At 36.9% G+C, this 72089-nt stretch overlaps 3 protein-coding genes, 1 long non-coding RNA gene and 1 pseudogene across 4 annotated transcripts; 2 read left to right on the top strand and 3 right to left on the bottom strand.

The window, feature by feature from the left end:
• The first annotated feature begins 1296 nt into the window (after positions 1-1296).
• LOC137806222 (cyclic nucleotide-gated ion channel 4) lies at positions 1297-10229 on the top strand. The gene is made up of 7 exons (XM_068606254.1): positions 1297-2190; positions 5059-5274; positions 5938-6257; positions 7274-7382; positions 7498-7734; positions 8732-8818; positions 9629-10229. Exons 1-7 carry the CDS (start codon positions 1354-1356, stop codon positions 10142-10144), a joined length of 2322 nt encoding a protein of 773 aa, XP_068462355.1. The 5' UTR covers positions 1297-1353; the 3' UTR covers positions 10145-10229.
• Positions 10230-35085: 24856 nt separating this feature from the next.
• Positions 35086-36000, top strand: LOC150023213 (uncharacterized). The gene is made up of 2 exons (XM_090297760.1): positions 35086-35605; positions 35729-36000. The coding sequence occupies exons 1-2, from the start codon at positions 35086-35088 to the stop codon at positions 35998-36000; spliced, it is 792 nt and encodes a 263-aa protein (XP_090153886.1).
• Positions 36001-41286: 5286 nt separating this feature from the next.
• LOC137829884 (uncharacterized) lies at positions 41287-41684 on the bottom strand. Its single transcript, XR_011084108.2, has 2 exons — positions 41630-41684; positions 41287-41548 (listed from the first exon to the last, which is right to left on the bottom strand). It is a non-coding gene; the product is annotated as an uncharacterized LOC137829884 (long non-coding RNA).
• A 2003-nt stretch (positions 41685-43687) lies between these two features.
• On the bottom strand, positions 43688-44353 carry LOC137839094 (uncharacterized). Its single transcript, XM_068648226.1, has one exon. The coding sequence runs from the start codon at positions 44351-44353 to the stop codon at positions 43688-43690; it is 666 nt and encodes a 221-aa protein (XP_068504327.1).
• An 11903-nt stretch (positions 44354-56256) lies between these two features.
• LOC137812073 (small nucleolar RNA R71) lies at positions 56257-56362 on the bottom strand (annotated as a pseudogene).
• Between the last annotated feature and the right edge of the window lie 15727 nt (positions 56363-72089).

The raw sequence follows: 72089 nt of genomic DNA on the forward strand, positions 1-72089 counted from the left end.
AAGTATGAAAAGCGTAAGTGGCGCGCTTCAGAGTTAGGGTTAAAAAAGATTTCAGAATGTATCCATTTTTAATAACCGCATTCGTAAATGAAATTAATTTAAAAAATGTCACCGCGTTTTGAAAGACCGCGTCTAACGGTAAAACCACATTAAATAAAGAGTAGTTGTTTTTACATTTTGCACTAGTGTGTGGTTTAGTTTAGTTTTTTATATAAAAAAAGAAACACCTATACCATATAATTTAACCTAGTTATATTTCATTGTATTAGCTTATTTTATTTTTCATTTGAAGGGTCATAAATAGACCCTAGTAAGTTTTTTTTTTATTGAAATTACACTCTTAATTAAAACAACATATGTTTTTTAACATAAAGTAATATTTTTGTACTGGACAGAGTGTTCGGTGCTCAGTAATTGGAGCTCGGTGCACGGGTGTGAGTAGGTCAGTTCGGCTGTTGGCCCAGTTACCTTAGTGAGATCGTTGGAGAATAATTAAAGTAATATTCTATAGGTTAGTCTAGGGTTGTTAATGAATTATATAAAGTGGTGTTGTTACACGTGACAGCTAGGTCACATAAACACGTTCGACCTAAGTGTGCATTTTAGGACACGAGATAGAACAAGTTGCATGCATTATGAATAGATAATGTTGCACCATAAGTAAGGGTGCCCACGCCTAGAGATAAGTGGTGCCCCATAGCAGGTAGTTTTTCTTTTGTTATTTTATGCTTTCAGTTGAGATAAGATTCTCATGAGAGAAAGTTGTTACAAGAGTAGTTATAAAAGGGGCAGGAGACCCCAGGTAAAGGGACACAGTTTTTTGAGTGCTAAGCTAAAGCTACATATACTACTTTTGTTTTATGCTCTTACTGACTTGATCGTCAGAGTGTGATCAACAGGTAGATGTCTCAACGGAAGGAATCATTTTCCAGTGCAATTTAGGAGACGAATGACAGATTTCCAGAGAAGACAGGTTAGCAACGGAGCTTTACCCAGATCAATCGACAGAGAGGTCAACCGGCGAGAACAATTTTTTTTTTCCAAAACATCATTAACCAAACTAGGAAAATTACTATTAACCATCAAGCTCAAACAGATATGGATTATTTTTTTTTGTTTAATATAAGTAGACTTGAAATCTAAATATACAATTGTATTAATTATTTTATTTAATGAAACTCAAACAAAATTACCTTCCATAAAAATAAACTGTGATATATAAAATGAATTATTTTTATTTTTATTCTTCTTATTATTATTATTATGTGACAAAAATTGGAAAATGTTTCCTCAATTATTGCTGTCGAAACACAACTTAGAAAAATTTGATTGGGGAAGGACAGTTTGTGTGTTATGTATTCAAAATACATAATCATAATCTCCACGTTATCTTCCTACAATGTGTGGGTCTCTTTGGAACAACTAACCAAGCATGGCTATCATACTATAGAGCAACCATCTTCACTTCACACTTCTCTCTTTCTATGTGTATGTGTCCCACTCACAACATTTCTTATACAAAAATCCCAATCATATCTTCTTACAATTTCATTCCCTCACACAATCCACCCTCAATCAAACCATCCCAACAAAAAAGAAATCCATTTCTTTCTCTTAATTTTTCTCTCCACCACCATGGCTACTACAATAACAGAGCAAGAGTCCTCATCACGTGCCTCGCACGTGCTCCACTACACCCCCACCCCTATCACCACCTCCGACGAGGAGGAGGAGGAGGAGGAGGAGCATTTAGAAGGCAACGAGAACGAGCCCACCGGCGCGGGGTGGCGGTCAACAGCGGAGTGCGGCGGGGATGGGCGGAGAACGTTGGGGAAGGTGTTGGACCCGAGGGCGAAGTGGGTCCAGGAATGGAACAGAGTGTTCCTGCTAGTGTGCGCCGCGGGGTTGTTCGTCGACCCTCTGTTCTTCTACGCGCTCTCCGTTAGCGACTCGTGCATGTGCGTGTTCGTTGACGGGTGGCTCGCCGTTACCGTGACGGTGCTGCGGTGCATGACGGACGCGCTGCACCTGTGGAACATGGTGCTCAGAATGAAGATGGCCAAACGCACGTTCGGGTTGGGCGCCGCCGCGGGACTCAGAGACACTCGGCCGCGCACTGTCGCGCTAGGGTATCTCAAGTCACGGACGGGATTCATTTTTGATTTGTTCGTGATTCTTCCTCTGCCACAGGTAAATCACTTTCTTCTTCTTCTTCTTCTTCTTCTTCTTCTTCTTATGACTTTCTATACTAATTACCTTAATTTTTATGAAGACATGAAAATATGCAACATGTTAATCTTTTATCTTGACGACAATCTAATTATTTGTTAGCCTAATTTTTTATATAGAAATTAAATTATTGGTATTATCATTAGGAAACATTTTTTTTGTAAGACTAATAATTTTCCAAGCACCAACTCCTATAATTACAACAACTTTTATTTTTTAAATTATTATTAACATTTTGTTCCATTAGAAAATCAAATACAGGTTCCATGACTATAGATAGAATTTTTAACCACTTTTTAAATTATATTACAAGATTATTCAAAAACTATTTCTCATATTATCTCCAAGGGTAAAGGAATTTGAATTGCTGTCATTGTTAATTATATAGTATGATTATGTTTGCAAAGGGCGCAACTATATGTTTTTTTTTTTATATAAAATACAAATAAACGTTAATATGAAATTTATAATAAATGAAAGTAATGTTATTTTTATATGACTCTATCTTATCCTTTTAACATTGAAAGGATTATATCGAAAGGTGTAGATAGAGGGGTGAAGAAGTAAATGTTAAAGATCATAATTATATTGTCACGTAGTTAATTATGAGTTTTGGCATGTTGTGAGTAGTATTTGGCTAAAAGCGTTTTTGCTTTTTGCATGAAAAAAAATGATTGGAAAGGAGAAAGTTCGTAGTTTGGTATTTTTAATTAGAGTGCATTGAAGAAGACCGTGACAGGTGTATGCGATAATGGGAGTGTGTATACATTTTTAGCATGAAAACTTTGAAGCTAGCCAACAATATTCTGCATGTGATGTTCCTCATTTGCGTCTATTAAACTTTAGATGATTTGATATATGTGGTTTATAAGTTTATTGTGAAGATGGTTTGATCTATTTTATACGCAATTAATAAGTTTCATACGGTAAAAACTAATACCAGATCTTCCAAAATGCTTATTGGTACCTAAATTTGTAAGGAAGGTTGGAAAACTTGTTGGAACTATATTAAATTTTCAAATAAAACATATCATCATCATTTAGAAAAAAAATAAAATTAGAATACTTGATCTCCACTCTTCTGGTCTTTCCCTAAAAAATTTTAAATTTATACATAATCATCATTAACTCGTATATGGGAATTTATACGAAACTGCAATAATTGTTGTCTCTTATTATTAAAATTGTTTGTTTTTTAAACATTACAAAATTTGAGAAATCGTGTTATTATGAAAAATTCGTGATTAATTTTTGTAATGTTAAAATGAATTATACTAAAATAATAAACATTTAATTCAAAATGATTATACAGAAATTGTGTTACATTTATACAATTGTACTTTTTTTTTCACGTGACACGGTTTTCTTGAACTAGTAATATTTTAAAAAATAATTTTATTTTAGTAATAAGGAGCAAAGTTTACTCCAATTTCTTAAACAAAAAACCCATATATGCTTATTTTTAGTTGGCAAGTTAGGATTTGTTATTATGATTTTCATGATTCATTGTTCTTATTTTAATAATTTTCTCTTTGCATTGATGGGGAAAATCGATTCCAAGTGTTTTCTATTTCAAGTAATGCAGAATAAGAATGAAAACAAAATAGCATCTGATGAACCTATCTAACAAAGGAACACTACATGAGCCTAAGCACGTGGTGTAGCAGAAACCATCCCAGAAAATGTCTATAGGTTTATTGGTGTGACTGTGCTTTCATTTTCCTTTCTTTGTTTTTTTGCATTGTACCAAAGGAGTCTTTGAAGAGTGATTTTGTCATTATTCTTAGAAGCTAAAACACGGCACTTGAATGATGTGATGATCTGCATAATAACATGCATATTTGGTTTCTGTTTGAAGGTATATATTTATTATGTATTAAAAAAAAGATCATAAAAATAAGTACTGGAGCCACAAATTTAGATTGCAGCCAATCTGATTCTTTGTCTGGTTAGAATATTTTATGATATATTCGCCGATGTGGTCCCCTTAAATATCTAGACATTATTATTGCATGTTTTGTTTCTAACATTTCATTATGCTCGTCAATATTGACAACTCAGTCACAAACATATATGCCATCTGGCTTTTGATCATCATTGAATGTTTGATCTCAATTTTTTCAAAATTATCTTTGCATGCAGTTGTGGAAGAGAACTTAAAATGGCTTATTTACTACAAATGTAAATGATGCTATAACACAAAAAGAGAGTATAAATGACCTTAATTAAAAATGTGAATACTGCATAATTAGAATTTTCTGAAGTGAATACACATCTTAAAGATACATCACGAAAATGAGTGCTATTAGATGCATGTGTTAGTTTTTTTTATATTCAATAAATTAAAATAAAAAATTTAAAGGATGTTTGAACTCTTCTTATATAGAAAATTTTAAAAACTTATCCTAGAAGACTCTATTGCAATAGAAAGAAAACTAAACAACATCCTAACAACATTACATATTATAAACAAAAACTATGAAATTTCAAAACTAGACCATTTCAAGTAATACCAGCAAAACAGAATGAATAACGTATATTATTGTCCCTTACTGGTGTCTCTGTTATAACATCTCTGTTATAATACTGCATCTCAGCCACCCATATACCAATCCTAATCAAACTGCACTGCACCACTGGACTTTCCCTGCACCTGCCTATGATCTATGCTTCCAAAACCAGAACAAATGCAGCAAATCCTTATGATAACATGTGGTAGTAATTGGTTACAACTTTTGATTACACATGCATGTATGTGTATAAATTAGAAATATATAGTGTAGTAAAGGTTGTATTGATGTGATGAAGAGTTGTTTGTTTGATTTTCAGATTGTGCTTTGGGTGGCAATCCCGTCGTTGTTGGAGAAAGGTTCAGTGACGTTGGTGATGACAGTGTTCTTAATTATATTTCTGTTCCAATACCTTCCCAAAATTTATCATTCTGTTTGCCATCTGCGACGCACGCAAAACCTCTCTGGCTACATTTTTGGAACAGTTTGGTGGGGAATCGCCCTTAACATGATAGCTTATTTTGTTGCTTCCCATGTAAGTCACACCTTTCTTTTCACCCATATACAAATAATACAAAGTAAGATTTGATTATGAGTACTTCAAATATTACGAGTTTATTTGTTATCTTATGGAAGAAAGACTTAGACATAACAATAGTGAGAGTGGTAACAGATAAATGAATAGTTAAGGTGGTGGAAATTTTTTTGTTTTCTCGTTGTGTATAATTCTCCAATGATTGTAATGAATAGTGGAACCAACCATACATGTTTATAATATATATCAGCACAAAGACAATTTTACTTTTTGCTTGTTTCAAGAAGTATCATCCAAGTAATTCTCTACAATAAAGTTTATTCACTGTGCAAATAAGTATGCTGGTATATCCATACACACCTGCTGATAAAAAAATATATCCATACACACCAATCATATTAAAAATTATTAAAGAACGGAAAGCAAGGGCACTCTATACCAAAACTTATAAGAAAACATTAAAAAATCTATTCTCTGATGATTACCAGACCCTTAGGTTTTCTATAAAGTATCTTAAGTAGGATACTTTGAACTGTGGTGGGACATGATGAACCACTGTTTTGTGGTTTGAAATTTGATGTTTTGAAATATATATAATGTGAAATGGAATAGAATTTGGTGTGAGTAGTTAACATATTGCAGTGTTTATGAACAAATGATCAGGCAGCAGGGGCATGTTGGTACTTGCTGGGGATTCAAAGGGCAGCAAAGTGTCTGAAAGTGCAGTGTGGAAAAACAAGTGGTTGTGGCATGAACATTCTGTCATGTCAAAGCCCTATATATTATGGAAGCAATAAGAGTTTGTTGGTTAGGGATAGAGCAAGGTTGGCATGGGCAGAGAACAGAGAAGTGAGGCAAACATGCTTAAATGGCCCTGACAACTACAACTATGGAGCTTATAGATGGACCGTTCAGCTTGTCAAAAATAATAATCGTTTGGAAAAGATTCTTTTCCCTATCTTCTGGGGCCTAATGACTCTAAGGTACCACCTTTCTTTTCTTTTCTTTTCCTTCTATCCCTTCATTTGTCCATGTTAACCATTCTCTGCCTTAAATGTTCTTGGAAAAGATTTCTTTAGAAAAATCATACTTTTTACACCACATTATAATAATATTTTAATATTTAAAATTAAATATAAATTAAATATGATTAAAATATTATTTTATTGATTTATGAAGTGTATGTTGTTTATTGTTTGTGTGTCAACATATCACCATAGATGGTTTAATTTCACATTTTACTATTTAAAATTGTTATTATTTTATAAATTATTTTTAACACATTTTCTATTAATTTTTTTTATACATTTTCTTATTTTCTAAAATTTCAATAAAGTTATGATGTGTCATGAAAATAAACTGTAAAAGAAAAATAAAACAAAGTCTAAAAGTTATTAAAATAAAAGATGATAAAACGACACACTAAAAAATAATATTAAATAAAAATCAATTTAAAAAAATAATAATTATTTACTATTAGTTAAATTATATACCATTTTAAAAACTAAAAAAATTTATAAATATCTAAAATAATTTTTATTATTAATAATTTTTATAAACTAATTTTTAAATAGATATATAATTAGTTGCCAAATTTTATCTTATTAATAATAAAATTATTTTAAATATTAATAATTTTTTTAGATTTTAAAATAATATTTAATTTAGTTAAAATACTGAATGATTAATTTTTGTCTTTTAAATTTATTTTTTATTTAATAATTTTTTAATGACAATTTTTTAATATTTTATGCTCACAAATTACTATTTAATAAATTAGTAAATATGAAAAAAATAACAAAAGATGTTGATAAAAAATAGTTTAATAAAATTTGCAAAATAATAAGTACTAACATAAATAATTAAATCTTATAAAAATCACGGCACAGTCATGTATTTTCACTAATATTTGGTCAATTATCGTTATTTTTGTGTGTGGTAGTTATTATTGCTTCATGCTTACTCCAAAATTTAAACCATATATTGTTGATGTGATAAGCACTTTTGGAAACCTAGAAAGTACAACAGAATGGCTAGAAGTAGTTTTCAACATCATTGTGCTGACCAGTGGCCTTCTTCTTGTAACTATGTTGATCGGAAACATCAAGGTAACAAACACCATGCCATTACCAATTGCTAACTAATCACATTCATTTAAATGAATATTGATTCGGTGAGGGAAATATATGGTATGAAAATTGGTTTGATGTTACAATGGAGCAGGTATTTTTGCATGCAACAACGTCAAAGAAGCAAGCAATGCAGTTGAAGATGAGGAACATTGAATGGTGGATGAGGAAACGAAGGTTGCCACAAGGGTTTCGACAACGTGTGCGTAACTATGAGAGGCATCGTTGGGCTGCCATGCGAGGTGTTGATGAATACGAGATGACCAGAAATCTTCCTGAAGGGTTAAGAAGAGACATCAAGTACCATCTTTGTCTTGACTTGGTTAGACAGGTAAAGAAATAGCTCAAGAACTTATTCTCTCCCTAACTTTTAAATTTAAGGATAATGGTAATAAAGAAATTTAATTAAATTTTAAGTATCCCATCAATTTTAAGTAATCCAAAAAGAAGTCAGAAGAGATTAAAGAGAGAATGATGAGTTGGAGACAAGAAGACAAAAGTAACATTCACACCACCAAAATCAAACAATAAAATACTTAGACAAATATAAAAAATATATTAAATACTTAGTAAAATATTTTTTAATAGAAATTCAATTAAAAATACTCAAAGTTTTAATATATTTAAAATTTAATTAAGTCTAAAAAATTTATTATATAAATCTTTTTATGAGATCCTAAATTTTAAAAATAAAAAGCAAAATTTCAATAATTAAATTAATGTTGAAGTTATACAAAATACAAAATTAAAAAAAAAATCAACTTTTTATAAGAGTTAATTAAGAGGAAAAAAAATAATGAAAATGTAGTAGGTTGCTTAAAAGTAACTTTTCATAGTAAAAGATAGTAAAAGCTAGTGTAAATTTTTCACTAGACTCTGCATTGTAAATGTTATAAAATTTATTACCGCGCCAAAAGTAAGAGTAGATGGATTGCCACCAATGATTTTTCCCTCTTGATAATATGTTTAAGATAAATAGTAATTTTGGTATCTTTTAAGTTGTTATTGTTATTATGATTTTAGTTTTTATATTTTAGATAAATTCTCAATTTTGATCAAACTCATAATTTTATAAATAACTGTTTTTTTATATGTATATTTTGATTAACTAAATCACAGTAATTAACTTAAATGCATAAATTAAGTTTAAAGTTCAATGAGATCAAAATAAACAATACGTAAATTTAAAAATTTGACAAAATCAAAATTTTTCTAAACCATGAAGACTAAAATTCCATAATAAATAGTGTTTTAGTTTTATTTTTAAACTCTTGTTAAAAAGTCAATTATGTTGTTGTTTACTAAATATATCTTTGTATTTTATTGAGGTGCCTCTGTTTCAACACATGGACGATCTGGTTCTCGAGAACATCTGTGACCGTGTGAAGTCTCTGATATTCACAAAGGGAGAAACAGTACGTTCTAATTTCCACTATGTAGAAATACCTCATTTTGCATAATGCATAGTGCAAGTTAATTAACTTCAACTATAAACATGATTTTTTAATACATATTTTACTGTCACCTAAAATTAATTCAAATTTATATTACAAACCTGTCTTATTTAATTACACACTCTTGATCTCATAATTTCTTTCGTATATGACTAATAACACTAAAAAAAACTATTAAATTAAAATCAATTTTATACGCAATAAATAATTAGTTATTATATATTAAATTATATATTATTTTATAAATTAAAAATTTATTAATATTTAAAATAAATTTTATTATTAATAAAAATTTATAAATCAAATTTATAATTTTTATTCAATTAGTTATTTCAGATCTTAAACTTGATAATTAAAAAATTTCGTAACTAATTAAAAATTGGTTTATAAAAATTTTATTAATAGTAAAATTTATTTTAAATATCAATAATTTTTTAGTGTATAAAATAATATCTAATTTAATTAAATAATTAATTATTATTTTATGTTTAAATTTGTTTTTATTTAATAATTTTTAATAATATTTTTTATCAACTAAAATTATAAATAAATGTGGAATATTTTAAACATATTTCAACCTTATATTATTTTTAGTAGTGTAATCATGGCAACAAATATTTATATATTATCTTTTTCAGTTGGGGTTTGCCTTCATTTAAACTTATAAACCCTAAACTTGGTACAATGGTGAACCACCTTATGTTGTTTTATTATGAAAAGAAGTGTTATTTGGTGGTGAAAAGATGATAATTAAAGGAGTATATGATGCAGATAGCAAGAGAAGGAGACCCAGTTCAGAGAATGCTGTTTGTAGTAAGGGGCCACCTTCAAAGCAGCCAAGTTCTAAGGGATGGTGTGAAGAGTTGCTGCATGTTAGGGCCAGGAAACTTCAGTGGTGATGAGCTTCTTTCATGGTGTTTGAGGAGACCCTTCATAGAACGTCTTCCACCATCTTCATCCACACTCATCACATTGGAAACCACAGAGGCTTTTGGCCTTGAAGCCGAGGATGTGAAGTACGTGACACAACATTTCAGGTACACATTTGTTAAGGAAAAGGTGAAGAGAAGTGCAAGGTATTACTCACCAGGGTGGAGAACTTGGGCTGCAGTGGCCATTCAATTGGCTTGGAGGAGGTACAAGCATAGGTTGACTTTGACCTCTCTGTCCTTCATAAGGCCTAGGAGACCCTTGTCAAGGTCCTCTTCCATGGGAGAAGATAGGCTTCGCCTCTACACTGCTTTGTTGACCTCACCAAAGCCTAATCAGGATGATTTTGACTTTTGAGGACATCATGTGTGGGTGTGGACTTTTATTGTTTCATTGATATTAACATATAGTAGAAAATAAAGAAATATGTGTGCATCTTTTATCATTGTGTTCATTATTATGAGAGTAAATTAAATTGATATTTCTGATATTTTCTTGAATAATATATAGAGTCTAACTTATTTGAAAGCCTACAACATTTTTTTTATATTTTTAAAATCATTATTTACTTATACCCACCCTTTAGATTTTAAAAAATATTATACTTGTACCCTTATAATTGTGACCCTCATAGATAAAAAAAAAGAATTAACTACTCCACAAAAATTGTTCAACCTTACCACATCGGTTCAGAGTTAAACATCGTTCATTAAAATACAGTGACATTTTTAAAACTAAAACGAACATATAGACGACAATTCATGGTACACTATCGTCTTTGATTGTGTGTGAACTTAGACGACGATTCTTTATATGAATCGCCATGTATGAGCATCACATAAACTGCGATTTTAATAAAATCGCAGTCTATTTTCTCAAATTCCATCATAGACAACGGTTTTTTACTAATAATCGTTGTTTATGTTCTTTTTATTTTACTCTAATCAAAGTCTTACATACTTAAGCTTTCAACACTTTCATTCTTCTCCCGCTCTCATTTTTTCTGCACTTTGCAACAGTCTTACCACACTGGTTTAGAGCCAAACGTCGTTCATTAAAATGCGGTGACATTTTTTAAATTAAAACGAACATATAGACGACGATTCATGGTAAAACTACCATCTATGATTATTACTGAACTCATAGACAACGATTATTGATAAGAATCATTGTGTATGAGCATCACATAGACTGTGGTTTTAATAAAACTGCAGTCTATTTTATTAAATATCATCATAGACGACGGTTCTTACTAATAATAGTCGTTTATGTTCTTTTTATTTTACCCTAATCAAAGTCTGTCATACTTACGCTTTCAACACTTTCGTTCTTCTTGCGCTCTCGTATTTTTCACACTTTTGCACTCTGCAATTAACTTCTGTACTTTGCTTCCCATCAGGCTTTTGTAACTTCTTCCTCCACTTGCTTTGGTTGTATATTGTTCCTCCAATCTTCCATCGCTCCATTTGCCGTAGCTGCACACCACCACGAGGTTGGTGAAATTTGTTTTTGGTATTTTTTTAAGTATGTCCATTTTTTATTTCTCTTTTTATTAGTCTATTAATTTGTATGTTTAATAAAAAACATTTGTAGTTATTATTAATTAATATTATTTTTCATGAGTATGTTAAATTGGAATTGTTAGGTTAGAATTATTATTTAGTTAGATTATCATTAGAGTAATATTATTTTATAAATAATTTTAGGATTTATAATTGACATTATTTATTGAATTGTATGTATAACTAGATTTGTTAATCTTTTTAATTGCATGTTGATCCTGCCTGTTGACCGGAGCGCGGGAGAATGCCTCGTCAAAGGATCGACGTGCGCACTGCTTATCGCCTTCGTTCCTCTTCTGGATCTACCTCAAGAACCTGCAAAGAAACGACACGGCGCCGCTGCGGCCGATCGCACTCCGACGCTCATGTCAGTGGCGGTATCACCAAATACTAAGAACTAGAACCGTGCAAACTCTCTCTCACAAACAGCTCTGTCACTCGCAAGCGTAAAGTGTATGAACTGAACGTGCGTACCTCAGAAAGTTCGTTAAGAGCTCTTATATACCTGGTGGTTTTCTCTCTCCTGGCAGTTACAGATGTGGACACGTGGCTCGCATCCAACTGTACACGTGCCATCATCTGGAGGCTCCCTGACTTGGCGTTGCTTCTACTCTCATTTTGGCTAAGTTACGTATGCATGGTACTGCCCAGTGCATAGCAAACTTAGGAGTGCGATCTCTACTGAAACTGGCGAGTTAGGGCCTTCATACACCTTCCCTGTAGTCTCGCCGGCCGCCTTCATAACCTGCTTCCTTTCATCTCCGGTGATGTGCTTGTTCTGGCGATCTCCGACTGCTTGGTCGCCTGAGTCTGCATCTGGCGACTTTATCCTCAACCTGGCGATCGCCTATTCTGGTAAGCTGGAGATCGGAACACGCCAACTTAACAATCGGCGACTATACGTGCCTCCCGACTTCCTTCCTAGCTGCCAACCTGGCGCCCTGTCAACACGCCTACACTGTAGCAGGGTGCCACGTCATCATACCCGACTACCAGGGCAGTACACATGTATATTTATAGTTATTTGATACATGTTGGTAATGAGTTTGGGGGTGTTCGATCCTCAACAATTGTTTCCCGTTTGGGAGACCCTTAGTTTCCCGTTTATATTTCATACATGTATTTGTTTACTACTCTTCCCATGGTATTTTTAAAAAAAAATTATTTTTAAAAGCAGAGGAGGTTGTAGTTACAGTAATTGTATTGAATCTTGAATTTGTTGAGATGGTTGCTGCCCCTGCAAGACATGTGTTTGATGAAGCCTTTTTTGTAAATTTCATGTGTATGTACATTTGCTTTAAGAATGTCTTAGGTATAGTTTAGAGATTTTTAGAGTAGGCCTTTTGCTAGGTAACTCGCCTCTTAACCGCTGGCCATGTGATAAGAGCAAGCATAAATTTTCTGGAACTGTTTTTAACATCATACAATTGAGAAAACAAGTTTTACAACAGAGAATTAAGGATTTACAGAGAACTAACATGTGTTCTTGAAAGATTTTACAAATCAAAAGTGTGCTTGTTCTTTGTTGGCTCTAAGGCTTGGTGAGAGGTGCTGCTACTGTTTGAGCAATCTGTTCTACTAGTCTAAGGCAGATTTTTGCATCCTCTATCAGGTGTATTCGTTTCATATTTCATTTCTTGTAAAAGTGTGATTGTAAACTCTTCTTGATAGGGTTTCTTGAAGAGTGTGTGTGCTGAAATAATGTTTTTCAGCAAGTGTGCCAAGTTTCTTGTAGGGTTCAAGAACAGTGGTTGTGTAAGTGTGTTTGGTACGTTTTGTTTAGTGGATTTCACCTTGGATTATGTGAGACTGGATGTAGCTCATTTGAGTGAACCAGTATAACTGTTGTGCGTTCATTTCTCTTCATCCCTGCACTCAGATTCTTGCTTATCTGTCAATCTGTCTAAAATTGAATCTGTTCAATAAAAAATAAATATGTTTTTTTTTTCTGGGCTTGTTCATACTGTTCTTATTTTCTGGAAAATCAGTTTGGTTCTGTTAAGAAGATATATGAACTGGTAATTACAAATAAAACAGTTTGATTGTGATAGGTTACCCAATTGATTGACAAGCTGATATTTGAACCTTCATTACTTGCATAAAATTTGAAGATTACTGTTTTAGTTGTTCACTGTTTTCTCTTTAAAATCAGTGTGTGTGGCTTGCAAATTAATCTGCATAACCTCAAAAATAATTTGGCTGATATAAACGTTTTTAAACATAAACAGTGTCAAAATAAATATGTTCATTGCCAAATAAATCGATTTATTTTCTGTGTACTGTGATAAAACCTCTTGAACTTTGACACTATTGAACCCAAAAATTGGTATCAAGATCTAGGACTTGTATTTTAATCAAGTTTGTTTGCAATTGCAATAATGTCTGAGTTTAAAGTGCTTTTTACTGAGGGATCTTCTGTCAATAGACCACCTATGTTCAATGGAATGAATTATGCTTTTTGGAAAATTAGAATGAAAATTTTCATGGAATCTATTGATGCATGAATTTGGGAAGCTGTGGTCCATGGACCCTATGTGCCAATGCAGGTTGTCAAGGATGAAGAAGTGGTAAAGCCAAGATCTGAATGGAATGAGACCAAAAGGAGGAAGGCTCAATATGATCTTGTGGCCAAGAACATCATAACATCCTCATTAACAATGGATGAGTTCTTCAGGATATCCCAATGCAGTTCAGCTAAGGAGATGTGGGAGGTCTTGGAAGTCACTCATGAGGGTACTGAAGATGTGAAGAGATCAAGAAAACATTCTCTTATCCAAGAATATGAATTGTTTAGAATGCAACCCGAGGAGAGCATTGCTGATGTGCAAAAAAGGTTCACTCATATTGTGAATCACCTTACTGGTTTGAGAAAGGAATTTGACAGAGAGGAACTCAACATAAAAGTGTTGAAGTGCCTCGACAGAAGCTGGCAACCCAAGGTGACTGCCATATTAGAAAGTCGTGATCTGTCAAAGCTGTCAACTGTTACACTCTTTGGGAAATTAATGGAGCATGAGCTGGAGCTCAAGAAACTCAAAGAGCAGGAAACGGTGGAAAGAAAACCCAAAGGACTTGCACTGAAAGTAAGTGAACATAATGAGACCAATGAGGAAAAAGAAGATGTTGAACATGATGATACAATCAGCCTACTTACAAAGAGATCCAACAGATTTCTAAAGAAGAAAAACAGAGATAGGAACCAACAGAAAAGAAGGTATCCTAAACCTAATGACTCAAATTCCTCTAACTACACTTGCTTTGGCTGTGGCAAAACATGGCACATCAAAATTTATTGTCCAACCAATCAATCAAAGGACAAATCTGCCAACAAGAAGGTTGAAAGGAGCAAGGGGAGAAGAGCTTACATTTTATGGGAAGAGAATGAAGTATCTTCAACCAGTAGCTCTTCAACTGAGAGTGAGGAAAACAATTTGTGCTTCATGGTGAAAGATGAAGGGTCAATCTCTGATTCAGTAAGTGAATTCTCTATGGAATCTGATAACTATGATCAATTGCTTGCTGCTTTTAAAGAAACACATGATGAAGAAAATAGGCTAGCTGTAATATGCAATAAGTTGCAAAAGGTAAATAATGTGCTTGCACCTAAAGTAAAAACACTTGAGGAAGAACTGCATAAGGCCAAAACAGATCTGGTAAGCCTTGAACTAACATGCTTACATGCCTCTATTAAAACCTGTGAAAACTGCAAAAAATTGGAAAAACAAGTAGAGTATTTGCTAAAAACTCTTTCCAATTTCACCAAGGGAAGAGAGAACCTTGAGTCTCTCCTTGGCTCACAGAATGTTGTTTTCAACAAGAATGGTATTGGTTATAACCCTCGAAATGTAACCAATGTCAAAAAGCTTTCAAGTTTTTTTGTTCCAGCAAAATCAAGTTTTCCACCTTTTACTAGTGGCAAAAAGGCATCTCATGTAACCTGTTTTAACTGCATGAAATCTGGTCATACCTCTAAGTCGTGCATTGCTAGAAAGCATCTCGTTCCTAAGAACTTAGCAAAATGGCTACTAAAGGAAAGGTTTTAATCTGTGCTGGACCCTATACTGAAAAGGGTACCATTTGTATCATCTTTGTTCTGTTTTGCAGAAAGGCAACAAGAAAAATCAATGGTACTTCGACAGTGGCTGTTCCAAACATATGATTGGAGATCTTACAAAATTCACTAGCTTGAAGCTCAAAGCAGAGGGACATGTAACCTATGGTGATAATAACCGAGGAAGAATTTTGGGCAAAGGCACTGTCGGAACAGGGAATTCAACCACTATTGAGAATGTGCTTTATGTAGAAGGACTCAAGCATAGCCTTCTCAGTATCAGTCAACTGTGTGACAAAGGATACAAGGTGAACTTCAAGTCAAAGGGCTGCACAATCTCAAGTGACTCCTCTGGTAAGGTGCTGTTTACTGGTAAGAGAGTGAATAACATATACCTTTTGGATATCATGGAAACTAACTCTTCAAATGAGTGTTTACTGTCTAGAAGAGATGAGTCTTGGCTATGGCACAGGAGGTTAGCTCACATACACACTAATCACTGAAATCTAAAGATCTTGTTTCTGGTTTACCTAACATTAAATTTCAGGATAACAAGCTCTGTGATGCTTGTGTGAAAGGTAAACAAATCAGATCCTCTTTCAATTCAAAAGACATTGTTTCTGCAAAAAATCCATTGGATGTATTGCATATGGACTTATTTGGACCCTCTAGAGTTGCTAGCTTGGCTGGAAATTTGTATGCTTTAGTTGTTGTGGATGACTACTCTAGATTTACATGGACTTTGTTTCTTGCAAATAAAAATGATGCTTACAATGCTTTTAAGAAATTAGCAAAGGTTCTGCAGAATGAAAATGGTTGCTGCATAAAATCAATTCGAAGTGATCATGGGGGAGAGTATCAGAATGCTAGATTTGAGAGGTTCTGTGAGAAGCATGGGATATCACATACCTTTTCAGCCCCTAGGACTCCCCAACAAAACAGTGTAGTTGAAAGGAAAAACAGATCACTAGAAGAACTAGTTAGAACCATGTTAAATGAATCTAAGCTTCCTAAGTATTTTTGGGCAGATGCAGTCTATACTGCAGCTTATGTGTTAAACAAAACCTTAATTAGACCCATTCTTAAGAAAACTCCATATGAATTGTATAAGGGCAAGAAACCTAGTGTGAGTCACCTTAGAGTGTTTGGGTGTAAATGTTTTGTATTGAATAATGACAAAGAGAATTTAGGTAAGTTTGATGCTAAATCTGATGAAGGTGTGCACATTGGTTATGCTTTGAATGGTCATGCATATAGAGTCTTCAATAAAAGATTGCTCATAGTAGAAGAATCAATGCATGTTGTATTTGATGAAGCTGATCATAGCATATCTAAAACTGCTGCTGATGACCTTGACTGTAATGAATTTAAATATGTTTTAAATCAAAATGAATCGATTCATATTGATACTGCTGACACACATGCTGTGCAAGAACCTACTGTATCTGCAGGTTTGCCAAAAGAGTGGAAAATCCCAAAAGACCTAACCCTTGATAATGTCATTGGGAACATTGAGAAGGGAGTATCAACTAGGAAATCCTTGAATAACTTCTGTGAAACAATGGCCTTTGTATCACAAGTGGAACCCAAAAATCTGAATGAAGCCCTCAAGGACAGCAACTGGATTTTGGCCATGCAAGAGGAACTGAATCAATTTGCTCTGAATGAGGTTTGGACTCTTGTTCCTAGAATACCTGAGATGAATATCATTGGAACAAAATGAGTATTCAAAAACAAGATGGATGAGCATGGGATGATTACCTGAAATAAAGCTAGGCTAGTGGCTAAAGGGTATAATCAAGAAGAAGGAATAGACTATGATGAGACATATGCACCAGTGGCTCGGCTAGAAGCTGTCAGATTGCTACTTGCCTTCTCCTGCATCAAAGGGTTCAAGCTATTCCAAATGGATGTGAAGAATGCCTTCTTGAATGGTTGTATAAATGAAGAGGTATTTGTTTCACAGCCACTAGGTTTTGAAGACCATCAGAATCCAGAACACGTGTTCAAACTCAAAAAGGCTCTCTATGGGCTCAAGCAAGCTCCTAGGCAATGGTATGAGAGGCTAAGTGATTTCCTCACCTCACAAGGCTATGACAAAGTCACATCAGATAAGTCCTTGTTCATCAAGCAGAAAGGAGATGACACAATTCTAGTACAAGCATATGTGGATGACAACATTTTTGGATCAAACAATGGAGAATTGTGTGAAACTTTTGTGGAAATCATGAAGAGTGAGTTTGAAATGTCAATGATGGGTGAGTTGAACTATTTTCTAGGCTTGCAGGTCAAACAACTAAAGGATGACATTTTCTTAAATCAATCTAAGTATTGCAAAGATATGCTGAGGAAATTTGAAATGGACAAGTGCAAACCAATTAGCACACCCTTCTCAACAAGCTGTCACTTGGATCATGATGAAGCTGAAATTTCTGTTGATGAAACCAAATACAGAGGACTCATAGGATCTCTAATGTATTTCACTGCCAGCAGGCCTGACATAATGTTTGCAGTATGCATGTGTGCTCGATTTCAATATGCTCCTAAAGAATCGCACTTCAATGCTGCCAAAAGGATTTTGAAATATTTGCAAGGAACTAAAGAAGTTGGCTTGTGGTATCTAGGTAACATCTCATTAAGCTTGACTGGCTATTCTGATTCAAACTTTGCAGGTTGCAAAATTGATAGGAAGAACACCAGTGATACCTGTCACTTGCTTGGATCAAGCTTGATCTCATGGCAATGCAAAAAACAGGCATGTGTTGCTTTCTCTACTGCTGAAGCAGAGTACATTGCAGCAGGGAGTAGTTGTGCTCAAACCATATGGCTAAGACAACAATTGAATGACTTTGGTATCTTACTTAACCATATACCTTTGTTGTGCGATAACACAAGTGCCATCAACTTAACCAAAAATCTTGTTATGCATTCAAGAACCAAACACATTGAAATTAGGCATCACTTCCTAAGGGAACACATTTCAAATGGAACATGTGAGATTAAGTTCATTGGTATAGATTTACAGCTTGCAGATTTGTTCACAAAACCATTGGCTATAGATAGGTTTAATTTTCTGCTTAATGAATTGGGAATTATAAATGTCAATTGTACCTTGCAGTGAAAAATTAAATATGTTTATTTTTGGTACTGATATGCTTTGATGACTAGGAAAGAGAAATTCTGATCTTTGACTGATTGACTGACTTAGTGGGCATTAACCACTGTACTTTTGACGGTTCTGGTCATGGTTATGTAACCGATTTGATGCATTGGCTGCTCAATGAAGGTGTGGCATGTGTGCATCGTGACCCCAAATATTTTGTTGCATTTTTCAAAGATTCTCTGCACAATTTCAGAGCATAAAATCTTCGTGCATATCCATTCATAACTGCTCCATCATCTCATTCATTTTACAATAGAAATCTGTGTAAAAATCTGCTACCCACATTGGTTGGCCATTTTCGGTTCTCACAATTTGAAACACAAGAAAATTCTGGTTCAACCATGGCTTCCTCTTCAAGATAGAAAAAGAAAAACCAGGATAGGAAAATCACATTTCAAGGAGTGCTAGAAGGTTGGTTCGCTGGAGATGAAGAGGGTATCAATGCCTACATTCACGAAATGAGCAGAAAACAGATTAACATACTCAAGGTGCTGGATTTCAATTGGCTAAAATCAGAGAAATTGACTGAAACAAGGTCTGCACTAAAGCACCAGAAACTGAAAAAGCTGTTGGAATTAACTGGTAATGTATACCCTGACTTAGTTAAGGTGTTTTACACGAATCTAACCTTGGATGGAAATAACATTGTTTCCTATGTGAAAGGGATCAAAATGAAGGTCACAAGTGAAATCTGGAATTCAGTGGCTGGAATAAAATATTTTGGTCTAAAGGTTGGAAAAAGGAACACAAGTGGGATTTAGGAGTTCAACAAACTTCAGTATTACAGAAGATGTATGAGGACCCCTGCCTAGAGCATAAGCAGATTCCATGCAGGTAATCTGAACCTAACACGACGACTTGTTGCCTACATAATAGCATGGCAGATCATCCCTAGAGGTACAAATCATGTTGTTTTACATGAAGAAGATTTAATCCTTTTATACTGCATCATGAATCTGATCAAGGTTAACTGGTGTATATCATCAATGAGCATATGCTGAAATCCAAAAGATTAGCTGATTATCGCTTTCCTTATGCTATACTTGTTTCAAAATTGATTGACTACTTTGGCATTGACACTTCCAATGAGCGAAATGAAACCATCAAAGCTGTGAGTGAGATTGATAACTCAACTCTCACAAAAATGGGGTTTCATAAAGAGGAGGACAGCTGGGTGATTCTCAAAGGTAAGGATCCTCAAGAAGAACATGGAGTCTCAAACCTCAACAATGAAGATGGAGATGAGGCTGTTCCCATGGAAGATGACACGGTTCTAGCTACAGAACACTCATGCTATGTTATCCATCACTCTTACGATTAAGAACCATCTGTTGATCATGCTTGAAGTCAAAGGATTAGCTCTCCATCTGTAGAAATCAGAGGAGATTCACCTGCTCCCTAATCAGTGCATGAAGAGGCTGCTGCAACTCATCAGAATGCTATTGTTGCCTATCAAACTCCAGAATATAGAGGTGAACCATTATCTATGTTTGAAAGGCAAGTTCTGTATCGCCTTCATGCCATGACAACAGAACAGAGAGCATATTTTGAGACCACTCAAGCAAGGTTTCAGCACCTTGATGATCAAATTGAAGGAGTTCAGTTGCAGCTTGCAGAGTTATATTACAAAGATTAGAAGTATTTTGCTTTCCATGCTTTCTTTTACCATTTTTAATTCTATAATGTTGAACAATTTGTATTTGTTTTCTAGACTGTTGTGGTTGTGTTTCTGTTTTATCTTTCTCAATGCTTAAATGTTGTTTGATGAATCCAAAGGGGGAGAAAATAGCTCACCATGTTAGGTGAAGCTAGATAAAACAGGAAGTTACTTTCTGCACCTTAAAACTAATTCACATGTTATGCACTATTCCAATATTCTGGTTTAGTATTTGGTGCAGTACAGGTTCTTAAAGGAACAGAGCTATGGGGATTTGTCTCCATCAAACAGGGGGAGATTGTTGAAGATGGTTGTTGCCCCTTCAAGACATGTGTTTGATGAAGCCTTTTTTGTAAATTTCACGTGTATGTACATTTTCTTTAAAAATGTCTTAGGTATAGTTTAGAGGTTGTTTAGAGTAGGCTTTTTGCTAGGTAACTTGCCTCTTAACCCCTGACCATGTGATAAAAGCAAGCACAAATTTTTTGAAACTGTTTTTCACATGTTTTGAAAAAACACCCTTACTGCATAAAAATAAATATGGTTTTTTCTAAATGAACAAATTCTTTTTTAAACTGATGCATTGACTAAGTCTTTTGAAAATCAGGTTTTGTGCATCAAGTATTTTGGCTAAGTCTTCACTCTTTCAAAACGACTGTGTTTTGATAGTTAAGTTTTTTTTTTTTGTTATTGTTTTGAAAAATAAATTTGTTCATCTGTAAATGAATAAATTCTTCTTCGTCTGGTGCCATGTGTATCTCAAAAGGTTTTTTCATTTTGTACTTGCACCAGAATGGTTGATTGAGTCTCCTTCTCATAACAGATTCTCTAACTGCTTTTGAAAATAAATCAGTTCATTTTATTTTCATTCTGTTCTTTTTATAACAACTTTAACTGTTTTTTGAAATTTGTTATAAGTTGTTTTTCTATAAAAAGAAAACTTGTTCTTGCGTTTAGGAGGTGAATCATACAATTGAGAAAACAAGTTTTACAACAGAGAATTAAGGATTTACAGAGAACTAGCATGTATTCTTGAAAGATTTTACAAATCAAAAGTGTGCTTGTTCTTGGTTGGCTCTAAGGCTTGGTGAGAGGTGTTGCTACTGTTTGAGCAATCTGTTCTACTAGTCTAAGGCATATTTTTGCATCCTCTATCAGGTGTATTCGTTTCATATTTCATTTCTTGTAAAAGTGTGATTGTAAACTCTTCTTGATAGGGTTTCTTGAAGAGTGTGTGTGCTGAAATAATGTTTTTCAGCAAGTGTGCCAAGTTTCTTGTAGGGTTCAAGAACAGTGGTTGTGTAAGTGTGTTTGGTACGTTTTGTTTAGTGGATTTCACCTTGGATTATGTGAGACTGGATGTAGCTCATTTGAGTGAACCAGTATAACTGTTGTGCGTTCATTTCTCTTCATCCCTGCACTCAGATTCTTGCTTATCTGTCAATCTGTCTAAAATTGAATATGTTCAATAAAAAAAAAATCTGTTTTTTCTGGGCTTGTTCATACTGTTCTTATTTTCTGGAAAATCAGTTTGGTTCTGTAAAGAAGATATATGAACTGGTAATTACAACTAAAACAGTTTGATTGTGATAGGTTACCCAATTGATTGACAAGCTGATATTTGAACCTTTATTACTTGCATAAAAATTGAAGATTATTGTTTTAGCTGTTCACTGTTTTCTCTTTAAAATCAGTGTGTGTGTGGCTTGCAAATTAATCTGATTAACCTCAAGAATAACTTGGCTGAGATAAACGTTTTTAAACATAAATAGTGTCAAAATAAATCTGTTCATTGACAAATAAATCGATTTATTTTGTGTACTGTGATAAAATTTGATTATGCGCAAAAATTTTAAAAGGTGAATTCAACCCCCCCCCCCCTCTTGAACTTTTACTCTATTGAACCCAACAGAATTGTCAAGGTGTACAGTTTGGGAAAACCAATAAATTTTTATTAGTTTATTATTATGTAATTTGTAATCAAAAGATCGTATATTTTCAGTAAGTTTTGTTCATAATATTTCATGTTGTTCTTCGGGCGCATATTTGACTGTGGATATTTTGTGTCACCGCTTTAATTTTGTGCCACCTAAAGACCGACGCAGAATGCTGCCGAAAAAATTGTAAGTTATTTTCATCTAATTGTGCATCTAATTTAAAGTATTAATTATATGAAGAACTAATATAATTTTGGACTCTTGCAGGATTCCTTGGTTAAACAAAGCACCCAAGGTAATTTTGTACCTTATGGTTATAAAGATATCCTGCGTGTAGTTGGAAAAGGGGTTGGAAATCGACAATTCTTCAAAGTTGCACCACAAAATCCATCCTCTGTAGAGCTCAACGAAGAAGTGATCAATAAATTACGACATCAAACATCGAGGATTTAAGTCAGAAGATGCAACATATTTTGATTAGCATAGTCAAAAGATGCGACATGAGTTAAAGGAGAAGAATCAACTATTGTGGCAGGAGTTTCTATCGTAGCAGGCTTCTACTCAACCGCTTGTGGATTCCATTCCCAGGAGCACAAAGTGGAGTTGTGCGACTCCAACAATATCAAGGATGGCCATTGGCTAGATAAGCGAATGTGAGTTACTTCTAAAGGACCACATCATTCTTCGGGTGGTAGTCATTGGAAAAGTCTTTGAAAGGGCCACTACCTTACATAACATGCCTCTCCCCCCTGATATGGTGAAAGTGACCGTGGACTTGTTGATGTTCATGTTCTTCTACCTACAAATGAGGTAACTATTGTGGTTGAGGCAGTTTAGACATTCATAGCCTGACTCAGACACCTTGTTTAGTTATTCAAGAACCCCAAATTAATTTGATTATATGATATATTTATGTTTTATATTTAATTTAAGACGAATGTTATTTATTTTGTAGCAACCTTGTTAGAAACCAATTTCGCAAAAAATAACATCTAGTTTCCGTTGATGATCCTATAACTCTTTATTATTGGTTGCTAAGGCTATAGGTACAAACCCAATGGAGGTTCCGTAGGATGACACTTTTTTTTGCAAGAAACACTAACATCCCTCTACATATACATGACGGATGTGTTATAATTTGCATCTAGAAACCAAGAGTTGAATATAACCATCGTTCAAATTTTTATGATGTAAGTATCTTCCACCTATATTTCTATTTACTTTATTATATTAAATTATTTATTATGTTTTAACTTGTAGGTATTTTTCTGGAGTTTTTCTTAATGACAAAAATCAACATGCCTATGAAATCTTGGATCCCTATTTCATTAATCTAACTAGCTCTCATGACTTGGGCTTTACTTCTTGTGGTCCTCTTTGAACATATAAAAAAACATTTCTCTGCCATCAATAGCAGAGTCTCAATCTTCTTGAATCCTCTTTGCCATGGACCTAGTTGTTGGGCTTGAACTAGGGCCCAAGCTTGGGCCTCTTCCATCAGTAATTATGCAGAATTTAAAAGGATTTAAAAATAAAAAAATAATATTCAATTATCTATAAATTACATATATATCACTACAAGAAAATCATTAAATAGAAATTAGTTTTAGAGATCAAAATAATTAGTTACTATATTGACTAAATTAGAGATCATTTTATAAACTAAATATTTTTGGTATCTAAAGTATTTTCTATTATTAATAGAAATTTATAAAGTAGTTTCTAATTGTATCTGACCATTAGCTACCAAGGTTTTAACTACTAACGACTTTATATTTTAAATTAGTATCTATTAGTCTTTCAGAGACTAATTTAGAATCTAAAATATTAATTGTAAAACCTCGATAGTTAATTTATATACCAATTTAGAAACCATTTTATAAATTTTTATTAATAATAAAAACCCCTTTAAATGCCAATATTTTTTTAGTCTCTAAACTAATATTAATTTAGTTAATATAATGACTAATTATTTTTCGTATCTAAATTTTGTACATATATCTTGAACTTATTGTTAAGAGTAATGATTTGATGTTAAGAAAATGTCATTGAATTTCCTCTTTATTTATATTTATTTTAATATTAATTAGGTATAACATTAAATCTTTATAAATGTTATAGTCTTTGCCTCCATTACAATAAAATTATGTGGTTTTTCTAAGATGTGTAGATACATATACTTTAACAATTACTTTTTTTAAATCAGTCAAAATATATTTATTATGTGAAGGAACCTTATAACAAAAGAATATTAATTTTAATTGTTCTCGCCAGTTGACCTGGTCGCCGGGCGACTTCAATCCCAAGCTTTGGCTCCGTCTATCTCTGTTGGAATCTGCTATCCTTTTTGTTGACGCGGCTCCGTTGAGACAGATGGTGATGGGAATCAAATAAAGGAGGCTTTTATTAATGAAGGAAGAGGACATTCGCCTTCACATTTGAAGTTCTTCCTTCTAGTCTTCTCAAAATTAAAAAAGAAGACATAAAATAAAGATGAGGCCCAAGCCCAAAGCCCAAGCCCAAGCCCAAGAAGGCCAAAGCCCAAAAAGCCCAAGTCCATTCCATGAGGGGCAAGGCCAAGCATTAAATAAAAGAGCATAATTTGAATTACTCTTGTATAGTTGTAGGAGGTGTGGATATTAAATAAAGAAGTGTGAAAATGTAAAATAAAGTCACATTATCCATGTGACTTAGGAGAGTAGGTGTAGGTGTAGTTTTTAGGAGGTGTCATAGTAGAAAAAGGTCACACCTCCCATGTGACTTTTTTTTTGTGGGAATTTCAAATAAGTTTTATTTGAATTTTCCCACCTATTTTCCAGCACCCTCACACTATAAATAGAGGTGTGGGCTCTTGTAAAATGCAGAATTGAAATTGGTAATAGAGAAACTCTACTCAATTTGAGAGAGAATTGTGAGAACTTGTCTTCTCCTTCACCTTATCTTAGCTTGAGTGCATTTGGTTCTCTCAAGTGGCGGCACTAGCTCACTTATCTTGGAGCCTTCACCATCCAAGTGGCGTGATCACCAAACCAAGTCCTTCATCTCCATAAGTTCTTCTTTCTTTCATATCCTAGTTCATTTGAAGCTAAAACATGTCTTAGTTTACTTTTCTAGCATTTTCATTCGGTATTCTAGCTTGTTTCTGAATTTGCTTCGGTTCATCTTATCCTTGGCTGTTTCTATTTTTTTCTTCTTCATTTCTTGCATTTTGTTCAGTTTAATTTCAGTATTGTAGCTTTCTATTCGGTCCTTTTGCTTTTATACACAATTTAATCGGTTCAATTGGCAATAGATGGATCTTCCATATGAGTTTGGTGTTTGGTGCAAGTTTTGGTGAGTTCTTGAAACATAGAACATTGATCCAATTCTATTAAAAGTGCCTAAGCTATCTCCAACTCAAGTTGATTCCATAGAATGTCAAAGAATCATCTCTATTTGGCTAGTGGAATCATATCATGTGGTATCTAGAGTTTAGGTTTGTTCTTGTTTAAATTTGAGTTGTGTTGCACTTTTAATTCAAGAGCTCTATAATTCTTGTTGTTTATCTTTCTGATTTTAGGCTTATTTTGAGTTTTATTGCTGTTTTCTTAATTGTGCCTATCATGTGTTTGTGTCTTTTCCTTTTTGAAGCCATAGAAGTTTTGTCATAGTCATGTTTTTCCAAGAATGTCATCACTTCTTGTAGTACTTTTATTGAATTTTTTTGTTTCTTGCTTTGGTGTAATACAGTTTCTGAGTTTAATTCTTGATCCTTTGTGCATTTTCTGTTTTAGTATTGAGTTCATACTTGTATTTTAGATCTATACAAGTTCTTATACATCATTTCCATTATGTCTTTGCTAGTTCTTAATTCTGTTTTTCATTCCTGTTAGGATTCCTCTGTTTTTCTGAAAACGTGCTTACTGTTTCGATTTATTGAAATTGATTTAATCACTGGAAATTTCTAAAATTCTTGATTTGTCTTCTTTAAAGTGTTATAAAAGAGTAGAAAAAAGAAGTACTCAAAAATTCAAAGTACAAAAAAAATGATAAATAAAATACAAAAAGTGTGCAATTCTGCTGAAAAAAATATGGTAATCTGGCAGCGATTTTAGAAAATTTATCTCAATTAATTGGCTTACTGTTTTTGAGTAATTCCAGTGCCATTGTTGAGCTAAGATCTTGAAGTTTCTGTGGTTAAAATTTCATAATCCAGTTCTTTTTATATCGTTCCAGTTAAATCTGTAAGCATCAAGCACAGTTTGCATAAAAATATTTTTCAGTAGCTCTGTTTTTGTTTTCTTCATCTACTCTAGTGCTTTTCTTTAGGTATCTTTTGTGTGCCTTTTTTTTCATTGAGTACCTTATTTTCTTGCTTGTCTTTTATTCTTTACTCTTTGAGTTTGTCATACATCTAGTATTCCTTTTGTTATAGCCTTTTCTTGCTTATACCTTTTCTTGCTTGTCTTTCATTATTCATTGGTTTTTGTGGTGAAGTGCTTTGAAGATTGTGTGCTCTTGCTTTGACATATTTCATTTGAGATTACTCAAGGCCTCAAGATCAGCTTGGTGCAGAGTGTATTCTTTCTTTGAGAGTGATTTTAAGTGACACTTCACTTCGGCAGTTTGGTTCCAATTTATTTTGCTAACTTTGTTTTCTTAACTTTGTTTTCTTAACTTTGTTTGTTGTTTTGTTGTTTGCTGTTTTCTTTTACAAATGGCTTCATATTCCAGTGGTGAGTCTTGCAAACAGCGTTCGCCTAGTAAAGCTTCTGTTCTTGGGGAATTACAAGAAGCTCACTGCACTATTAGACGGTTGGAGGCACAATTGCAAAGAATGGACGTGCAGCAAGCTAGACCTTCTCATTCTCACCATGGTTCACGGCATTCTCATAGACCTTCATCTAGAGGCTCTTCCAATGATCATGGACGTGAAGAGGAACATAGAAGAAGGAAGCATCACCATCATTCTCATGAATAGTGCTATAACCGTGACCAAAGATATCACCAAGTGTTCAACATTTCTTGTGGACAAGTCCCTAGTTTTAATGGTGATAGTGATCCTAATGTGTATTTAGAATGGGAGACTAAGGTTGACCATTATTTTCATGTGTATAAGGTCCAAGATGACCAAAAACTTAGTTTAGCTTCTTTATCCTTTTTGGGCTATGCCAAAGAATGGTGGCATAAAATTGTAATGGACATTATATATCGCAAGAAACCTCCCATGGTTTCTTGGAATGCTTTGAAAGAGTGTATGCGCGCGAGGTTTGTTCCCCCTTCTAGGAAGGAACACTTGTTGAAGTTCCAAAGGCTTCCTCAAGGACATAGGATGGTAGATGAATACTTTAAAGATTTTGAAACAACTTTAACTAAAATGAATATGCATGCTAATGAAGAGTCAAAGATTAAATGGTTTGTACGTGGTTTGAGAAGAGATATCAGAGAAATTGTAGAATTAAATGAGTACTCTTCTTTAAAGAAAGTGTTTCGCCAAGCCATCAAGGTGAAATCCTATCTTTTGAAAACAACTTTCAAAAATACTCATGATGATGATTTCTACAACTCTTTTAGGAAGGACGCCAACAAAATTTCTACTCAAAATTCTCCTTCCAATTTTTCCAAAAAAACCATGTTTCCAAAAAATGTTTATACTACAAATCCTTCTACTCCTAAGTCACCTACCAAAACTTCAAATATCAAATGTTTTAAATGTTTAGGTTTTGGGCACATAGCTCTTCATTGTCCACAAAAGCAAATCTTAAAAATAAACAAGGTAAAACAAGACCTAACTCACCCACCTACCACAAGTAAAAATGAAAAAGACAAAGAAGGCCAAGTTGACATGGGTCTTATCCTTCCACATCCAAGGTGTTTTCCTTCCTTATCTTTTTCATTACCAAAGGTTCTTACTTCACCACCATCTTGGTTAAACAATGTTAGGGATGATTTGTTCATACCTTCTAATGGTTGTCACCATTTAAGAGGTCTTTTTTCAAAAGATATCATCATTCCCAAACAAATTTTTCCAACTTGGTCGATTTATAGAACCTCCTTTTCTGCAATCCCATTGTTTACAAATGCTAAGTCATGTTTGCCTTTTTCTTCCACTTTTAATTGTAAAAATAAGCTGACTTTGTTATATGCAGGGATTCAGAATTCGTGGACGAATTCTCTCCAACTCGAGGAGTGTGATGAGAATCAAATAAAGGAGGCTTTTATTAATGAAGGAAGAGGACATTCGCCTTCACATTTGAAGTTCTTCCTTCTAGTCTTCTCAAAATTAAAAAAAGAAGACATAAAATAAAGATGAGGCCCCAGCCCAAAGCCCAAGCCCAAGCCCAAGCCCAAGCCCAAGAAGGCCAAAGCCCAAAAAGCCCAAGTCCATCCCATGAGGGGCAAGGCCAAGCATTAAATAAAAGAGCATCATTTGAATTACTCTTGTATAGTTGTAGGAGGTGTGGATATTAAATAAAGAAGTGTGAAAATGTAAAATAAAGTCACATTATCCATGTGACTTAGGAGAGTAGGTGTAGGTGTAGTTTTTAGGAGGTGTCATAGTAGAAAAAGGTCACACCTCCCATGTGACTTTTTTTTGGTGGGAATTTCAAATAAGTTTTATTTGAATTTTCCCACCTATTTTCCAGCACCCTCACACTATAAATAGAGGTGTGGGCTCTTGTAAAATGCAGAATTGAAATTGGTGATAGAGAAACTCTACTCAATTTGAGAGAGAATTGTGAGAACTTGTCTTCTCCTTCACCTTATCTTAGCTTGAGTGCATTTGGTTCTCTCAAGTGGCGGCACTAGCTCACTTATCTTGGAGCCTTCACCATCCAAGTGGCGTGATCACCAAACCAAGTCCTTCATCTCCATAAGTTATTCTTTCTTTCATCTTCTAGTTCATTTGAAGCTAAAACATGTCTTAGTTTACTTTTCTAGCATTTTCATTCGGTATTTTAGCTTGTTTCTGAATTTGCTTTGGTTCATCTTATCCTTGGCTGTTTCTATTTGTTTCTTCTTCATTTCTTGCATTTTGCTCGGTTTAATTTCAGTATTGTAGCTTTCTATTCGGTCCTTTTGCTATTATACACAATTTAATCGGTTCAATTGGCAATAGATGGATCTTCCATATGAGTTTGGTGTTTGGTGCAAGTTTTGGTGAGTTCTTGAAACATAGAACATTGATCCAATTCTATTAAAAGTGCCTAAGCTATCTCCAACTCAAGTTGATTCCATAGAATGTCAAAGAATCATCTCTATTTGGCTAGTGGAATCATATCAGATGGGGCCCTACCTGTTGATTACACTCTGACGATCAAGTCAGTACAAGGCTTATAAAAAACCAGAAGTAACTAGTTTCAGTATTAGAAACAGTGTACATTTACTTGAGATCTCAAATCCCTTTTATAGCCTACCTCTTGTAACAACTTTCTATCACGATAGTCTTATCTCTACTGAAAGCTTATGCGTACGAAAGATATTCTATTTAGGGCACACTCTCTTAGCGCCGCAGCTGAACAAAATCTTTCCTTCACTGGAGTGCATCAAATCTTAACAGAATAACCACTAGGGTACCAACTCATGTACCAGCATCAGGGGTCCAATCTGATTCAAGTAGACACCTTCGGCGAGGCGCTACGTATCATACGTGCAGCCTACTCATTGTGCCCTAGCACACATGGGCTTTGGCTTATAGCGAATGTTTTACTTGTACTGGACCCGAATGCACTAAACGCACCCCTAGGCCCATTAACACTCTTTGCTGACCGACCAGGTCTTACATGCGAAGGATAACATTAAGTATATGGATGGGAGTGAATTCACACATACCTGGTGCCCACTCATGTGGCCCATCAACTCGACCCGACGACCGAACCTGTTTAACGCAAACACGGATGTCCGACCACCGAGCATTGAGGTCTACAGGCTCTAGTTCAATACACAGCGCCCAGGCTCAAGCTGAACTTGTTTCAGTGAAGAGACTAACTGCTCGTCCATGGTGACCTATGTGTTCTATGAGTAGCGCGGCGCGCACACTGTCTTGAGGTGACATCTCACCACACTCCACCACGAGCGTACACGTGGCCATCATCAACGGCTGGAAAGCGTTACCGCTTGCGCTTCCCTCATACGTTAATACTTTGAAAACTCAAATCATTTTTTACTATTTCATTTCCCTTTCTAAGACTTTGTGCCTCTCTTCGAACGCTCTGTTCCTTCTCCTTCAACCCAGATAGACCTCCTCACCCCAGCTCATCAACCGAATCAAGGTACGTCCTTTAACTCATGAATGCTCGACAACATCATTTTAACGCTTTTAGTCTGCTCATATCAACTGCGCTGTGACTGTTTACATTTCGTGCGATTGTGATTATTGTCTCTATTTTTGCTTTGTTGTTCCCTTTTTCGAATCACATGCACTTCTTTTATCTAATTATTTACCTGTGTCCGTTTGTTTGCTTTTCTTGTTTTTAGATTCTCTATATGATGGATTACAAAATCCTATATCCCTAGCCCCTAGCAATCTATTAGAAGAAACTTATGAATACACCACCCGTGAGAAGATAATGTATTGGCCAAACCTCAAACATCGGTATCAGTGATCGACATCAGACGTTGACATCGGACATTCGTGGTCTGGTCGACTTATGGGCCACGTAAGCGGGCCCCCAAAATAATATGAGATAAAACCTAGATACCAGAAAGACCTAAGTCACGAGAGGGTCCATGCATGGGGGTGTATAGTACATTCGGGTCTATCACAAGTAAGTATTACCTGGAGACACCAAGGCCCATGAGTGAAGGGTTTCTAGAGAAAGTTGCATGCATGACATGTGAATAATTAGGCCCATGACTTTAATACTACTGAAAGTCATGGGACAACACAAGTTTATTTTTAGATTTTAAGATAAATTAATTATCTATTTTAAATACATCCATTAAATTTTACTTAATTATTTCATATTCCTAAATTTATGTATATTTTATATAATATTTACAAATTTTAAGTATGTATTTCTTTTTACTCAATTATATTTTTCTACATCTTTCAATTCTTTATAAACTTTATAAGATAATTTCTTTAAATAATTTTAAAATAAATCACTTAATCAATTTAATAAATTTAATTTAACTAATTTATATCAAATATTAAATACTTATTATAATATCATAAATTAAATTAAATTAAAATAATTTTTTTTAAAGAATTAAAGTATTTTATATAACATTTATAAAATTTAAATACATTTTTTCTTTTTACTTAATTATTATTAGTCAACATTTTTCGATTCTTTTTAAACTTTTTAAGATAAATTATTTAAATAATCTAAATCAAACACTTAGTCATATTAAAAAATTTAATTTAACTAATATATCAAAATCATTAAAATTAAAAAACTATTATAATATTAAAAAAATTTAAATAAAATAAATTATTAAAAAAAATATTTATTACCATATTATACATAAAATATATTTAAAATCAATAAATTTTAACAATTTAAATATTAAAATATATTATATGTCGGCTACGGTCCATGCGTTACATTTTTCCGTTCATTATGCGTCGGACAGCTCATATGAAAAATATTTTGTGTCGAATTTCCGTGGATTTGGTCCACGCAAAGTACATCGCCATTTCATGGAAATATGTGAAAGCTAATCGACTTTTTTTTTTCTTTGTTTCTCTGTTTTCCTAAAGTCATTGCTGCTATGTTTTCATAATTTAGGGATTTCTTATAGCTGTAGACCGTGTTTGAAATCACGTCCATTTTTTTTTATGTGAAAAATAAGTCAATAGAGTAATATCATTTTGATGTAAAAAATCTCCCTTTTTCCTATTAAAAATCCTACTAGATACCTTTCTCTCATTAGTGACCTGTACTCCGAAATATCAGCTATTTCATATCCATTTTTTTCATGATTATACTATGTTCTCATTTCTATTATTCCTATTTATTTTACCATTAGTTAAACGAAAATTATCTCACATCATCATCTTACGCGATAAATGATAATTAGTTCATCTGGTTCTCCATAAAATCTGTTAACTATAATATTTTATATTCATTTCATAAATACATCTAAAATGAGAATCTGTAAGGAAAAATTATATTAAGTTAAGCCTTCATATTGTTGTTTTTTTATCAACAAAAATAAAAATAATTACAACGCTATACTTCAGAGATATAAGATCAAAATACTTTCACCATGGTAAAGGTTTCCACAATAAAATAGTCCAAGCTGCACTAGTAGTGTTGCTACATCACCAACATACCTGCAGCAAAACAACAAATTCCTAATTTTCTACCTAACAATTTTAACCCGTGATTGGTACATTCCTAGTCATTGCTGCATGATAATTTAACACTGCAGATCCATATTCGACCCACACAAATGTTAAAAAAACTGCACCCAAAGTTGTATTTTACTCTAGAAAAAGTTACTTATAAAGATGGTTATTTATAAGCTGCACAATCCTTTGCACTTTTAAGCCTTGTTGTAATCATAGTCTTGTAGGAAAGTTTTTGCTTTCATCTTTATAAACTTTCACACTGGTACTTAATTTATATAATTCATCTCTTGCGGTAGTTTCACCATTCTTTTCTCTTTGTTTCCATCATAACTTAATCCATTTGTCTAAATATCATGGTTGAATGTGAACTACATGTGTCATTCTTTTACGTCGCAAAATTGTGATTCATGGAACACAGAGGAGGGACTCCTTTCTTCTTCTCTAACTTCCCTTTTGATATCAAAGAAACAGATTTATGGAAAAAATTTCGAAGATGGGGAAGGGTGAGTGATGTTTTCATATCAAGCAGATTGAATATAAAGAAACAAACGTTTGGTTTTGTTAGGGTGTGCAGGATGTCAGGACGTTGGAGAATCAACTGAACACAATATGGATTGGGAGTTGGAAAATGAAGGCTAACAAACCAAAATACAATAAGGCAGCCGAAACAAAGAAAGAATGGAATGCTAAGTTGAAAGAAAAGGCAACAGAAACAGTGAAAGAGATCAAGCAAGTGCGGAGGGCAAAAGGTAGTAATTCGTATGCTAACACTATCAAGTATGGAAACAGAAACAGAGCACAATCCAATGACAGGGCAAGCTTGAACGCTATTCACTTTAGAGCAGAAGAATCTACCAGGGAATGGCTAAAGATGTGTTATATTGGGAGAGTATCGGATTTAAGTAAAGTCTCAAGTTTGAATGAAAGATTCATCTTGGGAGGATTCGGTCATATAAAGGTTAAATATCTGGGTGGTTTTCATGTATTGCTGAAGAGGGAAAATGACACAAAAATCAAAGAAACGATAGAGGATAATAAAGAGTGGTTCGAAGAATTATTTGACACAATCATAGCATGGGAAGAGCAATTTGTAGCGGTAGACAAATTGGTATGGGTGAGGTGTAGAGGCCTACCATTGAAGTTATGGAACTCCGACTGCTTCAAACACATAGCAGCGTTATTGGGAACTCTGGTTGAGGTGGATGAAGCAACAATAGCACTTGAAGAGCTCGAATACGCAAGGTTTAAAATTAGAGTATCAGTGGGTTGTGAGGCAAAGTTAACAAGCTATGTGAGAATCAATGAAGTTCTGTATCAGGTATCGGTGGAGGAAGAATGCAATATCCCAGATTATAAGCTCTGCCAATGCCAGTGGGACGACGAAAGTGGAAGTGCCGATATAGAGGCGGAATCAATTGGGTCCCGAGCATCAGTCCGATCGGGATGTAGGGAGTTTGAGGAAAGCAAAGTTGAAGAGGAAGACTCGTCGGTAGAACCTCCTCCCATGGTACAAAGCTGCCGCAGATCGGAACCAATTTTTTCGTCAAGGTGTTGCGAGCCGCTTTTGGCAAGACCTACTGGACCTATCTCTACACCTAATCGACCTACAGCTAAAGGAAAGGAAATTTTAGGGTCAGAACCCCCAACGGTTACAACCAGGGCTGACGTGGCAAACTGGTTTGGGCCTGCTGAATTGGGCCAAAGCGTGGAGTGTCAAAAAAATGCTGTGAAGGGAGTTGGGAGGTGTGGAGATCAAAACCCTAATTTCTTTGAAGGCCCATCCGCAGGCAGGGAGGAGTTTCTACGGAACGGTGTGCTTGGAAGCCCACCTATCTCTGAAAGGAGTCACGTTATGGGCGAAATAGAACAAGCATGTCAGATTCAGACCACCATGGAACCATCTTTGAAAACCAGAAACGGAGAAAAAACCGCGACTCTTGTCAAGTCGCACAGAGACGCGGCGGAGAGGAAAAGGGCGACGTTATGCGCGTCGTTTTTGTCAGAACAAAGGGTTGGAATTTCCAATTCGCTATCCACATCGTCGAAGGAGGTGGAAGCCGCAGGGAAGCACGAACCAAGGATATCAATTTCGAGGGTGGAGGACTCTTTACTTCAGACAAGTGAAAGGGAAGCTAACCAACTACCTAGGCAACAAGTTGATAACGCTGATGAGCATAAATACAAGCAGTGCAACATCAATTTGGGGTCGAATTCGGGCAGAATAAGAAATTCATTCCTACCGTTTGGCGAACAAAGGGAAAGGGGGGCTCAAACGCTTGTGGATGGTTCGTCCAATTCAACAAAGGTAATCAACGATTCCTTATCCATTTGTTCTCCAGGTACATCTGAAAGAAGAGTTTTCTGGGTGGGTGACACAAGCAAAAACGACACGCGGGAAGACCGAAAATATGTAAGGTCAGCTTTATCTCAAATTAGCAATTCTGTTTCTGATTTGGCTATTAATAACTCTAATCGTTTATTTTGGATAAAAAAAGGTAGTCTAGAAATGATTAGGTTATGGGAATTGGGTAAAAAGATAGGGGCGTCTTGTGGGGAAGAAGGTAATGTAATGTTAAATTTAGAGGAATTGGAAGTAAGGGATAGGAGTCTCAAATCTCGAAGGGAAGAAGGGGAACATCGGGGGTTCTAATGAGAATTTTAACACTAAATGTGGGAGGGTTCGGGAACTCTGTGAAGTGGAGGTATGTTAAGGACTACATTAGAAAGGAAGATGTCAAAATGGTATGTTTGCAAGAAGTAAGAATGGAAAGTTTTAGTTTAAATAAGTGTTGCCAACTATGGGGGGAGAATGATATTGATTATCTTTATAGTGAACCATCAAATGGGGCAGAGGGTATTCTAACGATATGGCATAAAAAGTTTTTACAGTGTACTAAACACATCATTGATAGATGGTTCATTGAGTTTATTGGTCTTGCTAAGGAGAAAAATATCCCTGCTATTATTGTAAATGTGTATTCTTCATGTATTATGCAAGTGAAAAGGCAAATGTGGGCAGATTTATTAGAGATTAGACAAAGGGAACAATGTAATTCTTGGTGTGTTCTGGGAGACTTCAATTTTGTAAGAAATGAAAGGGAACGAAGGGGGATAAATCGTCTTAGCGGTATTAACCGAGAAATGCAAGGTTTTAACAACTTCATTGATAGTATGTAGATGGTGGATTTACCCTATATTGGAAGAAAATTTACTTGGTATAGGCCCAATGGCAAAACTAAGAGTAGGCTGGACAGATTTTTAACCACTTTTGACTGGTTACAACATTGGCCAGGAAGCAAGCAATATGTTTTAGATAGACAAATTTCTGACCACTGTGCACTGGTGCTTAAATCAAACTTGGTGGATTGGGGGCCAAAACCTTTCAGGTTTCTAGACATCTGGCAAGAAGAGAAGGAGTTTGAAATTTTTGTCAAAAGTAAGTGGGAGAATTACTTGGTCCAGGGAAACGAAATCCTAGTGTTAAAGGAGAAACTGAAAATGCTAAAGAGCGACTTGAAAGGGTGGAACAAAGACGTCTTCGGGCATACAGACCCATTTCATTAGTCGGTTGTGTGTACAAGATTCTGACCAAATTGTTAGCTAATAGGTTTAAAAAAGTTATTGGGAAGGTGGTAGATGGGACACAATCAACTTTTTTTGTCTAATAGAGGATTATTAGACAACGTCCTAGTGGTGAATGAGGTTATAGACGAGTTGAGAAGAAGAAAGAAGAGTGGGGTGGTAGTGAAACTTGATTTTGAGAAGGCATACGACTCGGTCAGTTGGGAGTTCTTATTTTACATTATGAGAAGACTAGGGTTCTGTGAAAAATGGATCCAGTGGATTAGAGCTTGCCTAGAATCTGCTACTGTTTCGGTTTTAGTAAATGGTAGCTCGACTAAGGAATTCAAGCCTTCTACAGGTCTTAGATAAGGGGATCCGATGACACCGTTTCTGTTTTTGATCGTTGCACAAGGATTAGCGGGTCTAGTAAAAGAAGCGACAAGGAAAAATTTGCTCTCGGGAATTAAAGTTGGGGGAAAAAAGGTGGATATGAATTTACTCCAATTCGCTGACGACACCCTTTTCGTCTGCGAATCTAAGGTTCAGAATTTCATATGCATTAAGGCTATCTTGAGATGTTTCGAATTAAGCTCTGGTCTTAGAATCAATTACCATAAGAGCAAAATTGGTGCAATTGGGGTAGGTAGGTATGAGATGAATGTGTACTCGGAAATACTTCATTACAGTCTAATGAATATACCCTTTACATATTTAGGCCTACCTATAGGAGGTAATCCATCTAGATGCTCGTTTTGGGAGCCTGTGCTTTTAAAGGTTAAAAAGAAACTTTCAGTGTGGAAAGGGAGGAACCTGTCTTTTGCAGGAAGAGTATGTCTTTTAAAATCTGTCATCAGTGCCATACCACTCTTCTTCCTATCCTTTTTCAAAGCACCGATTGGAGTGTGCAAGGAGATAACGAAACTACAAATAACTTTCTTGTGGGGTTGGGGAGCGGAAGGGAGGAAAATCGCTTGGACAAGTTGGGAAAATATTTGTAAGGCAAAAAAGGAGGGAGGTCTAGGTATTAGACGCATTGAGTTGTTCAATAAGGCACTCTTGGAAAAATGGCTATGGAGATTGGGATCTCAAGAGTCTGGACTCTGGAAGGATGTTCTAGAATCAAAGTATTGCCAATGGGGAACGACGATATCATATGCACCAAATCGAAAAGGGTATACATCTAGATGGTGGAGTGATCTAGCCAAGGCTAGTCTTTCTGACCAAGGGGCCAATTGGTTCAATCAGAATTTGGGTTGGAAAGTGGGTTCTGGAGAGAAGATCAAATTTTGGGAGGACGAGTGGTTAACCAATGGTCAACTCAAAACAAGATATGAGAGGTTATATAATAACTCAGAGCTCAAAGACAAGTATATTGTTAGTTGTGGAAGTTGGACTATGGAAGGATGGGAGTGGAAATTCAGTTGGAGAAGAGATTGGTTTGAATGGGAGAAAAGCATGGTAGAGGACTTCATGGCAATTATATCTCAAGTGATACTACAATAAGAGGTTGAGGATATACGAATTTGGATCGATCCTCCGTCATATACATTCACGGTGAAATCAGCCTACAACAGGTTAGTAAAGCATAATACAGGGGAGTTTTGAAGGTGTTCGAACTAGTTTGGAATTTAAAGGTCATGCCATCAACTAAGTTTTTTGTGTGGACGGCACTATCGGATAGATTAGCAACAAAACAGAATTTGCAAAGAAGGGGCGTGATATTGGGGGATATACTATGTGTGTTTTGTGGAAAAGAGGAAGAGACATGTTCACATATCCTTGTTTCATGTGAAGAATCAATTAAAGTATGGAACATGTGCTCTAGTTGGATGGGAGTAAGTTCGGTGAACTATAATGTATTGAATCATCATTTTGAACAATTTCCTGGCATATGTTCTAATCAAGAGGGCAATAGGTTATGGAAAGGTCTTTGGGTATCAGTTGCTCAGTGTATATGGAAGCACAAAAATAGGATTATCTTCAACCAAGCTAAGTTAGATGTGGAGGAAATTTTCACTTTAGCACAAGTACAATCATGGGTTTGGATGAAACACAAAGAAAGGAAAGTCCCCTTTTCATTTTCCGATTGGATTTTATCTCCTATAACATGCATCAATATGGTTATTAGATAATGTTTTATACTGTTATTAATATCATGCATGTTGGTTGGCTGCTGCAACAATTTTAAAATTAAATTGCTTAAGACCTATGGGCTGGACCTGATTTTGTATATCTAAGTTTTGATGAGGTCGGGAAGGTGTTTTTTTCTCTTTATTGTAGGAAAATAGGGAGGATATCAGATAAAAACCAGCAGATACTCCTATCATGCAGTGATAAATGAAGTGTGAATGCTTCCTATCTTTGACAACTTTGCATGCAGGGTTGGTTGTTGCAACAATTATAAGTAAATTGATTAATACCAATTGGGATGAAACTGTTTTTATTTACCTATGTTATTGGGAAGGCGTGGAAGGTGTTTTTCTTGGTGCAGGTAAACGGGAGGACAACAACTAACATTTTAAGATGTTAGAGGATTATGGGAAGCGGAAGAGTGAAGAATGTTGTTGGAAGCTGGGGCATAGGGAGATTATAGAACAATCACAATCTTAAGTTGTTACATTTTCTGTTAAAGGAGCTACCTTAGAAGTTAGAATCTTGGAAACCAAAACTGGTTTGTGCAGTAAGTGTTGGTGTGAGGTTCTGTAATATTAGAATGTATAAGTGGCTTGGGGGTTAGCTTTATGCAGCTGTCTTGTTTTAAGGTTGTGTGGATATACATGTTTTGTTAGTTTGCTGTCAGGATTTTATAAGTAACTGTAAGAAGGTAAGTTTTTTTTTTCTTTTTTTGTCTTTTTGTTTGTTTTTTCCTTTTTCCTAACCAATTTTTAGTGGGTTTGTATAAGGGTTGGGACACCCCTAAAGTGTTCCATTATTTTATTTAATTCTTGGTTGAAAAAAAAAACATATGTCATTCTTTTGTACTTCAATTTATCTATTATTTCATATTCGAGCAGGTACTAGAAAAAATGAGATATACTTACGGAAATACTTGATAATCATATCCACTATACTCATGATATACGATCATCTATTTATAAAAAAAAATAAAATTATCACTAGGATTGTTCATCAATAACAAGTTGACCAATCCGAATCAAAGAAGAATGCAGATAAATCATAGAACTTTAAGATTAAATTAATAAAATGAAAGCAATGTATATTTGAGGTATTTTACTTGTATTATCATCAAGACGGTGCTAATATTGAAACCATAGGTGAATAATGTTGTTTAGTTTTTTATTATTATGTCTATTTTTATACTTTTATATTTACATTTTGTAAATTTTATTATTTGTTTCCTTTATTAATGTTACATTCAACTATAAATTTTAAAATCTTTATATTTTAATATTTTTTCAGTTGTTTCAAGAATTATGTGCACTGAAAAAATTATTGAAAAAAACACAATACATTTAAGAAAACACAAAAAGTGAAATTAATGGGGTTTGAAAAATTCTGCAAGTGACGGAATTTGAAAAACCCTTAAAATTAATGGAGGTTTATAGAACCGTCGAAAAATAATTATCATATCAAAAATTAGTAACTGATAATCCGTTAACGACGTTGTATTTTTTAGAAAAAAACAAACCGTAAATAATGTATTTAGAGGAGACTAATATTAAATATAATCCTGTTAAAAATAATTTTTCTTATAATGAATCATCTAATCCGTTAGCATCAATAAGCAGTGAACGCAAATGTAAATGATGAGCTCAAGGAGCTGCAAACATCATTTGAAAACTAATACAAATGCAGGATTAAAAAAAAATATCAGTGCATTGGATCTCTCACATAAGTTATATCTAATTAAAAATCGTTATATCAAATTAACTAGATATTAGTAGTTGCTATAAGTTTTACGTTTTCGTTTTGACAACTTTAATTCTTAAGATAGTTACATGGGATCTATTTGTTTTGATATATTATACCTATTCGTTTATTTATATAACAGAACAGAACATTTTAAAAAGAAATTTATTTTAAATTAATAAAAAAAAAACTTAAATGAGAAAAAAATTCTAACTTAAATCCTGCAGTCATGTTTACACAATTGAAGAATGTGAGAGCACAAGGCCCTGCATTGTGAAAGAAAATAAAGTTGGCTTGGAAACCAGTTAAGAAAAAACAACGACACACAACTCAATGTGTTAAAAAGACAGCTATGGGCTGTTTTACAAACTCTGTTGAAGCTGAATTACTAGAGTCATGTATGCTATTAAGATTTTCATACACATAATTTGCCTTATTTTATATTCTCATAATTTTCTTTTGGGTTTTGCTGCACTAGTCTCCCACTTGTATTGTTTTCTTGTTAATGATTGATGTTAATTGGGTCTCCAATCTAACTGGATTGTAAACAACATAACAAGTTGCCTTTTTTAACCAATTTTTTAATGCTTACTATTTTAACCATTAGGAATATAATTAATAGACTCATAAATTTTCGACATTCTATTATATTTAATCTGTTATATGATTTATTATTAAATTTAACAATTAATATAATTTGTTTTACATTGTTTCCAATAGAGCTATGGAAGCTCATGTTTCAAAGAAGAAGCTTCAATATATTACACATAACATAAAGTGTTTATCTCACTACTATTGAATTTATAAATTATATTTTCATTGATATTTTAAATTGTAGTGCCAATCAATAAAAAAATCATAAATGTAAATATTATGTGGTGACACATATGCAACCAAGTATATATTCCAACATTATTGACTCCTGAAACAAGATAATGTATAAGTTAAATATCTTAATCAATTAAATATGAATTACACTTTTTATTGATTATATAAAATTTAAAATTTGTAGATATTTAGTGATTCATTACATTGAACAATGAAAATATGAAGAAAAAAAATAATAGTAAACTTTGTATTTTTAAGGATTATTGGTGGATTGTTTTTAGTTTAATTTAATGATACATGTAAATATTAGATTTTGATCTTTGTATACCGTGTTTATCTTATATAAATATCTATAATTTTTGTAGTATGAATTCCTATTTTTTGTTAAACATAGTAAATTCAAAGTAATTAACCTAAAAAAGAATTAGCATAATAATAATAATTATAACGATTTGTTTATTTGATATTTTCTTAGTCTGAACACTAATAAGGTCTATTATTAAGTTTTAAGCCATATAAAGGTGAGGAATTTGAAGCATATATTTAAGTTTCAAGGCATAGAAAGATAATGAATTTGAAGTAATGTGATGAAATCGAAAATTTAATTTATCATGAAACATATTAATTTATTAATTCTCAATGACATAATTATGGATGAAATGTGTAGCACATCACTGATCACAAGGGCATTCGCATCTGTGAGTTGCCATATTACAAAACGCCTTGCATGGTGGTTTGCAAAAATTCAAGCAATCACGGTTTGTATCACACTTTTGTATTCCGTCAACTTGGTTGTTCTCAGAATATTTGTACACATCTCTTGTATTTGGGATGCTCAACACACCATTCCCTGCAAAAACATACACAAATTCAATAACAATTAAGAGTCTTTTCATAAACTCAAATATCAAAATATGTTCAAAGAATATACCATAGCATGCTATTAGAGCAAATATGACAACACTCAAAGCTATCTTATTAACCACACCCATCTCTCTCTCCTTTCTGCTTTCTGCTTTCTTTCTGCTTTCTACTTTCTTTGTGGGTTTCTTACTCTCTCTTCATTTCAGTTTGTACCTTCTACTACATATTTATACTACTACTTAGTCAATGTTTTGTTCTTTCTTTTATTCATTCTAAATTACTATTAAATAAAATAGCAATCAAACAAAGCAAGTATTAACACTACATTTAAAACCATTGAAGATTCAACATTACCATTATATTTAATTTATTGTTACTATGAATATTAATTAATATAACTAATATGGTTATTAATATTACTAATATTATTATTAATATTGTTTTTAATTTTATTAATGTTATTATTAATATTACTAATATTATAATTAATATTGTTATTAATACTGTAAAAGCCCAAAAAGTTCCTACACACTACACTGTAAACTAATTGAATGGTCTTGTAAAACTTATAGTAATTCAACTATAAAGTAAAGATATACTCCATATATATATAAATATAATTTTTTACAAAATGAGGTTAAAATTTTTTTATCTATCATTTTATCGCTCTTGCAACTATACATATATTTGCTTGTGTATATACTATAATTATCAGACTTTATAATACAAATAAACAATGGAATCTTTACTGTTAATTAATTTTTTTTGCCTTAGATTTCAATTGTATTTGATTTTTTTTTACTTTCACTTCCAATGTGAACGTTGATTCGTTAATATTGTAATGTTTGGGTTTTTCCTTTCATTCAGTGTTTCTTTTCCTTACAACTTTCATTGCCATCAAATCATCTCCAAACATAACTTAGAGGAAAGTCTTGGTACTTAAGTAGTTCATTGTGATTCACCTCATTTTCTTGGGATTTCCAAAGATTCTGAAGTTCCCAGTGATAAATGTAATACAAAAGGACCCACTTTTGTAAGGGCACTAATGCAGAAATGTTAAACAACCGCTTGATCCATCCAATCTTGCCCAGACTCTATCTAAATAGGGATTGCTATTCAATGCCAAAATGACAGGATACTCTAATCCTGCACAAAAATAAAAACTTGCCCCCACTCATACCTATTCCCCAATTCCAAAAGTCCTCCATTTGGGTTTCCTCTACCTGAGACAATCTCACTCATCCATCCAATCCTTACTCCTAAGCCTGTTTTACTCTTCCTGCAGATTCATACCATTTTACTACCCTCATCACCACCAAAAAACCACATATGTTTGTTTGATTAAAAAGTTCCACCTATATGTGTCAATACTGTATCATTATAGCACCAGAGGAGAACATCATTTGGCCACCAAGATTCCTTTAGCCTACCCTCTTCCACCACCTGCCTTCCAATTAACTTTCTCCACCCTTCTTTACTTGCCTTCCAATACAAGTGTTATAAATCATTTATATTATCAATAGATTATGCAACTTCAATTAATGATTATGTAGTACTATGCAGTATCATAGAGCTACCTCCTAGCAACCTGTTTTACTCTTCCTACAGATTCACACCATTTTGCTACCCTCATCACCATCAGAATACCACATATGCTTGTTTGATTAAAAAGTTCCACAGGTATGGTTCATTACTGTATCATTACAGCACCATAGCAGAACATCATTTGGCCACCAAGATTCCTTTAGTCTACCCTCTTCCATCACCTGCCTTCCAATTTACTTCTTCCACCTTCCTTTACTTGCCTGCAGCTTTGCAAACCTGCAACCCGACAGATCCCTCCTAGCAACCCCTGCACCACCTTACTCTGTTCTTTCTTATTTCCTCTAAACTGTATTCATTTCTTCACATCAAAAGGTTGCTTAACTTCAATTAAGATCATCCTAACCTCATCTAGATGTTAGGTATCAGCTTACTAGTTTTTATACAACATTCTGCAGCAGGAGCACTCCTTTAAAAGGATATATCAGGCGCACTCTAAAATCAAACCTGCAGCAGGAACACTCCTTTAAAAACCATAGAGCGAGCTTGTATCCACACACCCTCAACCACCAGCCTCACCCATTTACTTGTAGCTTCTAATGCAGATAAGGGGGTTCAACATCCAATCTGTAAAAGAATAGCTAAAAGAGGGACCCCTATGCTTTAGCCACTGCCAGGACTTGAGCTGGACTTTCTGAAAAATCTCCTCCACATCTGCTACCCCTTGATTAAAAACAATGGAGTTCCTTGGCTCCCATATACATGCCACTATAGTTGCCCATACTCCTTTCCATAAGAGACTTTGTCTACTGCTGAGTTGGGGTAAGTAAAAACTTTCAAAGTGAGATAAGATGGCATTCTGTTGTACAGACACAATGCCAATCCATCTAAGACATAATGACCACACCCTCTGAGCAGCAACACATTCTATGAATGTATGTTGACATGTTTCCTCCTTTGACTCACACATAGCACAAAGAATTGTGTTCATGATCACCCCTTTTCTACTCAAATTTTCCCTTGTAGGTATTCTACCTATAAGAACCCTCCACGTTGTGGTTAACACGTTGGGGAAGGTTTTGATTTTCCAAAGGTATCTGAACACATCATTTTGGGAGCTTCTAACAGGGTGAGCTATACATTCATACGCAGAATACGCAGAATTTACAGAGAACAACCCCGAGTCATCAAACCCCCATACCTGTATATCTTCTTGATCCCTTGATAGCCTAACTCGTGATAAGTGCATAGCCAATTCTGATTCCAACGTGCTTTTCCACTCGAATCTTACTCTTCTCCAACTATGTTTCCATTCCCACAATGAGTCTACCTAAGAACCAACCTCTTCCACCTTTTGGCCATGGTTCAAAGAGATTGAATAAAGTCTGGGAAATAAGGTTTTGAAACTACTATTACTGGCCCATACGTCCTCCCAAAATCTTACTTTGTCTCCACGTCCTACTTTCCAGATGACTTGCTGATGAAACCAACCTGCTCCTTCTCCCTCCATGCACATTTTATGTAAGTCTCTCCATCACCAGGGTTGGACTTTTATTGCTACTTGCAGGAATTCTAAATCCATCCCATACTTTGAAACCAATAGCTCCTTCCACCTCCCTTTCTCTTCAGATATCAGGCGCCATCTCCGTTTAGCCAGAAAAGCATAATTGAACTTCCTTATATCTCTGATCCCCAAACCACCTTCCTCTTTTGGTTTACACAACACTTCCCAACTGACCCAAGCAATCAGTTTCTTCTCCTTCCCCCAACCTGATGGATATCCAATAGGAGAGGATTTTATTAATGAAGGAAAAGGATTTTCACCTACACATTTGAAGTTCTTCCTTCTAGTCTTCTCACAAATTAAAAGAAGTCAAAGAGAAGATCAAGCCTAAAGATAAAGAAGTCTACAAACTCTCAAATAATAGGCTTCATTTTGAATATCTCTCTTTAAGTAGAAAATATATAGAATAATCTTTAGGAAGGAACTTAGAGGGAAACATAAGAAACCTCTTTTTTAAAAGCATCCTTAGTTGTAGTTTAGAAATATTAGAAGCTTAGGGGGGTGTGAACTTAGTAAGGGATGCTAGGGGGAGTGTAGATATGAGTTAGGAGGTGCCAAACTAGGAAGGAAAGTCACACTTCCTTCATGCACTAGTTGGCGCCGAAATTACATGTCATTTAGGGGCACATTTGCATTTGATTAGCTTTGCATTTCAACACCTTATAGGCTATAAATAAAGGTGCTTAGCTTGTACAAATCAGATTAGGAAATTGAAGTAAGAAAACTCTACTCAATTTGAGAGAGAAATTGGAAGAGCTTTGGTGCCTTCATCAAGTCTTATCTTGGGTGTCTATGGTGAACCTCAAGTGGCGACAACACACTAATCTTGGAGTTCCCACACTCTAAGTGGCGTGATCACTCACCTATTCTTCCATCTCCATAAGTTTTCTATTCTCAAGCTTTGTTTCTTCTTCATGTTCATGTTTTAGTTTACTTGTTCTTCAATTCCATTCGGTACCTTCAACTGCATTTTCAATTCTGTTCGATTGTTTCTTTTAATTGGCTGTATTCAATTGTGTTTCTTCCATTCTTGTTGTTTGATTCAATTTGACAATACATGGACTTCCATGTGAGCTTTGGTTCGGTGCAAAGTCTTGGTGAGTTCTTGAAATAGAACCTTGATCCAATTCTAATTGAAGTGCCAATTCATGACCAACTCAAGTTGTTCCTAAGAATGTCAAAGAATCATGTATTCTTGCTATTGCATTCACATCATGTGGTATCTAGAGTTTAGGTTTGTTTTGCTTAATTTTTGAGTTGTGTTACACTTTATTTTCAAGAGCTCTTTATTTCAAGTTGTTTACCATTCTGTTTTAGGCTTTACTTTGAGTTTCCTTGCTGTTTTTCTTTTGTTACACCAAGTGTTTGTGAAAAGGATTATGGCACTCATTGTTCATATGAGTTTGGCTGCTCTTTTGGAATGGCATTCTCCTTCCTTGAGCTGACCTTAAGCTTCCTTTCACTTGTTGTTCTATCTTGTGGTATGTCTTTTAATTTTTTAATCATGTCAAGATTTGTCTTAGTCATGTTATTCCATAATTGTCATCACTTCTTGTAGTCCTTTTATTGCTTTGTTTGTTTCTTGCTTTGGTTTACTTTCTGTTTCTGAGTTTATTGCTTGATCCTTTGTGCATTTTCATTTTTAGATTTGAGTTCATGCTTGTATTCTAGACCTATACAAGTTCCTCTACATAATTTCCATTATGTCTTTGCTATACTGTTTTTCATTCCTAAATAGGTTACTCTGTTTTCTTACACACGTGCTACTGTTTTCAATTTACTGCAATTAATTGGCTCACTGGAAATTTGTGAAAATTTGGATTTACATTCTTCAAAGTGTTACAAAAGCATAGCAAAAAGAAGTACTCAAAAATTCCAAGTACACAAAAAATGATAAATAAAATACGAAAAGTGTACAATTCTGCCGAAAAAAATACGGTAATTGGGCAGCGATTTTGAAAAATTTATTTCTCTCAATTGGCTTACTGTTTTTAACTCATTCCAGTGCCATTATTGAGTTGAGACATTCAAGTTTCTGTGGTTAATTTTTCACATTCCAGTTCGCTTTCAATCATTCCAGTTAAATCTGTAAACATAGCACAGTTTGCATAATTTTTTTTTTTCCAGTAGCTTGTTTTTTTGTTTCTTAAATCTAGTCTAGTACTTTTCTCTAGGACTCTTTTGGTGTGCCTTCTTTCTTCATTGAGTTCTTTATTTTCTTGCTTGTCTTTCATTCATTAATCTTTGAGTTTGTCTTACATATAGTATTCCTTTTGCAATTACCTTTCTTTGCTTATACCTTTTCTTGTTTGTCATTCTTTCTTCTTTGGTTTTGTGGTGAAGTACTTTCAAGATTGTGTGCTCTTGCTTTGGAATTTTTCACTTGAGGATTACTAAGGCCTTAAGATAAGCTTGGTGCAGAGAGCATTCTTTCTTTGAGAGTGAATTTCAGTGAATACTTCACTTCGGTTTTGGTTCCCCTTTCTTTTAGCTGACTTTGTTTCCTAACATTTGTTTGCTGTTTTGTGTTTGTTGTTTCTCTTTGATAAAATGGCTCCATATTCTAGTGAGGAATCTTGCAAGCAGAATTCACCTTCTAAAGCTTCTCTTCGTGGTGAATTACAAGAAGCTCAACGCCATATTAGAAGATTGGAGGAAAGGTTGCAAAAACTGGACATGCAACAAGCTGGACCGTCTCATGCTCACCATGCAGCGCACCATTCACATAGACATTCGTCTAGGGGTTCATTCAATGCTTTTGACCGTGAAGAAGTGTGAAGAAGAAGGGAGCCAACTCATTCCTTTCATGGCTATGATCCTAGAGGGAGAGACCACCGTGACAATGGCTATTACCGAGAGGCTAAAGCTAGACTTCCTTTAGTCAAGCTTCCAAGCTTCAATGGAGATAGTGATCCTAACATCTATCTAGATTGGGAGGCCAAGTGTGAGCAGATTTTTGACCTACTTGGGGTCCAAGATGAGCATAAGTATAAGTTAGCTACTTTAGAATTTTGTGATTATGCCATGCAATGGTGGCATGGACTTGTAAAGGACATTATGTTTCACAAGGGTCCTCCCGTGGACTCTTGGAACTCTCTTAAGTTTCAAATGCGCGCTAGATTTGTACCGCCCCACTTTAGGAAAGACCTTATGTTGAAACTCCAACGGTTTCAACAAGACACGCTAAGTGTGGACGCTTATTATAAAGAATTAGAAACGCTTTTATGTAAGTTAGAAATACGTGAGGACGACGAAGCTTTGATTGCTAGGTTTGTTAGTGGGCTAAGGAAGGAAATCCAAGATATTGTGGAATTACAAGAGTATTCATCATTTGGGTCTTTAATTCATCTAACAATGAAGGTGGAAGCCCAACTTGCTAAGAAAAACTCTTTTAAAAACTCCCCAAATAATGGTTACTATACTCCAAATCTCGGACAAACAAAAAGTCTTTTTCAAAATTTCCTTCCCAAGATTCTTCTTTCAAACCCAAGGAATCTCAGCCATCTACTTTTAGGCCTAAATCTCCAACAAAAACGTCTAATAAAAAATGCTTTAAATGTTTAGGATATGGTCCCATAGCTGCAAATTGCCCTTCTAAACGAAATATGTATATGCATGATGGCATTATAGTTAGTGAGCATGATTCCGACTCACCTAGGCATGCTTCACCTTCTAAACCATCCAGTGAAAATGAGAGTGTAAGTCCTTGTGAAGGTGACTTGTTGATGATAAGGCGTATGTTGGGAACAATTCCAAAATCTTTGGACGATACTCAAAGAGAAAACATTTTTCATACCCGATGTCTTATCAACAACAAGTTATGTTCCTTGATTATTGATGGAGGAAGTTGCACTAACGTGGCTAGTACAAGAGTAGTGGAGAAGTTAGCCTTACCCACTATCTCTCATACCAAGCCTTATAAATTACAATGGTTAAGTATCGAAGGTGAAATAATGGTTAACAAACAAGTCCTCATTAACTTTACAATAAGAAAGTATAAGGATGAGGTTTTATGTGATGTTGTGCCCATGGAAGCAACTCATCTTCTTTTAGGAAGGCCTTGGCAATATGATAGACATGTTTTACATGATGGCCTATCCAATACTATGTCTTTTTCCTTCCAAGGGCGCAAGGTTGTCTTAAAACCTCTCTCTCCTAAAGAAGTTCATGAGGACCACATCAAAATGAAAACTAAAAGAGAAAATGAGAAAGAAAAAGAAGTAAGTACTTTACCGAGTCAAACCATTTTCTCCACTAAATCCATCATGTTGACTCGTGCTATGCCTCACATGGACCCTCCAAGGTCTTCTTCTTCTTTATCTTTTTCATTACCTAAGGTTCCTATTGCCACACCAAATTGGTTAAAACATGTTAGGGATGATTTTTTACCTCCTAATGGGTTTCACCATTTAAGAGGTCTTTTTCCAACAAATATCATCATTCCCAAACACATTTTTCCAACTTGGTCAGTTTTTCAAGCCTCCTTTTCTGCTATCCCACCATTTCCTAAAGCTAAGTCATGTTTATCTTTGTCTTCAACTTTTACTTGTACACATAAACTGACTTTGTTACGTGCAGTGTTTTAGAATTCGAGGTCGAATTCTCTCCAACTCGGGGAGTATGATGGATATCCAATAGGAGAGGATTTTATTAATGAAGGAAGAGGATTTTCACCTACACATTTGAAGTTCTTCCTTCTAGTCTTCTCACAAATTAAAAGAAGTCAAAGAGAAGATCAAGCCTAAAGATAAAGAAGTCTACAAACTCTCAAATAATAGGCTTCATTTTGAATATCTCTCTTTAAGAAGAAAATATATAGAATAATCTTTAGGAAGGAACTTAGAGGGAAACATAAGAAACCTCTTTTGTAAAAGCATCCTTAGTTGTAGTTTAGAAATATTAGAAGCTTAGGGGGGTGTGAACTTAGTAAGGGATGCTAGGGGGAGTGTAGATATGAGTTAGGAGGTGCCAAACTAGGAAGGAAAGTCACACTTCCTTCATGCACTAGTTGGCGCCGAAATTACATGTCATTTAGGAGCACATTTGCATTTGATTAGCTTTGCATTTCAGCACCTTATAGGCTATAAATAAAGGTGCTTAGCTTGTACAAATCAGATTTGGAAATTGAAGTAAGAAAACTCTACTCAATTTGAGAGAGAAATTGGAAGAGCTTTGGTACCTTCATCAAGTCTTATCTTGGGTGTCTATGGTGAACCTCAAGTGGCGACAACACACTAATCTTGGAGTTCCCACACTCTAAGTGGCGTGATCACTCACCTATTCTTCCATCTCCATAAGTTTTCTATTCTCAAGCTTTGTTTCTTCTTCATGTTCATGTTTTAGTTTACTTGTTCTTCAATTCCATTCGGTACCTTCAGCTGCATTTTCAATTCTGTTCGGTTGTTTCTTTTAATTGGCTGTATTCAATTGTGTTTCTTCCATTCTTGTTGTTTGATTCAATTTGACAATACATGGACTTCCATGTGTGCTTTGGTTCGGTGCAAAGTCTTGGTGAGTTCTTGAAATAGAACCTTGATCCAATTCTAATTAAAGTGCCAATTCATGACCAACTCAAGTTGTTCCTAAGAATGTCAAAGAATCATGTATTCTTGCTATTCCATTCACATCACAACCCCCATAGGAACCTCCGTTGTAGGCTGATTATGGTGCTTTATAAAGAGATAGGTAGAATAGTGGCACTACTGTTATAACTGATTTGATGAGACATATTCTCCCTGCCAAAGATAGAAATCTCCTTCTCCATGCATTGAGTCTGGCTCTTAGTTTACTTAGGACATGCTCCCAAAAAATGGTCTTCCTTGGATTCCTTCCCACCTCTAGGCCCAGATACTTAAACGGAACTCCCATCTGGTCACAATTCAAGGTTTTTGCATAACATACCATGGCGTTTCGATTAACATTTACGCCTGCAATTATGGATTTTTGGATATAGCCGCATTTGTATATGCTTCTGAATCAGGTGAGAGGGTTTAAGGGTATAGCATTTACAAATGCGACTATTACCATAGTCGCATTCGTAAATGTGTTTTACAATGGCGGCTTTGGTAAATAGACGTTGTACCATCCAGGTCTCGGTTGACCGTTGACCGTTGACCAAAGTAGACATGGGACCCCCGAAGGAGGGGCCCACGCGGAAGGTTCAGTTGGTTAGGAAAGAGTCTTATTAGGCTCTCATGGAAGAGGACCGAGGAGGTGTCGGCTTGGAGGAGGGGCGAGGAGTCCTCGGCCCTCGGCACCCGAAGAGGAAGATGAGTCAGAAAGGTGGCTTGAAGGCCACATCCCAGCTATCGTGTAGAGGAGCCCAAACCACCAAGACCATGCATGAGGGTGTAGGGAAGCGGCAGTACGCCACACTGCTAGAGAACCACTGGAACCGATACGACTCGGTAAAGTCTCGTTCTAGCGGCGATCGACATCCATGGGACGTGTGAGGGTAGTGTACGCTCAGCCTGGATGAACCCTCTGATATTGGGTGTATGAGTTGACGCTTTAGGGATCATCCTGTGCCAGTTGCACTTCGAGAAGGGAGTCTTACACACTGGGGTTTCCCTAAGTTGGGTTACAGTGTTGTAAGGCCACCCATGCAGAGATATGCTTAAGTCAGAGGAAGACACGTGGCAGAAGCACCGGGAAGGTATATAAGCCTTTCTGAAGGGCTTAGCAAGGTACGTTTTAGACATTTGACATTTTACACATTCTCACACTTTACACACAAGGGACTTGAGAACGAGAGAGAATTCAGTTACAATTCAGTTACGCGCTTCATGAACACGGTGCCTGTGGTGTTGTGATACGGAGGTGTAACGGTGTTTTCTACCAGTACTGACTTGAGCGTCGGAGTGCAAACTGCCGTGAGGGCGCCCTTTTGTCTCTCTGTTTCAGGTATTCACGACGGCGAAGGGTGAAGATTGGAACGAAGACGAATGAGTCCTTGATACGCAGCTCGTAGCTACGCTCGAAGGCAATCTGGTCAACCGACAGGAACATTTGGCGCCCACCGTGGGGCCCGATCTAAAACAGCAGTCCCACAGCAAGAAGTTCGAGTTTCAGTAGCGACAACGAAGTTCTTGGAGGTTTTCCAAGATTCTTGCAAGATTCACCGAAAATCTTCAAGATTCGTTCGGTTCCACCGAAGAAAGTTCCAAGATTTGCAAAAACAGTTCTAGATTCTCCAAGAAACCATGAAGAATGAGGACCACTAGGCAGAGTTGAATAGCGCGCGAAGAGAGTGATGGCATGACCTTGCAGCATGTCAAGGAGGTGATGCAAGGCCTTCAAGAGGCAATGGCGGTGTTGAGGGCGGAGCAAGAACGCATTCAGTTGGAGCTTGCGGCGTCGCAGGCGAGAAACGAAGAGTTGTGTCGCGAACGAAGAGTTGTGTCGCGGGATGCGCAACCACCCTGGGAATCGCAAAGTAGAGGATCGCGAGTGCTTCACACCACCCAGGGAGTTCCCCATGCCTTTCTCGCAGTCCATCATGGAGGCAGTGATTCCACCCACGTTCGTAGGCCCGAAGGTTACTTTCACGGGGATGGAAGATCCAGATGCACACCTCACTGTGTTTCGCACGCAGATGATGCTTGTCGGTGGTTTTGACGCCGTGAGGTGCAAGTTATTCATGAGCACGCTGGCAGGGATGGCAATGGACTGGTTCATCAGCCTTCAAGATGGCCACGTGACATCCTTTGCACAGCTGTTCATGGAGCCGTATATCGCGAACCGGGCTCCCCCGCCGGTGTCGTATGATCTCTTTGATGTGAAGCACTATTAGGGGGAGACATTGAAGAAATACATCAACCGTTTTGGGGCGCAGGTGGTGAAGGTTGGCACCACCGAAGAGCCAATGATCGTGTATGCGTTCAGGAAGGGAATCTGCACTGGGCCATTATGCGAGTCCCTCATCAGGAATCGCCCCAGAACTTTCGCAGAAATCAGGCGTCGGGCGGTGGAGCACATCGCCATGGAAGGTGAGGTGCGCGAGAAACGTGCAAGTGTCGCACCCGCACGCCCTAGAACATAGTCGTGCGAACAACCCACGAGGGTGAACGAGAACGCGACAGGGAGGAGAGGTCAAGAGAGGAAGTGCCCCTACGAGGCGAGGAAGCCACAAGCGAGGGGCCGCTCAGGGGAGAACAGGCCGGTTAGGCACGACTTTATGGTGGAGCTGAAGGACCTCATTGCAGTGCCTAACATCGTAGATAGGCTGAGGGTCCCTATGAAGACAGATAAGGTGCTGGGACCACACAAGGACGCGTGGTGTGAGTTCCATCAGGCGTTTGGGCATCGAATCACCAACTGCCTAGCTTTGGGCTATCTGTTGGATGAGCTAGTGAAGAGCGGGTTCTTGAATGACTATTTGGCGGGGTCATCCGCAGCCACAGCCTTGGAGGCACCAGTAGAAGATCAGGCACCAGTATCCGCGGTGAAGGCGCCCGCAGAGGCGGTACCCATGGAGGAAACGCCCGCGGGGGAATTGCCCATGGGGGAAGCGCCTGCTGAGGCGATATCTGGAAGGCAAGGCCGCAAGGGTGTAGCTCGTGCGGAGAACACTCAGGATAGGCGTCCCGAGCCGGTTGAGAATGTGGTAGAGAGGCAGATTGGTGGAAAGACCTTTAAACTGGGACGGTTGCTGAGTCAAGAAGAGCAGGACCAGGTGGCGGCAGTAATCTCACGATTGCTGAGTCACCTGGACGCCTTTGCATGGTGCGCCTCGGACATGCCCGACATCGACCCGGATATTTTATGCCACCATCTCACCATGGACCCCAAGGTCTGCCCTGTGCGACAGAAGAGGAGGAAGTTCAACGAGGAAAGGTTCCTCGTCATGCAGGAAGAGACCAAAAAGCTGCTGAGTACCGACCACATAAGGGAGATCCAGTACCCTGAGTGGCTGGCCAACGTGGTGTTAGTAAATAAGGCAAACAGGAAGTGGAGGATGTGTGTGGGCTTCACTAACCTGAATAAGGCGTGCCCCAAAGATTCGTATCCCCTGCCCAGCATCGATGGGTTGGTGGATAGCGCCTCGGGCAAGATGCTGAGTTTTCTAGATGCGTTTTCGGGGTATAACCAGATCAAGATGCATCCTCGTGACGAGTGCAAAACGACGTTTATGACTGAGACGTGCTGTTATTGCTACAAGGTGATGCCGTTTGGGTTGAAGAATGCAGGCGCCACCTATCAAAGATTGATGGACAAGGTCCTGGCACCCATGTTGGGTAGGAATGTGCAGGTGATAAGTGTCTAATTTCAGTAATATTTCATATTAAAATATAGGCACTTATGAGGATTTATTGCTAATTTACATATAAAATAATTCCTAATTTATGAATTTAGACCTTTTTACATTTTTTATGATCTTTATTTGAATAAGAGTATTTTATTCCCAAATTTGGTGTTAATTGCAGATTTCTAAGGAAGATTGGAGATTTGGATTAAAGATGAATGATTTGAGCTAAAAAGATAAAGATAGAAGGTCCCTGAATGGAAAAGGATGCAAAGAAAGATTGGGCCTTTTTTTATGTTTTATCATTTAGCCCATTAGCGCGACATAGGAAACAACCTAACCCTAGAAAACTAGGATAAATAGAGGGCTAGAGGCTCAACCTTAGTGTGCGAGATTGAGAGGAAAACACCATAGAGTGAATTGTAACCCAATTGGTAGAATGGAAGGTGATAGAAGTATGCGTGACTAATTCTACCCCTTTGGGATTGGGAGTAATATGCTCAAACTCTTATGTATTGAGGTGATATTTTATATATTAATATTCAGTTCTTGATTGATTATTGGTATTGTTGTTTTACTTTTAATTTTCCGTGACAAATTGAGAATCTTAAATCTGACCGGGAGGTATTTTTAGGGTTCGGACCTAAACAACAATACTTAACATATTTGAGTGCTAGGAATAGACTTGAAATGTTAATTGCTATTAAACGTCTGAGCTTCGTTCTAAGTTGTTCTTATAATTATGCGAGGGATCGATAGTTAGGGAACATTCTTAAGGATTTTATATGCGAGGAATCGATATAAATGATTTTTATACGGGCATCAATTTCAATTAAAGAACATAATATTGACATGTTAATCAAAATACATGAGAGTGAGAGAGATGAAACCTAATCCCTATTTTTCCAATTGAAACAATTAATTCTTTGTCTGTTTTCTTATTGATCATCGCCAACACAACCACTCTCAATACACTTTTAATTGTTTTGTTCTATATTTAGCGATTATTGTACTTGATAATTCACTGTTCCTTGTGGGATCGATATCCGTCCTTAGGGACAATTATTACTTCTGACAAACGCGGTGCACTTGCCGTAAAAAGTCATCAAGATTTTGGCGCCGTTGCCGGGGAACAAGTTTGATTTGTTGAGTATAATTTCCTAAATATTGTGAATATTTTAATTGTTTTGATTTGTTTTATTTTTTATTTTTTTTTACAGATTTTTTTATATTTTATTTGATTTTAGTTCTTTTTTGGTTTAGTTACGTAGTTTTATTTAGGTTTAGGTAGTTTTTATTTATTTGTTTTAATTATTTATCTATTACTAGTTTTAGCTTTTATTTTTACGTTAGTTTACGAAGTATCTTTAAAATAAGTTAGTTAGTTGTTTACGTTTTATTTTATTTGTTTTATTCTATTTTGTTTTTATTTCTAGTATTTATTTTATTCTGTTTTTATTTCTTGATTTTAGTTATTTCTCGTCTTCATTGTTTTCTTCTATTCTGTTTTAGTTTTTATTTTATTTATATTTATATTTTTGTTATATTTTTTTTTTCTGAATATCTTTGTTTTTTTTTTCATTTTAGTGTTTTGTTTTTGTTTTATTTTATCTTTAAGTTTTAATTTGTAGTTTATTGAGTTTATTTTAGTTAGCTATTTAAATTCTTGTTTATTTTTTAATTTTCAAAAAAAATAAAAATAAATAAATAATAATATTAAATATAAAGTTGCGGTTACTACTGGTGAATTTTTCCTTCTAACCCTTGCATTAGTTGTTTTTATATGATATTGAGAGGTCAAGTTCCAGAAGACCACTTGCTATTTGAAGCAGAAATTGAGAAGGTGGCCAGAAAAAATCGAAAATCAAAGACAAAAGAGAATCAAGAAGATAATAGAGAGTATTCTTCAACATCTTCTTCTTTTTCCATTGATTTTTTTAGGAGAATAACAACATGGCGGGGGAGGAAACACCACCTTCTAGGAGAACTCTTGGAGATTACGCCATACATCAAGGGCCTAGACACTTTTCTAGCATTGCAGTGCCTGCAACTAACAGGGCCTTGGAGATGAAGCTTGCGTTCCTTACCCTCATTAGTACCAATCAATTCACGGCGATGGATCATGAGGATCCTCATACACACTTGGCTACTTTTTATGAATTGGTGGGAACTATGGGTTTCCAATCAGGTGATCTTGAGAGTGTATACATGCATTTATTTCCTTTTTCTTTGGCAGGGAAAGCAAAGGAGTGGCTTATATCTCATCCTAATCAGAGTTTAACCAAATGGAAGGATGTGGAGGAAAAAATTTTGCAAAGATTTTTCCCAATCTCTCGCTACATCAATGCTAAGTCTGAAATATCTATGTTCAGACAAGGAGTAGAAGAGTCTTTCTGTGAGACATGGGAGAGATTCAAGAGGATGCTGAGAAAATGCCCAAACCATGGGTTTGAAGATATTGCTCAACTGAGCATATTTATTAATGGTCTCAGATCAAATACAAAGATGCTCCTAGATGTCGCGGCTGGTGGCACAATGATGGCTGTTGATGCAGATCAAGCAACAAGGATTATAGAAGCTTTGGCCACAACTGACTATCAAGCTCAACATGATAGACAAAATCATTAAAAAAGAGGAGTATTGGAGTTAAACACTGCAGATGCATTGCTAGCTCAAAACAAAATTCTGACACAGCAACTTGAGCAACTGACCGCACATATGACCCAATTACCCCAAAAGTTGCATGCTGTTCAATCACTCAAAATTCAGAATGTACCTCTCAGGTGTGATTTTTGTGGAGGTGATCATCCTAATGGTCACTGTTCTTATCAGAACAACGCATCCGAAGTTGAGGTGAATTATATGGGCAATCAAGTAAGGCAAGGCGGTTTTTCCAACAATTATCCTCAAGGTTGGAAAAATAATCAAAATCAGAATTTTGGATGGAAGCAAGACTATAATTCATCCAACAAGCAAGGGCCTTTCCAACAGCAGCATTAATCGAATTCTCCATCTATTCCTGACAGGATGAATAAAGTGGAAGATGTTTTGTCAAAGATTGTGAGTACACAGGAAAATGGTATGGCTACGATTAGGAGCATGGAAACTCAGATAGGACAGCTAGCTAAACAAATGTCACAACTCACACAAATTGTAGAAGGGAAAATTTGCCAATTCTCACCTAACACTACCACCAACCCCAAGGAGCAGTGCAATAACATCACTACTGAGGGAGAAGAAAATGATGAGATGGTGAAGGTTGAAAAAGAAAAGGAAAAAAATAAGGAAGAGGGAGAAAATTGTGAAATTGTAGAAATTGCAAAAGAAATATCCCACAGGAACATAAAAAAAGAAAAGGAAGGATTATTTTCTGACAATTTGCTTCCAAAAAATTATTTTGCAGGATGGCCAGAGAAAAAGACATATTTTGATGAAGTTAGAAGGAAGATATGTTGTTTTAAAAATAAATATGGAGAGAAGGAAGCAGGGAGCAGTTTCTCAAAAACTTTGCCAAAGAAATTCAGGGATCCAGGGAGTTTTACTATTTCTGTGTCAATTGGTAATTTATTTGTGTATAATGCTTTATTGGACTTAGGGTCAAGTGTATATTTGATGCCAATAGACAAATTCATATTTCCGGTGGATTTTGTTATCCTGGACATGAAAGAAGATGAGGATGTCCCTTTGATTCTCGGCAGACCTTTAATGAAAACTGCTAAAGTCATAGTTGATGTTGACAAGGGAGAAATTCTTGTAAGGTCTCATGATGAAGAGGTAAAATTTAATCTTTTTAATGATGTAACCAAGTGTACTGCAGATGAGACTGGGAAACAAGAGGAAATTCCAAGAAATAGTGAAAAGATGAAGAGTTCAAAGTCAAAGGAGAAAGTTATACGTCATGAAAAGTTAGAGGCAAAAGGAGACAATCAAGGAAAGTTAGTGGAAGGAGAGAAGTATCGTCCAGGACAACCTATCATGCTCAACGCGGGTAGGGGTAGAGGAAGGAAGAAAACGAAAAAATTATGGGTCATCAAGGAATTGAAGAAGGACGGAAAAATTGAAGTTGAAGAGCCATATTCAAGACGGACAACAGTGATAACACAAGCACGAGTGGAACAAGATAAATATCCTCCTTGATAACAAACTTTCGTCAAGCTATATGACGTTAAACGAGCGCTTACTGGGAGGCAACCCAATCCACATTTTAGTTTTAGGTTGTTACCTTTGTTTATTTTATTTTTCAAAAAAAAAAAAAAAAAAACCTTGTATGCCTCCTAATCATTTTGCAGGTTATGTATTTTGACCTGAGGACAGGTTCTATTATTCAGGGGGGCAGATCCAGCAAATGAAACAAGACTGTAGATAAAAATTTTAACAAAATCTTGGATGACTTCTTAAGAAGAGAGGATTGAACAAAAATATGGTTTTATCTCTCTAATTCTCTTTTCTTTTCAGTTATTTGAATTTTTTCTTATTTTATTTATTTTATTTTTCGGTTATTTTGTTTTCTGTTTATTTGCTTATTTGTTTGTTTTGTTTTTATTGCTTATTTTGAATAAATTTCCTGTTTTATTAGTTTGGTAATTTAAGTCTTGAATTATCTTTCTTGACTAAATTTCAGTTTTAATTTGTTTGTTTTCTAGTTTATTTTTATTTTTTCCAAATAAAAAAAGAACTAGAATATTAATTTTGAATTGTGGAAAAAAGAATTTGTGTTTAAATATTAAATAGTGAGATGAATTAGACACATGTTAGAAAAGAAAATACGATTGAATCCCTATTCAAATGTAGTTCAAATATGATACATGAAAATTTAACAGGATGATTGATTAGGACAGATAATGACAAGACAAAAAGGAATGAGACCATTTAAACCAAGTGAGTGTGTGAACCTTAAACAGTTTTGAGAGTTTTACTGATGATTTGACAGTTGTGGTTGCTTAATTTTTATTTTTGTTGCATCATAAAAGAGCATGAAGATGATTGAGGCATTTGTTTGTGTTAATTAGGAGCCAGGGCCAAAAAGCCAACCTTTATATTAGAATTCCATTTTTTTTATATCCCCTTTGGGCTAAGAAATTTTTTGTTAATATTGCACCTTAACCTTTATTGATATAATTTTCTACCCTTTAGCATGTCTAAGGAAGGAGAATATAGATGCAATACATATAGAAAAGGGAATGGTTGGTTCTGATTTTGAAAGTTCAAAAAGTTGAAAATAGGAAGAATCTTTTCCTATTATTGAAAAAAAAAACAGAGAGAAACAAAAGAAGAAAAAGAAATAAAAAAAAGATAAAAAATTCATGAAAAGAAAGAAAATGGGGAAAAAGGTGACATCGAAAGAAAGTGGTAACTAGATAACATATATGTTCTCTATAATTGAATTGTAGGTATGTTCTTCTTCTTTAAGATGTGCATTTTGTTATCTAAGAAAAACCAATATTTTTTGGAAGCCCAGCCTCATTACAACCCTGGAAAAGACCTCAAGATTCATGTTTCTAATATGTTTGTGATTTGAAGATGAAATGAAAAGCAACTGTGATTTGTTATGATTCAGTGAAAATATAGAGAAACACTTAACCGTGAGCATATGAGAAGATATTCCTTGATGAATTGTCATTTATTTGTTTTGATTTGATCCTGGAAATTGATTGTGTCTATAATTTTCTATATTTGAGTTTGGAAGCATCATAAGTTTCTAATTTGATTTATTGTTTAGTGAATTAAATTGTTTGATATTTAAATTAAAATATATTCATTTACTTTGCTTGAGGACAAGCAAGATTCTAAGTTGGGGAGAGTGATAAGTGTCTAATTTCAGTTATATTTCATATTAAAATATAGGCACTTATGAGGATTTATTGCTAATTTACATATAAAATAATTCCTAATTTATTAATTTAGACCTTTTTACATTTTTTATGATCTTTATTTGAATAAGAGTATTTTATTCCCAAATTTGGTGTTAATTGCAGATTTCTAAGGAAGATTGGAGATTTGGATTAAAGATGAATGATTTGAGCTAAAAAGATAAAGATAGAAGGTCCCTGAATGGAAAAGGATGCAAAGAAAGATTGGGCCTTTTTTTATGTTTTATCATTTAGCCCATTAGCGCGACATAGGAAACAACCTAACCCTAGAAAACTAGGATAAATAGAGGGCTAGAGGCTCAACCTTAGTGTGCGAGATTGAGAGGAAAACACCATAGAGTGAATTGTAACCCAATTGGGAGAATGGAAGGTGATAGAAGTATGCGTGACTAATTCTACCCCTTTGGGATTGGGAGTAATCTGCTCAAACTCTTATGTATTGAGGTGATATTTTATATATTAATATTCAGTTCTTGATTGATTATTGGTATTGTTGTTTTACTTTTAATTTTCCGTGACAAATTGAGAATCTTAAATCTGACCGGGAGGTATTTTTAGGGTTCGGACCTAAACAACAATACTTAACATATTTGAGTGCTAGGAATAAACTTGAAATGTTAATTGCTATTAAACGTCTGAGCTTTGTTCTAAGTTGTTCTTATAATTATGCGAGGGATCGATAGTTAGGGAACATTCTTAAGGATTTTATATGCGAGGAATCGATATAAATGATTTTTATACGGGCATCAATTTCAATTAAAGAACTTAATATTGACATGTTAATCAAAATACATGAGAGTGAGAGAGATGAAACCTAATCCCTATTTTTCCAATTGAAACAATTAATTCTTTGTCTGTTTTCTTATTGATGATTTCCAACACAACCACTCTCAATACACTTTTAATTGTTTTGTTCTATATTTAGCGATTATTGTACTTGATAATTCACTGTTCCTTGTGGGATCGATATCCGTCCTTAGGAACAATTATTACTTCTGACAAACGCGGTGCACTTGCCGTAAAAAGTCATCAGCAGGCCTATGTAGATGATATGGTGGTGACCTCCCAAGAGAGGGGGCGTCACACAGCTGATCTGGAAGAGCTGTTTGCCACAATAGCAAAGTACCGCCTCAAGCTGAACCCTGAGAAGTGTGTCTTCTAGGTTGAGGCGGGTATGTTTTTGGGGTTTCTGCTCACCGAGCGAGGAATAGAGGCGAACCCCAACAAGTGCGTGACGATTCTTGCAATGAGGAGTCCCGCCTCGGTGAAGGAGGTGCAGCAGTTGACGGGGCGGATAGCCGCTTTGTCCAGGTTTGTGTCCGCTGGAGGAGACAAGGGGCACCCTTATTTCCAGTGCTTGAAAAGAAACAGTAGGTTCGTGTAGACCGAAGAGTGCGAGGCGGCATTCGTCAAGCTCAAGGGGTATCTGGCGGCTCCTCTCGTGCTTTGTAAGCCATGGACCGAAGTGCCCCTCCGGTTTTACTTTGCGGGGACCGAGTGGGCGATCAGTGTTGTGCTATTTCAGGAGCAGGATCAGACCCAGAAACCTATATACTTCGCAAGCAAGGTCCTGCATGGACCGGAGGTGAGGTATCAATCTTTGGAGAAAATGGCTTTGGCGGTGGTGTTCTCGACCAGGAGGCTCCGCCACTAATTCCAAAGCTTTACGGTGGTAGTGATGACGGACCTCCCCATCCAGAAGGTGTTACAAAAGCCAGATGTCGCAGGGAGGATGGTGTTCTGGGCGGTGGAGCTATCTGAGTTTGATATTTTGTACGAGCCCAGGGGGTCCATCAAGGGTCAAGTGTACGCAGACTTTTTGGCGAAGCTCTCGCCAGGAAGCACCCAACAAGAGGAAGAGGTTGGCTCCCAATAGGTGCTCTCGGTGGATGGGTCCTCAAATCAGCAAGGGAGTGGACGAGCAGGCCCTGAGGTTTGCTGATCGAGAAGGCCCCGAGGTTTGCGTTCAAAGAAAGTAATAATCAAGCAGAGTACGAGGCCCTAATAGCTGGGATGCTCTTAGCCAAAAAGATGGGCACGCGGAGCCTGCTGGCGAAGAGTCATTTGTAGGTGGTCACGGGGCAGGTGACCGGGGAGTACCAAGCCAAGGATCCACAGATGGCTGCATATTTGAGGTATGTCCAAGTGCTGAAAGGGGCGTTCGTGGCGTTCGAGTTGGTCCACGTCTCGAGAGAGCAGAATGCCTGTGCTGACCTGCTCGCCAAGCAGGCCAGCTCAGGCAAGGGGGGGAGGCAGAGGACGGTCATCCAGGAGACCCTCAAAATGCCGCGAACGTTTGTGGAGGATAACAGGGTGGACGTCCTTCAGATCAGTGCGTTCAAGGGAAGGCCGAGGAGTCATCGGTCCTTGACTCAGGACACAGTGAGGGCCCCCAATATAAGTGTTTACCCGGCCTCGCCAGAAGGGGAGGGCTCCATACAGGTGTGCACCCTGGAAGAAGGGGAGACGTGGATGACGCCTTATAGGCGCTACATCGCGAATGGGATCCTCCCAGCAGAACCCGAAGAGGGCAAGAAGATAAAGAGGAATTCCGCGAGGTACACTCTCGTGGACGAAGCGCTGTTCAGACACGGGTTCACGCACCCGATCTTGACAGCGTGAGTGGAGATGAGTGCACAAGGTTAATGTCTGAGCTCCATGAAGGGATTTGTGGGAGCCACGTAGGAGGAAGGTCTTTGGCGTCCAAGGTGGTGCGTGCAGGCTTCTACTGGCCAACAGCTAGGGAGGACTGCGTAAGGTACGGCCAGCGGTGCAAGTAGTGCCAACTGCATGCCAACTGACACAAGGCACCCCTAGAATCGCTGAGGTCAATTTACAGTCCATGGCCCTTCCACACGTGGGGAATTGACATTCTGGGGCCCTTCCCATTAGAAATAAGGCAGATGAAGTACTTGATAGTTGCTATTGAGTACTTCACAAAGTGGATAGAAGCAGAGCCGGTGGCGCAGATCACCGTACCCAAGGTACAACACTTTGTCTGGAAGAACATTGTGTGTCGCTTCGGTGTACCGAAGCGCCTTGTCTTGGATAATGGTACTCAATTTGCAAGCTAGCAGCTGGGAAAACTGTGTACAGAGGTAGGCATCAAGCAAGTGTTTGTATCTGTCGAACACCCCCAGACAAACGGACAGGTGGAGTTCGCGAACAGAATCTTGCTGAGGGGGTTGAAGAGGAGGCTTGAGAAAGCCAAGGGAACTTGGCGGAGGAGGTTCCCAGGATAGTGTGGGCTTATCACACCACGCCCCAAACTTCCACCATGGAGACGCCGTTCAGCCTAGTATAAAGATCAGATGCCATGATCCCAGTAGAGATCCATGAGAGCTCACCGCGCTTCCAGAGTTTTGTGGCTGAAGAGTCCAACGAGGAGAGGAGGGTGAATCTAGATCTGTTAGACGAAGCCAGAGAAGAAGCGAGAATAAAGGTTGAGGCCGTGAAGAGAAGAGTAGAGCACTAGTACAACTCCAAGGTGAAGCCTCGACAGTTCCAAGTGGCTGACTTGGTGATGCGGAAGGCTCATCCATATGAGTTGGAAAACAAGCTGTCTCCCAAGTGGACCGGACCCTTCAGGGTGATCGAGGCTCGGGGGAACGGCTCATACAAGCTTGAGATTCTGGAGGGAGGCTTCATCCGGCGCACTTGGAACGCGACAAACTTGAAGTTTTATTTCAGTTAAAAACTCTATGTAGTGTACAGTTAAGGGGACACTCATTTTCCCTTTCAGGGGTTTTTTAACAAGGTCGCCCAAGTAAATATCAGTTTGAGCATACATTGTCTCAAGTTTTATTACGATCTAAAGAAACGCTAAGAAGAAATGACGCGGTTTAGTGACAAACAAACTCATCGCCTTGGTGTTTAGACACCTCAGCAGGAGTGACGCAGATGTCTCCTCTGGGCGTGGGCACCAAAGCGGCGGGCGCACTCTTCAGGCGTGGGCGTCGAGTGCGAAAGGTAAGTATAACCCAGTTAAAATCCGGGCGTCTTGTCCCTGGGCAGGAGTTAAAGGATTCTTTCGGGACGCCTCCTCCCCAGGTGAGAGTGACAAGCCCCCGGTCGCCCTGATGTTTAGACACCTCGCAAGGAAGTGGCAGGGGGCGCCTCCTTTGAGTGTGGGCATCAGGCACGAGTAATAAAGTGCTCCTCGCCATCGTGCGATGATGAGGCCAGTAATAAATCGGATCACCCAAATGAAGGGACACCTCAGGCGGGAGTTAATGGATTCCCTTGGGACGCCTCCTTCCCAGGCGTGATGTCAAGGGATCGCCTTGATGTTTAGACACACCGAGGACGAAACGGCGTTGCATGGTGGCAAGCCTCTCCTCGGGCGTGGGCATCCAAGTGCAAGTTATAAGGACTAGTTGCCTTGGAGTTTAGACACACAGGGGACGAAACGGCACTGCTTTCAGCAGGCCTCTCCTCGGGCGTGGGCACCATGCGCAACTATTGTCCCGGTGTTTAGACACCCCGAAGGGGAGTGGCGGGGGTGCATTCTTCGGGCGTGGGCACCAAGAACGAACAAGTAGGCCTCGACCAAGAGAAGTCCTCCTCGCCCTCGAGCGATGATGAGGCAAGTTACACACTCGAAGGCTGGCGCCTCGAGACCGGAAGGTATAAGTAAAGTCCTAAGAAAGAGCTCCTCGACCAAGGCAAGAGGCAATGGCTAGGACAGTTAAAAGTCATGAAAGCGCTATTAGCAAAGACGCAAGTTACGAAGTATGAGTAAGCATATGAAGCAGAAGGTGCAAGTAAGAATAGATAAAGATAAAGTTAAACGTCGACATAAGAGTTAAACATGTTCAGGAGGTTACAACGTTAAAGCAAAAAGACTAAGACAAGTTAAGGGGACGAGGCACTATGTTGCCGTCAGCCACGTGGTTGTTCGGGGTGAAGAAAGCAATGTCCACCTCAAGGTGCTTGCAAGCCACCTGAGCCAGGGCATCTTCAAACCCTGCACCATAGGCCTCTGCGCCATCAGTTAAGAGTTCTGCCTCGACCTCCTTAGCTTTTTCAACATGAGCAACAAGGGCTTCGATTTTCTCCTTCAGTGCTTGCTAACAGGTGGCCAACTCGCCTTCAACCTTGCCCAAAACTACTTCACGGGTCATCGATTGCCCCTCAAGGTTGGTTATTTTCTCTTCTTTCTCCCTGAGGGTATCTTTCAGATCAACTAGTTCCACCCGCAAAGGCACCACCCTGCCCAAGAGAATGGTGTACTCCTGTCCCTGCTCATGGAGTTTCCTGTTGACCTCACGTTCAGCGTTGCGAATCACCCTCAGTTCTTCGTTGAGAGCGGTCTCTTTGTTAAGGAAGTGCTTTCCTAGCCAAGCCATTTCTTCCTTCAGCTTAGCCACCTCGCTCATCACGGCTTGACGCTGGTCCAACTCTTCTTTCAGTTTGGCCACTTCGTCAGCCAGGGCCAGTTTTTCCTTAGTAGCTTGCTCTCGGTGATCATGGATTCGAGTAAGGTAGCTCTCGAGGCTGCAGAATACGCTTTCGTTCAGCGCATCTTCAATTACTAAGTTCCCAATTTAGCCTATCGCCAACCCCTTAGGAAGTGTTGAACGGTGTGGAGGAGCTCAGAGGCGGTAGCAGGAGTGGGCTTAGCCGAAGTCCCCACCGCCTCCTCGAGAGCAAGATGAGGTGGAGGGGAGGGGTTTGGCGGAAGAAGAATGGGAGGTGGCCACCCTGTTGGTTTTCCTCCTCTTGAAGGCAGGTCCCCCACAAGATTCTTCTTCCTCATCAGATTCGATACGCACCACACCCTCGTTTTCTCCCAAAGGGGCTGGAGGTGAGGTAGCTCTAACCGTGGCCAGGGGGATAGCCTCGGGTGGAGCTGGAGAGTTATGAGCATCCTTTGGAGAGCCAGGGGTGGGGTCGCCGGGGTTGTTGCAGTTGAAGGCATAGTGGTGGAGGTAGGCGGTGCAGAAGGACCTGCCTTGCCGGCAACGCCACCGTGAGCCAAGAGTTCAGCAAATCTAGCACGCTTTTCTTCGCTCATCACCATGGCTGCACTAGGAAAAGCAAGTTAAAGGCATGTATAGTTAAAGATGAACGAGAAAGATAAAGCATGCATAGTTAAAGGTGCATGAGATAGTTATGCAGAGCATGTGGTTAGAGGAATGATGAAGGAAACTCATACCCAGGTATTTGGCAAGGGCGCGGGGTCGCGCCCATGCTTGATTATTTCAGCAGTATTGAAAATCATGCCCAGGTTGGCCAAGACCTGGCATGTTTCGCGGCTAGTTAAGGAGAGCTCGTCCAGAGTTTTAGCTTTGCTAAATTTGAGCTCCTCCACCCAGTATAGGGGAAAGCCATCAAGAGTCATGCGGTCGTGGTCAGAGGCGCACACTCTTAAGAATTTCCCCCTGAATCCCTTCTAGGATTGCTGGAAGAGGGAAAAGAGCACCCTCCCAGTTACGCCACTGAGGCTCACCCAGAGGTTGTTCCCAGGGCTCTTTGCTTCAAAGAAGTGGAGGAAGACATCCACTGAAGGGGAGAGGCCAAGGTACCCCATGAGAAGAGAGAAGGCCGTGATGAATGCCCAACTATTGGGGTGTAGCTGGGCAGGGGCCTCGTTCAACTCTGTGAGTAGCTCCCTCTCGAAGCTGTTCAAGGGGAGACGTTGCCCTACGCGTTTGAAGACAGTTTGATAGAAAAAGAAAAAGGGTTCCCCGTTGTTGGAATGGTTGTCCACGTAGGCGGGTTCACCAGGAACGCAGGGGCGAACGAAGATGTAAGCATCGTCGTCCCTCCCAAACGCTTTCCCTATGGGTTCGCTTTTGATATGGTCCTTCCAATCTTCAGTCGAAGTGAAGGTTGAGGATTCAGCAAGAAGCCTATTAGAGGCCCAAGAGTAGGACTCTCTGTAGTTTACAAGTGAAGGTGGAGGGTTGGCAGTGGGCTTTGTTCGCGCCATGGACGAAGAAGCTTGAAAAAGAAAGGACAAAGGTTCAACAAGGGGGGCTATGGTGTCAAACTACGAAAAACCCAGAAAACCCTACCCACGCGAGAAAGTTCAGAAAAACAGGGGAACAAAGAAATGCAGAGAAAATGGGAAATGCAGAAATTTAAACAGACCCTAGCAGTTCAATAGAGCAGAATATCGAATGATAAAAGCAATGATCGGAGCAAAATGTTACCTTTGATGGTTGATCTGGGGAAAGTCTTGAGATTGGAGGAAGACGAAATGCAGGGAATCGCGAGGAAGAAGAAGAAGTTTGTGAGAGAAGTTGGCTTGATGGAACCCAAGTGTTTGTACACATTTCAAAGCTTATACTCCCCACCTTTTATTTGAATTTTTAAGCAAGTGACACAAGTGGGGATGATGCCCTCGAAGACTTTTCCTCATGGTTCAAATTCAAAAGAGAATGTATCAAGGACATATCATGTATTGATTGTGGATCAAGGACATATCATGCCTTCGAAGATTTCGACCAGATAATTCTTTCTAAGATTGATTGTAGATCCAGTACATATCATGTATCAAGGACTTCACATTTCTATATGAAGTTGCCACATGTTGAGGATATATATCTTGCATATGAACAGTTGACAGTGGATGAGAATTTTGTACATTCATGCATCGGAATTGTTGGTGCTCAGGATGCGCAACATATAACAGGTGTAGTAATGTATCTAATGTCTAATATTGGATCTTGCTTTTTTTTTCCAAGGGATTGTGGAACTTAAAGTCCAGATTTCATCTTTTATGTTTTCGAAATTTGAGCTGTGATCTTTGTCAAAATTTTCACTTCCTAGGTTTCACTGAGTAAAAAATTTATTCTAGAAAGAGTTTTGAAACTTATAAGTGAGAAATGGGATCCCAATACCAAATCCATCCTTAAGCTCTGATATGTTACAATAACATCAACACATATTTTTGCTTTCAGAACTTGAGATTTTGAACTGCAAGATCCATCTAAAAATGTAACATAGGTAACAAACAACTCTCTTCAGAATTGTGATGATGTGCTTTTTTTTTTTTTATCAGAAAAAATGAAATTAAATTAAAGGGATACAAATGGGTATCCCAACCCTTTTACACTAACCAAACCACATTAAAGATAACCATAAACAGAAAGATCACCCACTAAGGAAGAGAGACCGAATTGTTTGCTATATGAAGCTAAAAACCTTGCAGCAGAGTATTACACTAGTAAAACAAGAGCAAACTGAGGCAACAACACCTCTAGACTTCCCCGCGAACCAAGAAACCTCCATCATCCTCTTAATCTTCATTATCTTCTTCCGGATGTGGATCTTCAACCTGACAAAACTGATGGCCACTATCCAAGATGTGGACAACTGGGCAGTTCCTCACAGCCAAATCCAAACTACACGCCTCAGGGCATATTGTAACAACAATGTCAGCATATCGAGCCAGAAAAAATACTGGGGAAGAGTATGTTGCTACAACATTCACTCTTCGATAGCACTTTGAAAAACAGTCTGCACCAACCAGCTCCCTGTTTCTGATGTTCAGCTATAGGTAGTGCAGGACTTCGTCAGCACACAAGTTGGACCCAACGAGTCTTCCCCGGGATTATCAAATCCTGCTACGAGCACCATAGAAACCAGGAGAAAGAACCAGATCAAAGCCTAGACAAAAACTTGCATCAACCACTGAAAAACTTGAAGCACCAGTGGTTCAGCACACCCGAGGAAGACCAATCCTTCAACCCTGTAATTGATCATCATTGTACCTGCAAAACTAAAAAATAAACGTTAGCTAAGGCCTTCTGGTAGTTGGCGCACGATAACTTTATTGCAAATTATCTTTATGACTGATCCAACACACGCTGTTCGTACATGACAGCCCCGAAAGACGCTATATATGCCTTGGCAACAACACCACCAACAAAGCACCAATGGTATAATTTGACATCCAGCTTTCCTTTCAAGTAGAGCAGAAATAAAGTTCCAGCAGCACCCTAAGAAGGGTTTACACCTCACCGGTAGGGATAGTTACTTGGCATACAAAGCAAATGATGATCTTTCCATCTTAGGCACACGACAAGAGAAGCCTCTTGGTTGAGTATGCCCGAAGTAAAAAATCACAGAGAATCAAAGCGATTACTTCAAAGAAGACAGGGAATAAGCCTCCCCCGGTGATATCTGTTGATCACACTAAGCATACAGGTGCAGAAAAAACATCCCCTCCCCAAAGAAGTAGCTGCTACGGCCTATATTGTGCTTAGATTTCCCAAAGCCAAGACATAGTGAGGCGTCTATCGCAACAAACCGCATCCTCCAGGTTACATGATGCAGACTCCCGCCCTATATAGCCGAACGTAGACCTGATTTGAAGATGATCAAGCCTGCCAAGAGAGTTTACCAACATCACACTCCTACCACACCCCTGCCAAACCAGCATGACGTGATCTGTCGAAGCAACTAGTTATCTTTAATTTTGAAAAAGCAAGCAATGATCTGTCTAGAAAGCAGTTCAGCACCAGAATTCCCTTTACTTCTTCAATAACAATACAGGGCCTGACCTAGGGAGGGATCTCATCCGCTTTCAGGAACAAACCTCCCCAAGCATGACTGCTGCCGGGGACAAGAAGTTCTCCACCTAATACCTGCTAATAAACAACCTCACTTCCCTATTATACCTTACCTGTTCCAGCTCAAACACCAAACATTCAGCGAATCAAGAGAAGACACTAGTTCGGATTCAAGAGCCAGTTAGAGAAAGCATACGAAAAGCCAATTGTTTTGTGCTTTAATCATAACCAGGACTACAGCTGGGCATTCTGGAAATCTCATCGGAGTCAGGAACCCCTTGTCTGAAAACCATTAAGTTCCTGTGCTCCCAAATACAGCTAATGATAGCCGCCCAAAAACCTAACCACACCTGATTTTGTTTATTAGAGAGATGTGTTAGATGGAAATTCATAAGGTGATTCATGAGATCCTTATTTTGAGCACCTAAAATACCAATCCATCGATAACATCGGGACCTCACTTGTTGTGCATAACCGCATTCTAGGAAAAGGTGTTGAGAGGATTCCTCTGACAAATTACAAAGTGCACATAGGGTTGAGATCACAGGCACTCCTCTTCTTAACAAATTTACTCTATTAGGAATTCTATCAATAAGGATTCTCCAAGAAGTTGTGAGTACTTTGGGCATGGCTTTTGCTTGCCATAGGAGACTAAACACACCTTCCCTTGGGGCTGGGATTTGGTGATTAGCCAACATAGAATATGCTGACTTTACCGAAAACATACCCTTTTGGTCCCCCTTCCATAGAAGTTGGTCAAGGGAGTCCTTACACATTGCACCCATACTTAGCATGGATAACATGTCTACCTCCAGGTCTGTCTCCCATTGAAACCTGTCCGTCCTCCAATTCAAATTCCACCGCCACCTATTCTTTTCCCATTCTCCTACCTCCCCCACCTTTTTACCTTGGTCAAGAGATAAGGAGAATAGTGTAGGATACACCGATCTAAGGCAGACATTCCCAAGCCACAAATCCTCCCCCAATCTCACTATACCTCCGTTGCCTACTTTCGACACAATGGCCTTTTGGAACCAACTGTCTACTATACCTTCACCACATATTTTGGTCAGATCCTTCCACCACCATGATTGGTGTTTCGACCTAAGATGTATATTTTCTACTGTTGTGCCGTATTTGGATAAGATAATCTCTTTCCATTTTCCTCCTTCATTACTCATGATCCTCCATCTCCATTTCGCCAGGAAAGCCACATTAAAGTTCTTCACTTCCTTTACCCCCAAGCCTCCTTCCTCTAAAGGCTTACACACATTATCCCAGCTAACCCATGATATCGATTTACTCTATTTTCCCCAAGCTCATAGGAACTTCCTCTGAATGCACTACAAGAATAACGCAAATTATATACGGATTATTACATACGGATCAAAATTCGTATGTAAAATCAACATTACATACAGATATTTACATACGGATTTTATTCCGTATGTAAATAGAGATTACATACGGATCTTTTCCGTATGTAATTACATACAGATTATATCTGTATGTAACTTTGCCACCACAAAACAAAAATCTACAACAGATGGGATTCAAAAACAAGTTCCTTCAGTGACTAGGGAAAACTTAACCACTACAACAGTCAACTTCTGGTGTATTATTATGATTTTTATTATACTTATTATTACTAATAATACTAATAATACTAATAATATTTATAATATTTATAATACTAATAATACTAATAATACTAATAATATTAATAATACTAATAATACTAATAATACCAATAATACTAATAATATTAATAATACTAATAATATTAATAATACCAATAATACTAATAATATTAATAATACTAATAATATTAATAATACTAATTATATTTTATAATACTAATAATATTAATAATACTAAAAATATTTTATAATACTAATAATACTAATAACATTAATAATACTAATAATATTAATAATACTAATAATATTAATAATAAAAATAATATTAATAATATTAATAATATGAATATAATAATAATATGAAATATAATATAAATAATATGAATATAATATTAACAATATTATTAATAACATTAAAAATATTATTAATAATATGAATAATGTTAATAATACGAATATAATATACAAAATATGAATATTTAATATAATATTATGAATATAATTTGATCCTACCGGTTGACATAGCGCAAGAGCGTTGCCTCGTCACGATCTTCCTCACTAGCTTGACACCATGTGCCCTCCAAGCCCACTCCACAGATAGCCTCTCTGAGAACCTGAAAAACACACAGTGGCGCCTCTGCGGCCGGTGGCGCTCCGACGCTCAAGTCAGTGACAAGAACACCCAAAAACTAAGAGAGAATATGCTCTGTAGGACCGTACTGTAGGCACACAACCCTAGCAGTATCAGCCGTAATGAAAAACGTACCTCTGCAAATTCTGTTAAGGTTACCTTTATAGCTAGGTTTCTTCTCTCTCCAGGCCGTTATGCTTTTGGACGCGTGGCTCGCATCCAGCCCTGCACGTGTCACCATCTGGACTGGGATAGCAGGTAGCGCCCAGCCCTACACGTGTCGTCATCTGAGCCAAGGCAACTTGAGCGTTATTTCTCCATTGCTCCCAACCCTACACGTGTCATCATCTAGGTTGGAGTAACTGGTAACATCCAACCCTACACGTGTCGTCATCTGGATTGGGGCAACTTGAACGTCATTCTTGTGTAGTAACCAGCCACACAGCTAAGTCCTCCACTCCAGGAGCAAGCTAGCGCACAATGCGCTGTGAAACATCACCCGACAAGGCGAGTAT

This window comes from Phaseolus vulgaris, chromosome 11 (genome assembly GCF_051622355.1).
Source record: "Phaseolus vulgaris cultivar YP4 chromosome 11, ASM5162235v1, whole genome shotgun sequence".
Taxonomy (NCBI): domain Eukaryota; kingdom Viridiplantae; phylum Streptophyta; class Magnoliopsida; order Fabales; family Fabaceae; genus Phaseolus; species Phaseolus vulgaris.

What these genes read in the sequence shown, in the direction of transcription:
- LOC137806222 (XM_068606254.1), top strand. Translation starts at nt 1,354, where the DNA reads ATGTATTCAAAATACATAATCATAATCTCCACGTTATCTTCCTACAAT. An exon ending in TGGGGCCTAATGACTCTAAG is followed by an intron (nt 6,258 to 7,273) that starts GTACCACCTTTC and finishes TGATGTGATAAG; the next exon opens with CACTTTTGGAAACCTAGAAA. An exon ending in TGTTGATCGGAAACATCAAG is followed by an intron (nt 7,383 to 7,497) that starts GTAACAAACACC and finishes ACAATGGAGCAG; the next exon opens with GTATTTTTGCATGCAACAAC.
- LOC137839094 (XM_068648226.1), bottom strand. Translation starts at nt 44,353, where the DNA reads ATGCACTTATCACGAGTTAGGCTATCAAGGGATCAAGAAGATATACAG.
- LOC150023213 (XM_090297760.1), top strand. Translation starts at nt 35,086, where the DNA reads ATGAGAATTTTAACACTAAATGTGGGAGGGTTCGGGAACTCTGTGAAG. An exon ending in TTTTAACAACTTCATTGATA is followed by an intron (nt 35,606 to 35,728) that starts GTATGTAGATGG and finishes AACATTGGCCAG; the next exon opens with GAAGCAAGCAATATGTTTTA.